Below are 72089 nucleotides of genomic sequence, written 5' to 3'. Positions count from 1 at the left end.
GTCTTTATAATATGATAATATGATATAATAGAACTGAGAGAATTATGGATAAATAAACAAATAAATTCCAGTGGGTTAAACAAGTACAAGTCTTATTAGAAAGCATACAAAGGTAGCAAAGTAGATGGATGAAGATATGTATAGATGAGGAATTAGGAGGATTGTCCAGTTAAGCTTCCTATAGTGCAGTTTTGTGTGTATGGCAACATTTTCCCACTGTATAGTCTCATCTGGCCTTGATTCCAGGGTCCTTCTGGCTCCATCTCCCCAGTGCTTATATTACAGGTATATGCTACCACTCTTGGCTATAAAGCGAGGTATTTATAATCAGTGTTCTGTGGATAAGGTTTTGTCAAAAATAAGGAGTCATTTTTTCTTTGGAATCTAGTTTGACTGTTTGAGGAGACACCACTTTAAGTATAATTCCTTGAAAGCCACCTTCTGTATGTTTTTGATAGGGTCTATAGTTATACTGACCATACACCTAACAAAAAAGAAAAATGCATAGTGTTCAAAAAGCTCTCTGTGCCTAGGCAGATTACAGTGTTGTTGGCTCAGTCTGTGTGTGCTCTACTTGCTTTCTGTCAATCATCATAAATCTGTGATGAATACAGCTAGTGTTGTCAGAGGCTGTGAAAAAAGGTTTCAGTCCCATAAGAAGAGTAAATATATTTGATCTTAATTAAGTTCTTTGCCAGAATAAGCTGTCAAGTAGTCTTAAGATTCTCTATAAACAAGTATTGGCACGTGTCCACATGGTATATAAAAAAAGCTGCTTCTTAACATAATTATTTTTATTTAACACATTAGAGTAATTATAGAGAACATGAATTTTTTATGTTTCTGTGTTTTCAAGTATATTTTGATTATCTGCAATTATAAAATAATAAGTAGTTGTAGGATGAAAGCATCAATATTCTTATCCAGAAAATGAAAAAACAAAATCAAAAAACAAAAAACAAACAAAAAAAAAACCCCTCAGTATTACACTGAGACATGTTAAAAAAGCTATCTTGGTATTTTACTTAGTTCTTTCTCTAATTCTTCATTCATATCCTCTAATTTAGACCAGTAATATGGATCAATGCAAATACATTTCAAAGTACAAGGAGGTCTTATTTGCACCATATTACTTTAGGTGATTGCAGTAATAACTCTGAATTATTGTGTATAATAACCTTACAGGGAACTTTGTAGTTGATGGTTTTAACTTAGATTGTTTGGCTCAGATCTGAAAGATTTACGTATGCTTTAAATAATAATAATGACAATAAAGGATTCAGAGAAGCTCAAGTCACTTCTTGTACTTAAAAGAATTGGCAAAAATGAGTTCCAAGACTGTTAAAACTGACGTATTTAATTTTGGCAGCTCTTTTTTCCTTTCAGGGCATAAGCAGTATTTGCTGTCCTTGGTATATAGACTAATCTTGAAAGGCTTTGTTTTCAATAATAAAATTCCAACCAATCTTTAATAGTGATCAATCTTCAAAAAATGTTATATAATAAAATTGTTTATGTCTTAGATTAATAAAAATTATATTTCTCTTTAATTAAATCTAAAATATATGAATTGGGTATATATGTTAAAAGTCCCATTTTGTTTCCCATCAATAGCCAAATAAAATGAATAATGAGTTTCTTTAAATGATGTCAGTGGAAAAATGTGAAGGCCATCATTTCCATTGCCTAGAGTAGTGGGTCTTGTTACATTTTTGCAAGACCTAGCATTTCTTGGTATCTCTAGCTTGAAAATATTAGCTTAATAACGCACCGATAGACAAATAGAACATTTTGTTCTATGACAAAGTGAGCAGCTGTTGAATTTCAGAACGCTCATGTTGAGGAGCGTTCGGAATCACAGCCCACTCATTTGCAAGTTTAAAACATCCTTTATATTTTAAATCATTTTGACATTTAATCATATCATGTACACTTTACAAAAGCAATTCATTTCATATTCTAGGAGGAAAATATATGCTCTCTAATATAGGATCATAACACCCTGTGTGTGTGTGTGTGTGTGTGTGTGTGTGTCTGTCTGTTTTATGAGTGATGAAATCAGACTATCAGTTACATGTCACATATGCATGTATATTAAATGAACAATGTAAAATAAATTTCATGCACCCTGGCCAAAGAAGCGAGTAGGTTGATTACAGATCTCCATCTCTGCCTCCTCTCCTCCAAATCCAGTGTCAAAGTCCCCATGATCACCTAATACCCTGCCCCCTGCTCCTGTACTACACAGATATTCCCCACCAAAATTCCTTCCCTCCACTCATTACATTAACTGAACCTCCAACTCCTGCAGGTATTCCCTGGAAAACCACAGACCACATCTAGAAGTTAGGTATGCTAAATACGTATCTTCACCTCTTGCCCTTCTTCTCCAAATTGAATTCCCATCATCAGTCCCACCTAGAGTATCAGACCAGCTGATGTGGCCTTCCCCTCCTCCTTGACCCCATCTCCAGCTGATCAAACAGATCTCCTCTTCCAACCTTCTTCCCTACTCATCCTGTTATCTGGCCCCAAATCCAGCAAGCCTTCTCTGGGACACCATCAGAGATTTCTGCCAAGAAAAGCAAGTAGGATGGTAAAGCACATAGGCAGGCTTAAGATCTTCAGCCTGCACCTTTTCTTTCAAATCCAAACCCCAGTCTCGTCCCCATCTCTGTAACGGACTTCCTTTTGTGTCCTCTCCTCACTCACTGCCTATATTCCCAGAGGACTAAGTTTGTCCCTCTTTCAAGTCTTATCAGGACCTGGCTTGTCCCTCTTTCAAATCTTATCAGTCCCCTACTCCCAGCTGGTCCCAGTTCCTGTCAGTTTTGGTATTCAGTATTGGTATACCTGGTAACTGACAAGGTAACTTTACCAATAACTCTAGTAGACATACTTATCAGAGTCTGAGAGAAAATTCCTACCAGGCAACACACAGTACCACATTCTTGTAAGAATCAGAAATGGCAACAGAAACCAAGAAACAAAACATCTACCTAGCAAAAACAAGGCCATATATCAGCACTTACAATTACAATTAACAAAACCCAGATTACTAGATGCCAGCATAAAAACACAATCAAAAATAGCCAGGACAATTTGTCTCCATCAGAGACCAGAAATCCTACTATAGTAGGCCATAAGTATTACAACAAAGTGTAAGCACAAGACAAAGACCTTAAAATAGCCTATATGAATATGATAGAGGTCCTTAAGGAGGAAGTAGATAAACTCTTTAGAGAAATCAATGAAAACACAAACAATGTAAGGAAATGATTAAGACAGTTCATCCTGAAAGTGGAAATAGAATCATTTTTAACAAAACCCAAACAGAAGGAAATTTGGAATAAGAAGATTTAGGAACTTGAACAGGAACTTCAGAAGCAAGCCACACTAACAGAATATAAGATATGGAAGTTCTCTTTGAATATGTACCCCAATAGATAACTCAGTCATAAAAAAATGTTAAGTCTAATAAAATAAATAAATAAACATAAAATTCTGGTACAAAACACCCAAGAAATCTCGAACACTATGAAAAGACCAAATCTAAGAATAGTAGAAACAGAGGAAGGAGAATAAATGGAGGTCGAAAGGGCAGAAAATATTTTTTTATAGAACATTTCTTATTTAGATATTTTCTTTATTTACATGTAAATTTCTTCTTTCCCAGTTTCCCCTCCAAAAACAAACAAACAAATAAAAAAACAACAACAAGAACAAACTCCTGTTGCCTCCCCCCTCCCCATGCCTGCCACCCCACCCTCTCCCACTTAATGGCCCTAAACTGGGGCACAGAACCTTCACAGGGCCAAGGTCCTCTCCTCCCATTGATGATTGAATTTGCAATCCTCTACTATACACATGCTGCCAGAACAATCAGACCCACCATGTGCAGTCCTTGGTTGGTGGTTGAGACCCTGGGAGCTCTGAGGGTGCTAGTTAGTTCATATTGTTGTTTGTCCTAAGGGGCTGCAAACCCCTCAGCTCCATAAGTCCTTTCTCTAACTCCTTCATTGGGGACCGTGTACTCAGTTCAATGGATGGCTGTGAGCCTCTACATCTGTATTAGTCAGGTACTGTCAGAGCCTCTCAGGAGATAGCTATATTTAGACTGGCTTGTCCTTCCTTCAGTCTCTGCTCCATAGTTAATCTCTGCAACTCCTTCTGTGGGTATTTGGTTCCCCCTTTTAAGAAGGAATGAAATGTCTACCTTTTGGTCTTCCTTCTTGAGTTTCTTATGGTTTGTGGGTTGTTCTTCCTATATTCCAAACTTCTGGGCTAATAACCTCTTATCAAAGAGTGCATACCATATGTGTTCTTTTGTGATTGGGTTACCTCACTTAGGATGATATTCTCCAGATCCATCCATTTCCCTAAGAGGTCAAAAGGGCAGAAAACATTTTTTAAAAAAATCATAGAAGAAAATTTTCCTACCCTAAACAAGGAGATGCCTTACAATGTGCCAGAAACATACAGAATGCCAAATAGACTGGACCAGAAAAATAAGTCTTTTTGGCATATACTAATCAAAATATTAAATGTACAGAATAAAGAAAACTTAGTAGAAGCTACCAAGAATGGTATATAAAGTGTTGGCATATAAAGGCAGACCTATTAGAAGAACATTTGACCTTTTAATGGAAATTTTAAAAACTAGAGGAATGTAAATAGAAGTTCTATAGGTTGTAAGAACTACAGATTACAGCCCAGACAGCAAAACTTTCCATCACAATATATAAAGAAAATAAGGCACTCCATGATAAAACCAAATTTAAGCACTATCTATCTACAAATGCAACCTCAGAGAGGAACGAGAAGTTAAACTTCAGCCTAACTCTTTAAACATACTCAAGAGACAAAGAATAAATAATCCCAGACAAGAAAATCAAACAGGGAAAACGTACCCACAAACACACCCCACTACCACCAGCACTGCTGTGACTACCACTACCAACAACAACATACTACCATCACAATAACAATATAAGAGGAATCAAAGTCATTGCTCACGGATATCTCTCAACATTAATGGTCTCAATTTCTGTAGAACTATGAAAGTGAGCCTGTTGATTGAGCCCCAGTGACCCTAATGGGATGGAAGACATTTTACCTGGCTCCTGGATACCAGGCTCCTGGCACAAGGCCGCAGTCCTCCATAAATTTGTGGCTATCAATCATGTAAGGGCAATGCTGTCAAGCCACTCCACAGGTAGAGGACATGACCTGTGGTCATGTAGCCCCAAGACAGATCTCCAGGAAGACTTAGCTAATAACTTCTCCTTTCTAGACACTCCTCCCTGCAAAAGGTATTTAACCTCAGGCGCGCCCTGAGAAGTGGGGTACGGTTTTACTCACCCACATTCCACCTTGATAATAAATGCCTTGAAACTAGGAACTGCCCTCTTTTCACCAGGTTCCATTGTGGGGAGGAATGGAGAAGCCTTCACTTAAAGAGCCACCCTCTAACCTCCCTGGGGCCTCTGTGCTCCCAGCCAGGACCAAGCCAAGCCCAAACCAGCCACCAGCAAACAAGCCAAGGACTCATCCACAGTATCCAGCTGCACCCAGTGGTGCCTGGGTGTCTGAGAGCCAGAAGATGGCCTTAACCTCTCTGCAGGCCCTGGAACCCCTAAGCCAAGCTCAGGCTGTTCCTGGGACCTCAGACTGTGCTCTCTCACCCCTGGAGTGGTGTCCCATGGCTTCTCCACAGCCAACACCAGTCCAACTTAAGCGCAGTCAAAACTCCCACATCCTGCTTCCCTGAGCTGCTGAGCCCTGTGGCAGAGCAGACATGAGACTGCTAACTCTACACATTTCCCCATAAAAAGACAGGCTAACAGAATTGAAAACAGGATCCATCCTTCTGTTTCCTTCAAGGACCATACCCTAACACCAAGGACAGACATTATCTCAGTGTAAAGGGATAGAAAAAGATATTCCGAGTAAACTGAAACAAGCTGAAGTAGCCTTTTTAATATTTGATATCTGACAAAATAGACTTCACACCAAAACTAATCATAAGAGATGGGGAAGAACACTACATACTCATCAAAGGAAAAAGCCCTTGTCTTAATCAGGGTTTTATTGCTGTGATGAAACACCATGACCAAAACAAAGTCAGGGAGGAAAGGGTTTATTTGGCTTAGACTTCCAAATTGCAATCCATCACCGGAGGAAGTCAGAACAGGAACTTAAGCAGGGCTGGAACACGAAGGCCTCGGTCAGTGGTGCTTACTGGTTTGGTTCCCCTCCCTTCTTATAGCATCTAGGACTACCAGTCCAGGGATTAGACTACTCCGTCTTCCCCCATTGATCAGTAATTGGGAAAATGCCCTGAGTCTCAGGGAACTATCCTCAACTGAGGTTCTTCTCTCTGTAATGACTCTAGCTTATGCCAAGTTGACACATACACAAAGTCAGCCAGTACTTCCAGAAGGTGACATTTCAATTCCTAACATCTATACATCAAACTCAAGGGTATGCAAGTTCATAAAAGAAACACTACCACAGCTTAAATCACATATTGATCTTCACAAACTGATAGTTGGAGTTTTCAACATTATACTCTTGAAAATGACAGCACATCCACACAAAAATCAAACAGATATGCTGGAGCTAACAAATGCTATAAACCAAATGGTTCTAATATAAATTTACAGAATATTTTACCCAAACATAAAAGAATATACCCTGTTCTCAGGGTTTTGTGTAGCTTTCTCTAAAATTGACCACATACTTTGACACAAAGAAAGTCTCAATATTTACCTGAAAATTGAAATAACACCCTGTATCTTATGTGACCACCTTGTATTAAAATTTGGTATCACTCTTACCCTCTTACCCTCTTTGATCTCTTGCCCCTCTCTCTCCACTTGGCAATGGCTAGCCTCCACTTCTCTACTCTCTCCTTCTCTCTGCCTCTGCTACCCTCTTAACTCTCCTCCCTATCCTTGAATAAACTCTATTCCATACTAACAAACAAGCAAACAAACAAACAAACTGGATATCAACAGCAGAAACAACAGATAGCTACCATACAGACTTATGGAAACTGAACAATTCACTACTTAATTAGAAAAAGGGTCAAATAAAAAAAGGGAAATTAAGAGGGAAATGAAAGACTTTCTAGGATTAAATAAAAGGAATACACACAAACATACAGGTTCTAAGAGGCAAGTTCATGTATTAACTGCTTACATAGAACTATTAGAGTTCTCATACTAGTAACAACAGTTTCAGAACAAAAAGGAGAAATCTAAACTACCTTGAGAGTTCATCTTCCAACCATCAAATGGCTAATCAGCAAAGCAAGTGACAGCTCACGTTGGCAAGGTCTTTTGCTGGGCGAGAGTGCAAAGTTGCATAGCCCCAGGAGAAACCAATGTGGCAGTTCCTCAGGAAAATGGGAATTGATCTACCTGAAAATCCAGCTATACTACTTTTGGGCAAAAGATGCTTCATCCTACCACAAGGACACTTACTCAACTATGTTCATTGCTGCTCTATTTATAACAGTGAGAAATTGAAAACAACCTAGATGCCTTTCAGAGGAAAAATGGGACAAAGAAAATATGGTACATTTACACAATGGAGTATTAGTCAATCATTAAAATAAATGAAATTGTGAAATTTGCAGGTAAATGATACAACTCAAAAAATAACTCTGAGTGAGGTAACACAGATCAGAAAGTCAAATATATGTATTTTCCTATATGTGATTGTGAGCTGTTAAGTCTACGATAACCAACCGACAATTTATAGAACCACAGAGGTTCAGTATAGAGTGTGTAACAGAGAGATCTCCATACAAAAGGGAGATAAAATGAGTAAATAGTTATGGATGGATGGGGTGTGGCTGGAACAGAAGGAGCAAGTGGGGATGGGTAGGGAAGAAAGGGATAAGGGAAGGAATACAAGAAGAGATAGTTAAAATTAAGGGCCATTTGAAGGGTGGTATGGAAACCTAATACAGTACAGCTTCCTAAAATAGAGACACACATAAAAGGTAATCTAAATGAAGCAATGGGGTTGACAAGAGTCCCAAGTAGACATCTTTTGTCACCAAATAAAAGCTTTTAGACCTTGGACTGGATTATGCCTAATTGAGTTCCTAGGCATTTGAGACATATGGGAATCCCCAAACAACCCAGGCTGTTACAAAGATAATAGACTGCTATCCACAAATTTGTGGCAAGGCCCATTGCTGAAGACACCATCTACACAACTTACTGGACATGGAGTAGCTGATCTGCTGACTATATAGAGCCTTCATTCTTTTTGTTTGGTTGTTTGGTTGGTTTGTTTAATTTTTAAGTTTTTTAACATTTTTTACACTCCATATTTTATTCTGACCTCCATCCACCCTCCAACTGTTCCACATCCCGTACCTCCTCCCCATTCCCTTGACTCCACTTGGATGTCCCCAGCCACCATCTCACATGACCTCTAAACACCCTGGGGCCTCCAGTCTCTTGAGGGTAAGGTGCATCATCTCTAAATAAATACAGAACTTGAAGTCCTCTACTATATGTGTGTTGGGGGCTTCCTATCAGGTGGTGTATGCTGCCTGCTTGGTGGTCCAGTGTTTGAGAGATCTCAGGGGTCCAGATTAATTGAGACTGCTGGTCCTCCTACAGGATCACCCTTCTCCTCAGCTTCTTTTAGCCTTCCCTAATTCAACAACAGGGGTCAGCTGTTTCTGTCTGTTGGCCTTCATTCTTATGAAGAGGAAGGAATTCTTCATGTTATTAAAGGAGAACTATAAACACAGAGCTAGCCACAAACCTACTGATCTACAATGATGACTTGCCTGCAGGATATGCTGGGACAATGATGGCAGAGCTTGTAGGAGTAACCAATGAATAACTGACTTGACTTAAGACCCAGTCTACAAGGTGGAATCCATTCATGATTAAAGCTGTTTGGGTGCCCAAGAACCTGAGACTAGATAGATAAGAGACCTAGAGTAAAACCAAATACTACTTACTGTTCTATAAAACAACAACAAACATAGCAATAAAATGACTCTGAATGACTTTCTTGTGTACTCATAGGTCAGTGTCTCCCTCAGCCATCATTAGAGAAGCTTCCTTCTGCAGCAGAAGGGAACCAATACAGAGATCCACAGCCAGACATTATGCAGAGAGCAAGAGACCTTGGAGAATACAGCTCTAAAGGGGATGTTTCCATCAAGCGCCTCGCCCCATTGTATCTATTTACCTTCAGAGCTGGGATTACAAGTATTTAGAGAAGCATCTGGGTTTTCATATGGGTGTTGTACTCTGAAGACTGGTCCTCATGATTGAGGAGTAAGTCCTCTTCAATGTTGACCCCTTTCTTCAGTCCTGCATTCTTTTTGGTTTCTACCATCTATTAATTTGTTGTCTAATTCTCTGCTTTTTCATTGATCAACTTTTCTGTACTCCTTAGAAATGAACAAATTTAATTTCTGCCATTTTACATATACTTTCCCATTTCAATTTTCTGTGAGTAATTTTATTCTTATATTCCTAAGAGATGTGGTATTTGTTTGAAATTGTCTTTTAATTAACTCTTAAATTAAGATGTTATTGTATAGATAATTATCAATTATCAATTATCAATATTTGTTTTACCTATTGAAGAGCACTGTATATGCTGTTCATTTCCTATGATAATTTTCAACTTACAACACTCAGTACAGTTTATACTTGACATTTACTTCATATACCCAAATCTACTTTTTAATTTTCAAAAACTTTCATCAAATTAGATAATTACACCCCTTCCTACCGTTCCCTTTATTCAATCTAGCCCCACAAATTGATGTTATCTTTTTCTTCCATTATTACTTTAGATACATTTATTTATTTAAATTCATAAATATATAAATATCTGCTGAGTCTGTTTAGTATTGCTGGCACGTATATTACTTTAGTGATGACTTTGTATTAGCTAACCAATTAGAGGGATCCTCCCGGGAAAGACCTCCTCCCTCTCCCAGGAGGCAGTGGTTTCTGGTAGATCTCTGACTAGTATTCAAACCCCATAGTTTTTTTGTTTTGTTTTGTTTTGTTTTTTTGATCCTTTAAAAGTAGCATGCCTCCTGGTGTTGTCCATTTTTGGAATTTGTTAACTTTTAAATTTGATTCCTCCTTTTCATTAATTTATCTGTGATGTGAAGTTTCCCTGCAGACGAGGAAAGACAACTCTTCAGAAAAGGCACCAACAATGCACCGAAGACAAGATTCCACCAAAATCTAGATGGTTAAGAAGTGGACTCAGTTTTCAATTACTGACAGAAACAGGAGCAACTTATGGGTGAGTAAATCTCTGAAAACTTTCTCTCTCTCTCTCTCTCCAGCAAACTGCTTCTATAAACCTGGGGGTGGGGATAAGACTCTCTCTGCTTTATGATGGAACCTCAATGGGCTCTTGTGCTGTTATTGTTCAGTTACTTAGAAGAGCTGAATTTTCAAGAGGGGAACAGCAGGTAATGCCCAGAGGACAGAGTTCCACAAAGTAATTATAAATGGAGACATTTCATACTTTAGCAACTGCCTCAAACTATTTATTTTGTCTTGTAAACTATTAAAATAAATAATATCACAAAATTCTTACCTGAAATAACTGCCTTCAAAGTATAAAATAGAAATGAAAGATAAATTGCCACCCTAGCAATCCAGTGACTTCTCATTACTACCTCCTAAGTCATTTGCTATCCAGCATGTAAATCATAATTCATTAGAGATAATAATGGATATTTGTGCTTTTATTAAAAGATGAAAAGGTATACTTGCTATCCCCTAATAATTGACTTCCTGTTATTAAGACATTTCATAGTATAAGATTGTTTGAATCCATGTTCATTTTAAACAAAGTGCTATGTGTCTTGGAAATTCAAAGAATAGCTATTGAGTGACTATGACAGCATGCATTTAGTTGGCTCAAGTTTCTTTCTTTTTAAGTTCGGTGAAAAAAATTAGATGAGATGATTCAGACAGGAGCTGTCATAGTTTTATACTGTGTTCTCATTTGTTGTTAACATGGCTCCACTCTGTTAATTCTAAACCTGGCCTAAAGTCTGAAATCCTCTTCTCTCTAAGTTATTTTTCTCTCATTTGTTCCTTTAAACGATTTTATCAAAAGTCTACTATCATTGGTAGAGATGGATGATAGAAATAGGTTCTATATGTTTTACAGTATAGTAGAATATTTTAAACAAACTAAATATTTTATAGTATAATGCAGAACAATTAATTTGACAGAATATTTCAGAGAGGGTACAGAATATGTATATGTAAATGTATATGTATTTGTAAATGATTAAATTCTGAGGTCACACATATGACAGTTATTCTGATCTAATTATTGTACACTCTACACATATCAATTATAGTCTATTTCTATGCACCAGTGAAAAGTGATAACATATCTTTGAAGACAACTTATTGGTCTTTTAAGAACCTAGTGTTCTTTCACACAATGAGAAAGTATTTCCTACACTTAAATTGCTCAGTGTCATGAGAGAAACAAAGAACAAAACATATTAGAAATATTAGAACATACTCAGATATAATTAACAGTATATGCAATGCTTTGACAACAGTTACCTAAAGGAGAAAGATGGGTTAAGTAATAGAAAGAACCATTTACAGAGGAAGTAATGCTTGAAATCAATGGGAGCTCAACTGCTGAGACAAAGTTTACTCACAGGCTAATGGAGCACAGTGAACAAAGACTCAGGACTTGAGGGACAGCAGATAATTAGTCACTAGTAGCTGCCCCGGCAGACTCAGTATCTTGAAGCCTCTGTTCCCTACTAATGATATTACCACTGAGGTGCTGCAGAGTGTAGATGGTAGGACCAAACTGGGGAAAACAGGCATGTATGTCCCTTCAAAGTGTATCTTGTCCCAGCTCATATCTCTGCATCCTAGCCACTATGAAGTAAATAATTTGTTCTTGTTCTCTATAGCAAGCTGCTATGTTGTTCTTCATGTCAGTACAGAAATAACAGCCAGCCTACTATACTGAGAAACCCCTCAAAGCATCAGCCAAAAGAAATCTGCCCTCATTCTACATCATTTCATAGATTTGCCACAACGCTGAAACATCTAGAGCAAAATGATTTGTTCATTCTTGTCATTAAAATTGTGTCTTATATATTTACAATATACAGTGGAATAAGGGTAAGAATTTTCTTAAGTTCTATGCCCAGGATCTTTGTTTCTTATTCCAAGTAGTCGAAGATAAATTATCTGAGAAAAATAATCTGAGCGAAAACTGTTCCCATCCTTTAGTCAATATAGATTCTTATTTCATACTAATTATGTGTATGCTTTTCCTCGTGAGGCACACCCAGACTATATATAACATGACTCACTGAGGGGACATCTCAAACACATTTACCATGACATATAATTCCACATGTAATGTAGTGAAGGAGAATAGTTCGAATGAGTATTCTTAAGTGGTTAATATCTACATCATCTTACCCATATATTCCAAATGTGGGGAAATTTCCACAGCTCACTGAACAGTGCATGGAAACTTACCTTGTAGATTATTCTATGTGATTGATAGTTGATAGGATAAATGCGGTGAAGGGTGGGAGTACCTTTGGTGGGCTGTGTGTGCATAGGTGTCCTGCTAAGAAATTACATCATGCAACAGATCTAATATAAGAGGTTTATTGGTGGAGGAAGAGAGAGCAAAAGGCCATCTTGGAGAAGGGACATGAGGGAGTGATAGAGACAGGCAGACAGAGAGGACAGAGAGAATGCAAAAGACAGAGAGAGAAAGAGAGAGAGAGAGAGAGACAGACAGAGACAGAGACAGAGAGGCAAGGAGACAGAGAGACAGAGAAAGAGACAGACAGAGAAAGAGACAGAGAGACACGAGAGATTCGGAGGCTTAGAGAGACAGAAAGAAACCTCGAGAGACAGTGAGACACCCAGAAAAAAGACACAAAGAGAGACAGAGCATATGAGAATGGAACAGAGACAGAGAAGGGATGGGAGAGAGATCTAGGATGGCCAGGGGTCCTTTAATGGGCCATACTTGGTGCATCTGGTGCACCTGTTAGCCCCAGTGACTATGTCAGCTGCTGCTAGGTCCCTGAGGTCAGGCCAGTGGAAATGCCTGTCTGCTAACAATTGTGACTTCTTCTATTTGTCTTCTCTGAATGATTACATATCATTGAAAAAAAGTTTGTTACCAGATACCTGAGAAATGAAGTCTGGAACAGGGCGTAAGAAAAACAGCTATCAATCGCTCTGGGCAATGTGGCCTTAATGGTCACAGACTCTGCTTTGGACTATAATTAAAGAAAAGTCATTCAATGGAACACTAAAGGCAATATGTAATAAGGACACAATGATATGCCCATTCTCAGCAGCAACTGAAAGAATGTAAATTGAAGACTAATTTTTGGTACCTTTTGACCTCTTAACTTCTGATTTTTTTCCCCTCTGCAAGAGACCCAAAAACTGCTGTGCTTAAATATTGGGGGAAGAACAGTACAAATGCCCATATCAAAACATCAACCACCATAAAAAAGAGGGCAAAGGGTGGCTTTCTTTTAGTAGAAATCTTAATTATATCACAACCATGAAAGACCTATAATGTCTAAATAGCAAAAAACTACAAATAAAAAAAAAATTAGTCTGGGAACACAAAGGAAAATTGGCATGCTTTCTAACTTGCCAAATGTAGGTCATCGACTGTCTGAGTTCCTTCTGGGTTTGCTAATATCTCTCCTAAACTCTGCAACCCCCTTCTGTGACATCACACACATACTAAAACAATGTGATCCTTCCTAACCAACTGAAATTGATAAATGTAGCCTTAAAACCCCAGATAGATAACAGGATGTAGTACGCACACAGCTTGTTGTGTTTGTTTCTGATTGTCTGCTACTGAGCAGATTTACGCAATTACACAGCTGTTTACAGAGTGACCTTCTCACTGCACATGTGGCCTTCTCAGAAAAGTTCACCCATAAACAGGCTAAGGCTTGGGATTTCACTTAATCTACTTTAGAAATATGTGCGTGGCTGGCTTTTAAGGTGATGGCATTTTAAGAAGTATTTGTAGTGTGTTGAGACTATTCTCAAAACCAAAGCAAAATAAAACAAAGCGTAGATTAAAGAACACTAGAAACCATCATTCTTCCATAACTTTTAGTAATCATATAATATAGTGTTTTGGTCAGGGGTAAAAATTATAGTGTCTCTCTTTGAAAAATAAAACACTATTTTAGCACAAGTTTTCAGATGATACTACAGTTACTTTCAAGACTGATAATATATATAATTATATATAATTTTATATAGTTATATTTATATAGTTTTACATAGTTATATAATATATGGAAAATGGCTGAAATGTAATTAAATAAAACTTAATCACTACTCTGGGAGTTATTTTAATCAACATTATTTTGATGCTCAACATTATAAATCTCCATCCATGAAAAGTCTTAATGTCAAAGAAATGTAGCACTTTTTGTTTAACAGACACACAGGAAAACAGGTGTTGAATCAATGCAATTTTCCTTACAAATAACTAAACAGTTTCCCATAAAATGAATGCCCCTTTCATGTTAAAAATGAAACAATTTATAATGGAAGTCTGAAGCACTTTAGACATTGACTGCAACACAGGCTCAGCCTTTGCAGCTTAGAAATGTCTAAAAATGCCATGTGTTTTCTAGAGAATATTTCCTGCTTTCCCAATTTACATAATGCTGACCTTCAATTGGTAACCCATTTTTGAAACTTAGAGGAAGTTTGGGCACTCTTGTTCTGTCCAATTTAGAACAGAAATTTTAGACAATAGAGTGGATCTCAGAGAAAGAACCACCGCTAGACCTGTTTCACATACAGCTTTGTGATTCTTGCTGTGAGCTAAAAATGAAACATGTAAGTTAACTGTAAGCCAACTAACTCTCCAGTGGACACAGATCCTGATACAACCTTGGTAATTTTGAGGAATGTCTCTGCTTAAACTGCAAGCTGGAGTTGAATGTCACATTATGACAGAATTCTTTTAAGTAACTTGAATAAGATGTCATTCAAAGCACAAAGTTATATTCGTTCAATGATAATATCATATGATAATTTCATTATCATTATCATTATTAATATGTGGTTAGAAAAACTAAAAAGTTCATGTAGAAAGTTATTAATCACCTTCACATACCACCTTGCTGAAATCCCTCTTCAGTGCCCAGCTATCTCTCAGACCTGTGTGCCATCCTCCACTGGATTATAACTCATGGGTGCTATGAGTTTTTCTATGTGTCAGCTTCATTTCCAGCATCTCTTTTCCCAGTACAAATATCCCCTACTACATATATTCTGACTCATTCCATCTCACTTCAACACGTTAAGCCCTCTAAATGCCTAACCTACTGTGCTACTTGATATAGCACAATAGGACTGAACAAAGACATAAGCATATTCTTCCCAGGTATATAGTATTATCTACATATGTCTCTTAAACTTTGCAACAAGAGAAAAAATGAAATGTTTTCTTCATGCATTTTTGGTTTTTTCCCATGTAAATTGTTATTGCTTGCTGTTCAACCTTCCCTGTACTTTCTCATATACTTTCCCTTATTTTTTTGCGTCAGGATACCTAATGCTTCTGTATCACCATTTCATTTTGAAGAAAAACTCATAGAAATGTATACAGCTACTGCCTCAAGTACTTTATTGATGACAAATTATATACAAATTCTTAAGGACAAATATGAATGTTTCTCACCCAAAATAAAATATCATATAAATGCCTATGATGGACCAAAATTGGTATTGACCATGAACTGTTATCTTTAGCCGAATGCTTTTATGCAAATGTAATTTTAAAAACATGCAAGAAACTGGCTTAAATAATCCAGACAATATATTACTTACATAACTGAAGGTTTGGGAGGGCAATATTAAGCAAGATTTGATTCTGTCTCAGTCATATTGAAGGTAAGGCAGATGATACTTGCGATACATCAGGCAAGCCAGATGATACTTGCGATTAAAAAACAATCAAATTCAATTAAAATTGGGTCCTTATCGGCAGCATGCTCAGTAGCTCTACGGAGGCATGAGTAAATTGGTTTCCTCTAGGATTACTTAGCCATCTCTGAAGACTCACCAAGCTACTGAGATGTAGCATTGAGGTGATTGCTGTTGAAGTCAGGGACCGGGTTGAATTGAAGGTTACAACCCAAATAAGATCAGCTCTGTGCAAATAAATCACAGCTGTAGCTCAGACAGAATGTCTTTTGGGAGAGAAAACCCCTGCTCCACTGAAGCTCAGTTGCGGCCAATATAGCATTTAAATCAACTGAGTAAATAGAGTACTTGTCATAAACAAGTTTCTGCTAATGCCCACAGAAGAGAGATTAAACACATCACCAAACTTCTCGCTGTCCTGTCCTGTGAAAGAAAAAAAGAAAGAGGAATAAGGGAAGAATCCTTAAAATTCTACTAACTGAAAATTAAGCCGTGTTTTCTAACCCTTTTCTTGGTACTTGTCATAAGGAATGACTCCAATAAACCTAAAAGAACTTTGTAGTATTTGCCACATGAATTATTTAATTATTTTGAAAGGGGTTATCATCTCTAACAGCCTTTCCAAAGCCATTTCAGATAGATGTAAATACATAATACCATGCATTTTATAGGCAAACACAGACCCAAGCTAAGCCTTTAAAGGCCTTGCCTTCAACCAGTTCATTAATTAACAGCAAGTCTATTAATTCAGGGTCTGCCCTCAAAAGTGTCAGGCCAGCCTGGGCTACAGAACTAGATCATACCTCCAAACAAAAAAATGAATAGTAATCACTGTGCTTTCCTCTCATATAGAAAGTCTCGAACTATGAAAAGTTGTGGGACAGATATTTTTAAGAGAAACACATCTTTTTTTAAAGTAAAAAGCTGTCCCAGATTATCACATGTTAGAGAACAGTGAGGATGGACATATATGAGCACATATGTACACATGACTGAAATATTTTGGGGGAAAAATTAAGAATTACTCCCTATTAGTCAGGTATGTTCATAATTACCCCATCATAGGGGAAAATAAGAAGCTAGAGATCCCCGTGAATATAGGCTTATGCTAGCTTTCCTTCCTAATGAAAGATAGCTTATTGTCTACCTTAACCCTTGTTGTATCATTCTGGTAGTCATTTAGTCTGAGTCTACTGAAAGTTACCTAGCTCTTACAAGGGAGTGTTCAATAACAAGCATCCGTATACAAATGGGGAATAATACCAATATTAAAAATGGAATTTCCTGTCATTTCCTCCATCAATCCATGTTATGTGCAGATATGATGAGGAATTTATGCCTTCCTTCCTGCATTAGGGCATACAACTGGCTATAACCTCATCCAGAGCATCTGACAATTTTTTTTTATAAATCCATGGACATCTACACATTTGGAACACTACACACACACACACACACACACACACACACACACACACACACAAATAAATGTTTAATGCCAAGAAGTTTTTAAATTTCTATGAAAGAAGCTCAAAATATCAAAAGTAATCATTCTAGTAGATTAGATTAATCGCTGCCACCTGGATTTGCATCTCATTCCCACTCCCTGCTCTCTATGTGACATTTAGAGAGGTTCTTGTTTTGGTAATTTTCCCTCATAGAAGATGGCAAGGCAGGGATGACCCACATTTGGTAGTGATAGCCTGGCTAACAAACCAAGTCTGGGAGGGTGGTAGATCCAGATGGGGAATGTATTTCTGATATTTAAATAAATTACACAAAGCACAACAGTATGCATATATATTTTAATCTCTACTCTCTACTCTTATTATACTTAGTATTTACATGCGTACATACTCTTCTCTCTCTCTCTCTCTCTCACTCTCTCTCTCTCTCTCTCTCTCTCTCACACACACACACACACACACACACACACACACACACACTCACAATCCCAGAGCAGATCTCAATCATAATCAAAATAACCTTTCCCCTATAAAAAATGATAGAGTATTCAGAAACTCATGCCGGTCCAAGATGCAAAGAATATTTATTAGGCCTCACCCTAAATAAATGTATAAAGCAGCTTCCAAGGCTCAGGGGATATTTCAGAAGATGGGGTGAGAATTATTTAAAAGATAGAAATTAAGGTAAAAGGTTTATTATGAAATGCAACCCTTTAGACTTAGTACAATTGATGCAGTGATTAGCTCAGAGCAACTACTATTTACCTGCTTTGGCCCACACAACACCAGGCATGCCAATAATAAGTCAAGGCAGGATTGGTTATGGGCCTCCTTCTTTGAATGTGAACTATAGGCTACTGATAGAGTCTTGAAAAGGGAGAAGCAGTCTTTAATTGTCTACCCACTGCTGAGCACATCCTTGATAGCGACTAAAGGAGCATTCAGGTATCAAGTGTCTGAACAAGCCAAGCCTGTGAACTTGCTGAGTGTCTCAGCAGGGACCGTCATGCCCTGTAACAGAAGGCAATCTGAACCTGGCAGCTATAAAAAAGACACAGGAAAGGGTCAAGCCAGCTCAGTGCATGTTAAGCCACCACAGGGTCTCTCCTGATGATGAATCACATTAAAATCCACAGGAGTCCATTTGGGTGGGCTTAAAATGCTTGCCTGTGTCATCAACTCGTTAATAAAATATTCTTTTTGGTTTTTTTTTCTCAGTAGAAAAATACTCTAGTCAAAACTCCATTTAGGTAACAACATGATTTATTTAAGATTGCATCAAACCACACTAATTTCGTTGGCACAGAAACTGTAAAATATACACATAGAAAAACTGCCAACTTGAGTACCAAGTTTCCTACAAGAGCTCATGTTTTATCTGATTCTGATGAGAATGATAGCAGCACCCACTGGAATGCCCCATTCAAAATCAGTTTTCCATGGCAGCTGTTACACTGGAAGTTTTATTTGTGATGATAATGTAATTTAGTTTTGGAATACACTGCAGACGCCACAGTACAAGAGGTCAAACTAAGTTTCAGTTTTTGTTTTGAAAAGAATCCAGAGAGGCTCTGGTAGGATGTTTTAATAAAGATCCTACTTTTCAGGGCTTATTTAAGTTTATTTTCAAAAATACATAGAAACTTTCTGGAAAATACTATAACCAGCAAGAACAAATTATCCTAAGGCATAAAATTAGTATACATTATATGATGACTTAGTTTTAAAAATATCTATACAATCTATAAATGTTATATATAATCATGTATTATTATGTCATTATATATGCTATGTACATATATACTATATGCACCTTGTGCTATTATATACAGCAATATGGTAGTATTTATAGTATAAATATTTTGATATTAAATGAAAATGTATGTCTATACTTAAAAGTTGAAAGTAAGCAATAAAATTATTGATGAATTATCTTTCAAAGTTCAGCAAAAAATCGACAAATTCGGGGCTTTGCAAATCATCTCTACTGAATAAAAATTAATCTTCCTTTTGTGAAATATATTTCCTTTCCACACTGCAATGTTTCAGCAGTATTAAAGTTGTTACATTGTGGGGTGGAGAGATGGGTGAGAGGTGAGGAGAACACTAAGCTTTTGCACGGGACCTGTGCTCAGGTTCCCAGCCCGTAGGTGGTGTCTAATAACTGTCCTGTAACTCCAATTCCAGGGGTTCTGACACGCCCTTCTAAGACTCTAAGGGCAAAGACTTTCATACACACACACACACACACACACACACACACACACACACACACACACTGCAGCCAATAATATAATCCTGCCTTTTACTTCGTTTAGCCTATGCTGGAGTTGGAATCTCAGCGTGTGACGAAAACACAGAACTTGTTTATCTTACTTTAGACGGTCTGTACTTTCCCTGGAATTTCTTGGCTTTGGTTATATTTTCCTTTCACACATACGCTGAACTCACATGCTGAATTAACTAGTATCCTGTCTCACAAATCCCCAGAGTTCAGTCGCCTGCTGCCTGTTTTCATTTCCACAGTGGTCAAGTACCATATTTACCTATGGCCAGCCACTGAGGGAAAAAAAAAATACTGTCTGAACTCAGAAACTGGAGGCAGGAAATAGGAATGGCCTGAAGTGCCTCCTGCTCTTTCCCAATCTTTGTTCAAAGCATTTATTAAAGAAAACACAAGTTTAGGAACCAGTTAGATGGCCTAGAGGTTAGAACCCCTTACCTCCAAGCCTGATAACTTAGCACGTGAGATGGGTCCCAGAGGCCAAGCGAGTGAGGATGAGAACTGACTCCTGTATGCTGCCCTCTAACCTATACAGACACACAGACACACAGACACAGACACACACAGACACACAGAGACACACACACACACACACACAGTACATAAGTAAAATTGAAAGATAAAACAGGAAAGTCCAAATTTAGTTGTGAAATATATCTGTGGCACCCTGTCTCCTGGGCTCCATATTCTGGCCCACAACTCTGCCTGCTTTTCCCATGCAGGTCACACGGGTTACACAAATTCCAGTGGAAATACCCTTGCGGGACCTGAAGATTCGCTTGCTGGTTACCTCAGGCACTCAGGCCAGAAGACTAGAGAGGAAACAGAAACCAAGAGAAATATATTACCAACTGAGGCTAATTTATTTTGGCTAAGTAGTTGTGGCTGCGTTACTAAATTTAAAGCTCCTGACTCGTTCTTTTCAGCCTTTTTACTTTGTTGTCCTTATGAGCTTAGGAAATTCGGTGGTCAAATAATAGAGAGAGAAAACACATTCACAGAAGTTTTTCATAAAATAAAAAATTAAAACTTTGTTTTCCAAAAGTTAAATTATAGCTATAGACAATATCAAGTATTTACTATATATACTAAGTTATAGATACATATATAATTTATGTGTGTGTAAGAAACAGTTAAATTACCATTAAAATGGTATTTGCATAAAGTGTTCATTGAGTAACTAAAAAATATTGAAATACAATTTATTTTTACTAAGATTACAGTTATGTTGTAATGAAAGCAACTGTGGAATAAACGAAATAATAATAAGCAACTTTTTAGGTTGGGTGGTGAATTTTCTCCCAAGTGGCTGGGTGGGTAGGGGAATACCCTCATAGAAGCAGGGGAGGGGGGGACGGGGATAAGGAGTTTCAACGTGGGGGTGGAGGGGGAAAAGGGATAACATTTGAAATGTAAATAAAGAAAATATCCAATAAAAAAATCTTTGTTTTATTATAACCAGTAAAGTAAAGAAGTAGAGAAAATGTAGCTTACTTTTATGTGTACATCCTATATAATTAAATATTACATTATATTCTGTAAGGATCAAAAGTTACAACAGGTTTTATTAGTCAGTGTGCTTGTTTAGTTGCTTCAGATAAACAACTAGAGATCAAACTTGGCATTTCAGTTCTTATGATTAAATACTGCCCGAGTCACATGGTTCCATCCTCCAATGCCAGGCTCTCACAGCCAATGAGGTTTCTAAGACTTGAGCAGAGTGGCTTGATGTTCCAACTTGAGAGAAACTTCTCCAAATTTTAGAGAAAGTAGAACACAGCGAGAGGAGGGAGTGCTTGAGCCTGTCTTAATCTCTTTCTGGTTCTAAGCTTTCCTCCTTTCCACTGTCTGATTCATAGTCAATGATAAGTTGTCCAGTCACAGAAGGTCCCAGACAGCAACCTATCTTAAACTGCAGTCCAGACCCTTAGTTCTGTATGCTTCCCTAATGAACCAGTAATGTTCATATTCTTAGGGTTGTTAGGAGTTCAAGATAACCATTAACAAAATCTACTGCCGTCTAATTATTGCAAAAATTCAACTGTGACATGTATGCTTATTTGTGCCTAACTGATCACAAGCTATTGATCATTGAAAATATTTAACAAAAAAGATTTAACTCATCAGATAATCATTGCTGAGCAATTGCTCCATCATATACAAATTTGCACATCTCCAGATCTTCATATTTCTCCAATTGTGAGCTTGTGAAGTACCAGATCTAGTATAATCTTTTTAAAAATAAGAAAAAGTTATATGTGGAACACTACCTCACATGACTTAAATGTAGGAAAAAAATATTCAGTAGCATTACTGATTATGACATACGTTTACTACTGACAGAGACTTAAATATATTAGCAACCAAATCAAGCCATCACCGCAATGAATTCTGTCTTGTTTGTCTTCTCCCAATTTAAATAAACAGTGAAACAAAGCAAGGCTCCCCAGAAACTCTGTGATTCATAAATCCTCCTTAATGCTGAAACAAAACCAGGACATTAATCTAAGTGTGCACCAGCATTAGCTCATTCTCTAATCTGTTTATACTTATTTACATATTACAAGTTTTCTGTTATAAAACATGGTATTCTGTCCTATTTTCCATCCCAGCATAAAGAGCTGCTCCTAATGCTTTTCCTTCCTGCCAGTTTGTAACAGTACTAAAATCCCATTCTTGCATGTAAGTCAGTAATAAGTACTTTCAGTGCGGGAGTCCCACAGGGGCACTTCTTTTTAGCATGCTCTATTTCCTGTTATGCCCATAATGGATAGTGGCTCCTGACCACTGTCAAAGCAAAACATGACTTTCCCCAGTCACAGTAAAGATTATTGGTGTTCTGTGACTTAAAGTCCATCCCAGATGCCAAGCATTATCTAACTGAATGAATTTTGATCTAGTTCTTCAGTGTCCCAAGACACTGAGTTGAAGTTGATGCTAGCACACTTGGACCAGACAGCTTAGTAACAAAGAAACACAAGTCGTACATCAGTCTGGTCCTGATGAAAACTCATCTTTCCTATCTGCTCTTCAATCAGTTCTTACAGCATCTTGGGGACTGGCATAGGCCGTGTGAGGAAAAAAAAAAGCTGGATCTGGGAAGAACAGATACTGAGTAAATAAAATAAATCAATGTGTTTTAAATTAATATTTTCCATTATAAGAATAACATATTTGTGAGACTCTAGACCATAGACCTTAATCAATGATGTTTGAAAATATTTACTCTATTTTGAAGTTGAAGCTATGAGAAGAAAATGCTACTGACAATGAACTCCAAGACTTTGAAACAGATGCTTAACATGATGCTAGCATGCTTATTGTACAGCTGTTGACATTATGTATAAGTTCACAAGAGGTTCCTTGTTCTGGCATTCTATGTTTGCCTGATGTATAGAGCCGACCTGTGTAAGAAGATGTAGTATATTGGCTTTTAAATTGTGGAGAAAACCACAGAATAGATTCAACTGATTCTATAAAAAGAAATTGGTTTCCCAGAAATAGAAATAGTCACAAGGTGACATGACAGAGAGAAGTTGGCTGTATATGGCGCTGATGTAGAGTGGCTGATAGCAGGGCCAGAATTGTTCTTAGAAATTAGTTAAGTTGCTTCCTGCATGTAAAATAAATGATAAGAAAGCCACAAGTTCTAGGAAAAATGACATGATATATGATGCTGATAAATTTTTTAAAAATTTGTTATTCATTGTGTGTGTGTGTGTGTGTGTGTGTGTGTGTGTGTATACACCCTATGTGTGGGTTCTGGAGATGAAAGTTAGTTCATCAGGGTTGTCAAAAAAGTACCTTTACTTTCTTAGTCAGATTACTTGGCATTGTGATTATTTTGGGTATTAATTATTTATAGTATTTGTCTTGTCCAAAAGAAACTCCAATTTCCCCAAACTCCAAAAAGCAGCCCAAATATCCAGAGATGATCTTATTTTGAGTTATGGGCGGATTTCTGGTGATGAGATAAAAGCCAGCATTCTTTAGGAACTTGTCAATTCTGTTGTCCTGTACCAAAAATGAGTCATTTCCCTTACCTCTGGCAGAGGGGCTACATCATAGTTCCCTGTGATGCCTATCAACATATCACAACTAAGATGGCCTCCAGACCCCTTCAGTTCTATAAGTACCTCTTACATTTTTTAAAGTCCATGGTGGAATCCCAGCCTTTCTTTACCGCCATCCTCCCACCCCCTTACACTCACACCAGCTTACTGATTTCCCTCTCTCCTCACAATCACTCATTCTTCTTATGGCTCTTCTTGCCCTTCAGTCTTTCTCTCTGTGCTCTCCTCCTGCTACTTGGCTGTTCCTTCTTCTCTAGTGTTGCTTCCTAGTCTCCTCTCTTTTACAGGTAGTCTGACTAGGTGTAGTCTGCTGGTCATGCTCAGTTTGCTTCTTGTTCTCTCTGCCGTGAACTCTTCCAGATACCTTTGGCTCTTTCCTTTCTCGTGTCTACAATAAAACCCTTCTCTGTACCTATCACATGGAGCAGTCATGTCATTAGTTTATACAGGGTCGATCCCTTGATGGCATCTAGACTCATGGAGGAGACAAGACACTGGGCACGTCTCTGGAGGATTACCTAGATGAGTTTAGCCTCCAGGTGCCCCTAGGAGGGGTTATATAGATGGAGATTATAAAGGTTTGCTATATGAGGCATTATATAAGTTTTATGTATTTCAACTAACCTTTGAAATGGGAAGACCCGATGGGCTGCCCTATTCCATGGACTATGGTTCTTTTTAGAATAAAAAGGAAAAAGTAAGCTGAGCGCGAGCATTCAGCTCACTTTGCTTTTTACTTGAGGACACACTGGCTCACTTTCCTGCTGCTAAACCTCCATTCCATGGTGGAGTGTACTCTCAAAGAGTAAGTCAAAATAGTAAGCTTTTTGTCAGATATTTATCTGAGTTACAAGATTAGATAATAGATGTGGTTGGGGGTCCAACTTTTGCACTTGGAAACTACAGATTTCGAATACTGAGAAAGATCTTTGTTATGATGTCAATTTTTGTGTTTGAGGTATTGCCACTTAGTGTGGTTTTATGCCTTTAGTGTTGTTTTACTAATGAAGCAAAATATTCAACTAAAAGTAGGGTAAATTGCAGATATACATTTTCATTAACAGGTACAAAATATGCACTGAATATAGAAATTAGTATTACTAATATAAAATTATATGTTTATTCATAAAATAGTTAAATAGTTTTTTTCTGAGTTCTGCTGTTTTTAATCCATAGGTGGAACTACACAACATATATTTTTATACTTTTCAATTTCATCTTGGATTTTTAAATTTTCTAAAATAAACAGAGCTATGCACTTTTGTTTTGCCTACATGTATATCTGTGTGAAAATGTCAGATCCCCTGGAACTGGAATTACATACAGTTTTGAGCTGCCATATGGGTGCTGGGAATTGACCTCTGATGACTTGGAAGTGCAGCCAGTGCTCTCAACCTCTAAGCCATCACTCTAGCTCTCTATTTGAAGATTTATTACAATTTGCTTTTGAATTTTTATAATTCTCCTGTCCACCCATGTACATTTTGATCACATTAATATTTAGAACTGACAAGAAGCCTTAGCTAAATAACCTCTTTTTCTTTCCACAAAGAAAAACCATGAGACATTCACCTAGGTATAGAAATAGTAATAGAGTGATTTCCAGTATTTTTTGAAAGTGAATAGAAAACTAGCCCATATAAAACTGATATAACGCTGCTGTTTTTGTGTTAGTGTCAGAAATAATACCCATCAAGTATTCTTAATATGATTAATACCTCTTTTAAATGGTATGGTTTCAAATAAGTTATAATTAATGTGCATACAGGTTTTAAAATTAGATATCCAGCAACCACTTCTTGTTTCCTCTCTGCAGGGCCTCCACAGCACCGAATAAAGAGTGTCAACAAACTATATAGTCTGAAAACAAGTCCCACCCAGCATTTATGTGGAATTGCTAGTGGGTGAAAAACAAAAATCCCTGATGTTAAGAGATATTTAGGAAGAGTGATTGCTACTTCCTGCTATTTTTGTTGTTGAGTTGGAATTATGTTTGTGTGGTTATCTTCTTTTGGGTTTGTTGAAATATTACTTTCTTATTTTTTTTTCTAGGGTGTAGTTTCCCTCCTTGTGTTGGTGTTTTCCATCTATTATTCTTTGTGGTGCTAGATTTATGGAAAGATATTTTGTAAATTTGTTTTGTCATGGAATATCTTGTTTTCTCCATGTATGGTAATTTAAAGTTTTGCTGACTATAGTAGCCTGGATTGGCATTTGTGTTCTCTATACCCATTATCCTTAAGTTTCGTCTTCTCATTGTGTCCTGGATGTTTTGGGTTAGGACCTTTTGGCATTTTGCATTTTTCTTGACTGTTGTGTCATTGTTTTCTATGACATCTTATGTACCTGAGATTCTCTCTTTTATCTCTTGTATTCTGTTGGTGATACTTGCATCTATGATTCCTGATCTCTTTCCTAAGTTTTCTGACTCCAGGTTTGCCTCCCTTTGTGGTTTCTTTATTGTTTCTATTTCCATTTTTAGATCTTGGATGGTTTTGTTTAATTCCTTCACCTGTTTGATTGTGTTTTCTTGTAATTGTTTAAGAGATTTTTATGTTTTTTCTTCAAGGGCTTTTAGCTGTTCACCTGTGTTCTCCTGTATTTCTTTAAAGGAGTTATTTATGTTCTTTTTAAAGTCCTCTATGATCATCATGAGAAGTGATTTTAGATACAACCCTTGCTTTTCTGGTGTGATGGTGTATCCAGGACTTGCTATGGGGGGGAGAATTGGGTTCTGATGATGCCAAGTAACATTAATGGACTCAATTCCCCAATAAAAGGACATAGACAAACATACTGGCCACTTAAACAGGACCCAGCATTTTGCTGCATACAGGAAATGCACCTCAGTGACAAAGACAGACACTACCTCAGAGTAAAACATTTTCCAAGCAAATGGTCCCAAGAAACAAGCTGTAGTAGCCATTCCAATATCAAATAAAATCAACTTTCAATGTGAAGTTATCCAAAAAGATAAGGAAGGACATCTCATACTGGTCAAAGGAAAAATCTACCAAGATGAACTCTCAATTCTGAACATCTATGCTCTAACATACACCCACATACACGTATATCTATGCACCCACATTCATAAAAGAAACTATACTAAAGTTCAAAACATACATCACACCCCATACACTAATAGCTGGAGACTTCAACACCCCACTCTCATCAATGGACAGATCATAGAAACAGAAACTAAACAGAGACACAGTGAAACTAACAGAACTTATGAACCAAATGAATTGAGCAGATATTTATAGAACATTTCACCCTAAAGCAAAGAGTATACCACCTTCTCAGCACCTCATGGTACCTCCTCCAAAATTGTACATGTATTGGTCAAAACAGGCCTCAACAGATACAAGAAGATTGAAATAATCCCACGTACCTGATCAGAGCACCACAGACTAAGGCTGGTCTTAAATACCAAGAAAAACAACAGAAAGCACACATACACATGGAAGCTGAACAAAGCTCTACTCAATAATAACTCGGTCAAGGAAGAAATAAAGAAAAAAATTAAAGGCTTTTTAGAATTGAATGAAATTACATCATACCAAAGCTTATGGGACACAATTAAAGCAGTGGTATGAGAAAAACTCATAGCTCTAAGTGCCTCTAAAATGAAACTGGAGAGAACTTACGCTAGTAGCTTGACAGCACACCTGAAAGCTCTAGAACAAAAAGAAGCAAATACACCCAAGAGGAGTAGACAGCAGGAAATAATCAAATTCAGGGCTGAAATCAACCAAAAAGAAACAAGAAGAACTATACAAAGAATCAACCAAACCAGAAGCTCGTTCTTTGAGAAAATCAACAAGATAGATAAACTCTTGGCCAGACTAACCAGAGAGCCCAGAGACAGTATCCAAATTAATAAAGTCAGAAATGAAAACGGATACATAATAATAAAATATACCTTAAAATAATTATTCTGTTTGTTGAATGTTAACAGTTGGAAATATTAAATTCAAGTTCTACAAAAAAAGAATTCAATATCATCCTTTTGATATTTTCCTTAATTAATATCATCCTTTTGAGGATCCATTTAAACAGTACCATTCTTGAACATGTTTCCTTTTTCCAGTGTGTGGTTTTGGTCAGTTGTGCATGAAATTACTTTCAGGTCATCATTTTTATTTCACAGAACAATTATATTTCTTATGCCAATCCCATGTTTTTTTGTTAGTATACCTTTATTCAATAACTTAAATGTTTGAGTCAGTAGTATCTACAGATATTGTTGTATTCTTTAGGATTCCCTTGTCTCTCCTGGACCCTTTTTTTTCTGTATGAACTGTAAAATGATTTAATAAAATATGAGAAACACTGGTAAAAAAAAATAAAAGATTTTCATTACCACATAATGTGGTGAGCCACAAAGAAAAACTAAAGTCTCATCTGTTCATAATTGTTACCTCAAAACTACAATGGGAAAGTCATCAACTTGAAAATAAAACTTGAGTTACTTTTTGAGAGCTTTCAGCATCCTCTTGTCTTACCTCAGTGTCAAAGATAAAGCCCCACAGTAGTGAAAGTGATAAGAACAACTTCCAGTTCTGCAGTAACCATGGCAGCAGTGACAGAAGTTTAGCATGAAGTATATTCCAACCTGTCTGGAGATTAACAAGTATTTTAAAGTCATAGTAAGCCAAAAAGAAGTAGGTGAGTATATGTGTGTGTGTGTGTGTGTGTGTGTGTGTGTGTGTGTGTGTGAGGGATTAGAATCAAAGAGAATAAAACCACAGTTAGTGTTAATGTGACTTAGGACAGTCTTATAGTTATCTTCCCATAAAAGTGAGCCAGCTAGATATCACATTTGCAAAATTGTCTGGAATAAATGGCAAACATTGTTAATGGATAATCAGTCATTATATAAGTAACTATAACACAGTATTTGAAGTAAGCTAATTTTATAAAGAAAAGAAATATTGCAGTTTGGGAGGTGCAAGGGTTTGTCACTGTTACTAGCTTACTTTTGGTGATTGCTTTCTTGTTTCTGGCATAGCATTGGGCCATATGTAATAAGATAGAGGATTCAGAAGTACCTGTGTCTGCTTTCTCTGTCTCTGTCTCTGTCTCTCTGTCTCTGTCTCTGTCTCTGTCTCTCTGTCTCTGTCTCTCTGTCTCTCTGTCTCTCTCTCTCTCTCTCTCTCTCTCTGTCTGTCTCTCTCTCTCTCTCTCTCTAAAACCACTGGAACTTAACCATAGGGTATTGTACCTCAGTGACCTTATTTAAATGTTATAACTTTCTACAAGGTCCGATCTCTAAAAATAAGATTAAGTTTCTACCATTTGGCTTTAGTGGCTCAGCTGTCCAAGATCAGAGCTAAGTCACAACCTTAATGGCAGCCTGGAGATTTCTCAGGCAGCTATTTTTAAAAGGAGAGCTATGATTACCTCGGGATGTGGCCTTCAGCTAACAGATGCTATGTTAAGGTTTTATTTGTTTGGTTTGAATTTTTCTAAGCTTTTATTGATCAAGGTTGCTGCATATACAAGAAGAGAGCGTATAAGAGGCTGATGAGCTTTACCATGCTAAGCTTAAAGAATGAAAAGAATGAGATTTTGAATTTAGGAAATGTTGCCACTTGTGCTAGATTCTGCCTTTTACTCTCCTGCCCTGTAGAAGAATCTAAAGGGAAAGATTCCCTAGACAAACCAGTAGCAAAGAACAAAAAGTAAATACTTTGTCCATGGCCTCTACTGCTATAGTTGCTTAGTCACGTTTTCCATAGTCTAGACTGGACATGTGCTGTCTTGGAAAGGCATTTCTCAAGAGCACTGGAATGAAATGAACGAAGAGATTCTTTGTGGAGAGTTTCCCAAAGCTAGGGGCAGTCATAAGTCAGTTGTACATTACTCTCTTTAGAAACTTAAAACAAACAACTTACCAGAATGTCTGAGAAATAATAGCACTTGCTATCTTCTACCCCAGAGGATTCCACCTGGTCATGTATCTCAACATTACTTCCCTCATCACTGCACCCAGCTATTAAAGGGCTAGAGGTTGCAAAGTGAGGGCTGAGAAGGAAAAGCAAGAGATACAGAAGTACCATGTTAAAAAAAAATTAAATGCAGTATTCTCCCTCCTGCCAAGCTTTCCTGCAACATTACTGAACTAGAGAAAGAGAGATTTAAATCTCTTGAGAATTTGACCATTTTATATGGATCTGCAGTTCCTCCAATACTGATACCATCCATTAGTTCGTGAGAATGGCTGTAAAGCTGCATCACGCTTGCTCAAGGAAGGAAGAGAGGAACTTGATGGAATACAGCTAAAGGAGCATTTAGGGAGAAAGAATAGAGGTACTTCATGGTTATACCCATTCAAGTTTTACTTGTGAAATGAACTGGTCACACGTGCACCATAAAGAGCAACAAAAGCATTTCAAATCATGGAAATGACAATAAGGAAAAGACGTTTACCCATTCAATGATTAGGCTGAAATTATTCCAAAGTCTTTTTTTTTGGCAAATGTAGTGGAAAATTTCATAGGAAAATCATAGTATTTAAGAAAATATACAGCTATTTGCTTATAATACCAGTTTTAGTGAACTTATACCAATATAGTTGTAAAGAAAAAATGGTGCTTACCTATTGAAAGTAAATGCTATATTTCAGAAGCAGAATATAACCTATCTATTCAAATTAACAACATCTATATCTGATTTTTAATTCAAGATGAATTTTATAATGGATGAATATAAAACATATTAATCCATATTATTTTCATCAGTAGTTTAAAAGGTGGATTAAAAACAGTAAAATTCATAAAACCTGGGGTATAGCACTAAACAGAAAAGAACACTTTCCCAGCTGTTCAGACTGAGATCGTGTGACTCCAGAAGCTAGGGAAGGATGGAGCATGTGCCTCTGAAGACTCAAGGAAAGAACAGCAAGATTGACCTGTAGAATGTAGTGAGACAAGTAGGGATGTGTCTCTGAAGAGTAGCTTTGTGTCCTTTCTGAAATTCAGGTTGGGATATCCTGAGCTCTTTAAAGAGAAAAGTGGATTTACATTTGAATATGAGATATGAATACACTTTCTGGATGAGATGTATAGTTGAGGTGGTGGCAACAACAGAAATGATAGTAGCAATCATTAAAGATCTTATGTAAATTCTCTTCTCTCAACAGTCCTTAGATAGGCAATGTATCCACTTGATAGACTAGGAAACAGAGACTTCAGGAGTATAGCTGAGTCAAAATTTCAAGTACCAAATGATTATGAAGTGATAAATCCTGTATTAATGTCTTTTCTGCCCTCCCTTCCTTCCTTCTTTCCTTCCTTCCTTTCTCTCTTTCTTTCTTTCCTTCTTTCCTTCTTTCATATTTCTTCTCTCTTTCTATCTTTTTTTGTCTGTCTGAATGTCTTTCTTTTCATGGTTAAGAGTTGTACTTAGGATCTCACACATGCTTGGCAATCTCTCTACTAAGGAACTTTTATTCCTAACCCTTGTTTCTTCTTGTGCCAAAATTATGTGTGTGTGTGTGTGTGTGTGTGTGTGTGTGTATGTGTGTGTGTGTGCACGCGCACCATACATGCATGAGCCTATAGCCTGTGCACACACCTGTTTGTGCTGGTACAAATGCATGCAAGTTTATATGGAGGACCAAGGATAATGAGGATAATTCTACATGGACTATCCACCATGGTTTTGTTATTTATTTATTTATTAGATATTTTCTTTATTTACATTTCAAATGATATCCCCTTTCTCGGTTTTCCCTCTGGAAAAAAAAACCTTATTCCCTCTCCCCTCCTCCTACTCACCAATGCACCCTCTCCCTTTTCCTGGACCTGACATTCCCCTACACTATGGCAAAGAACCTTCACAGGACCAAGGGCCTCTCCTCCCATTAATGACCAACTAGGCCATCATATGCAAATGGAGCCATGAGTCCCACCATGTGTATTTTTTGGTTGGTGGTTTAGTCCCTAGGAGCTCTGAGGGCACTGGTTAGTTCATATTATTGTTCCTTCTGTGGGGCTGCAAACCCCTTCAGCTCCTTGTGTTCTTTCTCTAGTTCTTTCATTGGGGACCCTGTGCTCAGTTCAATGGATGGCTGTGAGCCTCTACTTCTGTATTAGTCGGTCAGGCTAATAGCTATTTTTCTGTGTTCTCTTGTATTTCTTTAAGGGAATTATTTATGTCCTTCTTAAATTCTTCTATCAGCATTATGAGATATTATTTTAGAACTAAATCTTGCTTTTCTGGTATGTTGTGGTATCCAGCACTTGCTGTGGTAGGAGTACAGGTTTCTGATGATGCCAAGAAGTCTTGGTTTCTGTTGGTAAGATTCCTGAGTTTGCCTTTTCCATCTGGTAATCTCTGGTGTTAGATGTTCTTCCTGTCTCTGGCTGTTGCTTGTTCTTCCTGTGGGTCTATAAGCCTGTGTCAACACTCCTGGGAGATCAGCTATCTCCTGGTAAGAACTGTGCACAGAGGGCTGTGGATCAGCCGTCCTTCCTGGGTATAGATGGATGTAGGAAGGACCCTGTCCCAGCTGCTCTGCTGCTTCTGTGGCCTGTGCCTCCTGGCTGGTTCTGCCTTAGAAAGTCACCTGAGAGAAAATGGCGATCTCACCTGAGTCCTGGGGTCAGAATGAAAAGGTCAGCTCAAGAACTTTGGGAAGGTCATGGAACACTTGCCCCTCCAGAAGGGAGAGGCTAATTAACATTTCTCAGACCAAAAGGTGGGAACTGATCTGAGGGTGGAACACATTCTGCAGAATGGACCATTGTCCATCAGACAAGGGAAGTCCTTGCCACCTCATTCCCTAAAGACCAATCAGTTTAAAAAGTCACACTGTTCTGCCAATCATAATGTGCCTAATGGCTGCTGCCCTGAAAACTGTATAAAAGCTCACTGAACAAGCTGTGCGGGGTCGCCACCTCTCCTTCAGGCCTGGGACAACCCCAGTGCACTGGAACAATAAATTCCTCTTGCTTTTTTTTTTTTTATCAATTCAGGTTCCACATCATTCACTCAGGAGGTCTCTGGTAAGCTAAGGCTTGATCGAGTCTTATAAGAGCACTCCCTTATTTATTTATTTATTTATTTATTTATTTATTTATTGTCAAGCTGGCTCTCTCTATGGCCTAGAACCCTTCTAGGAGACTAAACTGACAGGCTAGCAAGATCCATGATCTACCTGGCTCTTCTTTCCTGTGTAAAGTATATGAACAAATGCTATAATGCACAGATTTTTCATATTGGTTTTGAGGACTAGAATCAGGTAGATATATCCTCATTCTTGGAAGGCAAGTGGCCAAGACCTATTCAGCCATAGTAGAGATCGTGGCAAATGGTTCTTGCCCCTGGAACAGAGCTAGCAGGTTGTACCTTCAGGAGTGTTAATGTTTGCTGTGGCTCTAAGGCTTGTATGTATATATGTATGTGTATGTATATCTATATCTAATCATCTATATACATCTAATAATCTTTATCTATATTTATATCTATCTATCTTTTTACCATCTATATCTATATCATCTATATCTATATATCTTTATCTATCTACCTATCTATCTGTCTATTTATCAATCTATTTAATTTTATGTTCCTCCTTCAAAGGAATGTCTTCTCTACCAAGGTTAATGACTCCATGATAATCAGAGACAGCATGAAAATGGGAGTTGAGTATATGTCTAATGTTTCAGCAAAATGGTAGAAAGCTGTGACCTTCAGAACAGCCTTTAAGGCTGTGGGAAAGAATGCTGAAAACATAGGTTCAAAAATATATAATCTCTCAACTATACAAAATACAAGGATATAATTTGAATTGTATAAGGAACTGTATATGTCTAAAGGAACAGAGGCACCCACCTATACTGTGAGTCAGCTTGTCAGAAAGGTACTAAGGAAGAGGATAAAGAGATTAAGTGAGTAGTGATCACAGGAGATCCCATACAGCTAAGTTTTTTTTTAAATTTATTTTCACAAAGGTAGGTAGATTCCTGAGGTCAAGGTCAGTCTGGATCCAGGCCTAGGCCTGGTAGGAATGGTAATTTCAGGGCAGGTCCCACCCAGCTTACCATCATCTATACTTGTGCTTGCCAACTCTTCTTAGGAATCAAGTCTGGAGACCTGAGGACAATCAAAAGGGAACCTAGGGTAATGCCTAAATTGATATGCAAATAAAAGACTGGGCTTTGTGATATCCAGAGAGTTTTTAGATTAGCAAGAAAAAGCTGTCTCAAGCAGAACACAGAGAGAACAATTTGGAAACCTGTCTTGAGCAGAACATAGGCAGTCAGCTTGAACACATGATTTGACTTCCAGTCATTTGTTTGGCCACCCCTTCTCTCCAGAACCCCTCTCCCAGCCAAGGCTGGTCCTTAGCAGCAAATGTTTTACTAACTCCCTCCCAACCTCTCTGCTGCATCTATTTACTTAACAAATAAATGTATTAAACATCTGTAACTTCATTAGTATATCTGTCATAGAGAGGTATCAAAAACTAAATGTCTGAGAAAGATAAAATTCTAGTTAAGAATTTTGAACTACAGTATTTTATATAGATTATGTAGAAGGATAAAAAGGAATTAACTGATTTATAAACTGTCTTTGTTATTCTAAGTTATTCTAACTTACACCTATATTACCCCATGAAATATGTCTCTATATATTATACAAATTTATTCCAGACTAATTTTGATTTATAAGCTTCAGTATGCTTCTGTTTCATTAAGAGAATCAAGGAAGATGTTCAAAGACTACCAGTGAATGTTACTTCTTTAAGAAATGAATATATGTGTAATTAGTAATAACAAAATTGATATACTTTCAGATATGATCTTCTGACTTAAGAGTTACCCAAATCTAAAAAATAACAAAACTAAAAGAGAAAGGATGAGGAGTATTTTTGAATTTCTGTGATACTTTAAAGCAGTAACCATATACTTTATATAATTAAACCATTGTGCTAGGCTCTGTGTTGGTTATCAATTTTATTCCTAACTTCAGAATTAATGGAGGCTTATAAACAAAGTTGTTTAGGTTCATCTGACTGCTAAATTGAAAAGCCTGTGTGTGAAGCCAAGACTTTCTCTTTATAAAATATGCTTTATATTATGTGAAAGAACACATTTTCCAAGGGATTTGTATTGAAGCTTGCAGTGCAGAAAAGGATCACAGAGAATTTATAAAATTAAGAATCTATTTCTAAATTCAAAAACTGGCAAAAAGTCTAGGAAGCACCAGCAAAAAATGAAGTAATATCTTCCATAATGCAACAGCCAAGGACATAAACCAAGAACAATAACTTATCACATGCCTATTGTAGTGATTATGCTTTATGATAATTATGAGTACAGCTTCATCTCAGTAGTAACTTGTTGCTTCCTTCTTAGGTGATAGATGGAATCTACAGTTGTATAGCTGGACAATAATATTATCTATCTATACTATGTTGTTTTTAGTGTGCCCTGAATCTTATTAAAACAAACAGAGCCAAACAAAACCTAGAATCCAAAGGCATCACACAGGCACAGTGTAGACAGTGTAGCAGATAGATCTAAGGGTTCACAAGCAAAAGCTGTAAAGTTGATGGCATAATAAACAGAAAACATTTCATCTTTAAAACAAAGTTAATGCCAGCCAGCTTCTAGAATGATTAACAGGGTCATAAGCAGTGCCATTTGGAGACAGCCTACCAGAAAGAAAATATTCACAGTGAGTGAAAAGGAACAGAAAATTGCTCCCAATGAGGCTGACACATGTGATTGACAAGCTATCCAGTCATATTCATTTTTCCTCCATGTGGAATGAGAAGACTGTTCAGACCTGGCACTTCAGAGCATAGGTGTGGGTGATAGTTAAAGCACTGTTCCTTGAATGTATTGTCATAATTCATCAGTCAAAACAATTTGTCATTGTGTCACATTTTCTACAATTAAAGCCAAATTACTAAGTGAATATTTTTTTTTTAGGTAAACTTTGTGGCTGTTTTATTGTTGTTGCTTGAGACTGAATCTTACATAGCCTAGGATGGTCTCAGACTCTCAATTTAGCTGAACTTTAAACTTCTGATCTTCCTACTTTTGCCTCCTAAGTACTTGTGTTATGGGCATGCATCACTATGACACATATGATATGGTACTGAAGATTAAACTAGAACTTTATGATGCTGGACAACTGTTCTACTCCTTGAGCAACACTTTCAGCTTCAAACAAACTTTTCACTGAGGCATAACTTGCAAAAAATAGCTGAGTAGAAATATAAGAAGAGGATTTTTCTGTAATAAACTTTCCAATGTTGATAATATCCAAATCAAGAAATTTCCATAAAATTTCAGCTCTAACTTCTAGCTGTGTTCTTCTTCATTTACTGTTTCTAACACTGCAGGAGAATTCTCTGTCTCTAAAAGTCCTGTTTTGTATCTGGCTTTTTACACTCAACATTAATTTTCAGAGTATCATCAATGTGTTGAATATAGTAATAGTATACTCTCACATTGATATTCCATTCTATAATAAAACCATAACCCCCTTAAGTCATATTGTAAAGGGTTACCTAGTTTTGTTTGGTCTTTGATAGTATAGATATAAAGAACTGCAGCATTTATTTTCTTGTATGTTTTGAGGACGTTCCTTAAGATTTGCTGAGTTCTATGATTTAACACATTCAGCTTCAAGTGTAAACTTTCATTCATCTAGAGTTCTAATAGCCCCGCCTTTAAAGCTTTTGTCAATTCCCAACAGCACCACTATAAAACCAAACCTTTGGTGAATAGTTTTTTGAGTGACATTCAACCTCTAAACTATAAAAAGGACTCTCACTTTCACTATGGTCTTGAACTTCCTAGCTTCTACTACTGTGAATTCCAATATCTTTGCTCTTTATAAATTATCTAGACTTTGGTATTTTGCTATAATGGCATAGACTAAGATAAATGCACAGAATTATGTAAAAATCTTAATTTAACAGGAATAAATTGAAAAATCATAGTATCTAAAAATTCAAGGGGTGGGACATGGACCTCATAACTTATTATGAGGTTGTTAAATACTCTTAATTTAAATGTTGAGGAAAAAACAAATGACTCATTGAGAGGAAAGGATAAAAGTAAGTTGGAGGCAGAAAAACTCCTATATGTTTTGCCTTCAAAAGTTTGGCACAATCCAGTAATTTTCCAATTCTTATAAATATATTAATGTTATTCAAAGTACACTTGAAAATAAACTCATATAAAAGGTACTTTGATGTTAAAAAATTAGGACAATATAAATCAAAATGTTGTTATTCAATGCCAAGTAATGCTTTGGGACTTAAGGAGCTATTTTCACTTGTCATTGGCTCACATTCATGTTGGTTGATTTGGCTTGGTTTCTAGAATTCCATGGGTTTATGTGGAGGCGCCAGAAATCTATTTCCATTAAGTGAAACTTATGCCCTTGATCTCCATGAAGCAAAATGTCAGTGGTCAGTTTGGTTAGCTACAATTCAATGAAAGTACAACTAGTTAAATACTCAACCAGAAGAATAAACATTAAGATAGGATCAAATTTATAACAGATATCCAAAAGTATCATAAATGTCCTTGATCCATTCAACAGCAAAAATCCTGCAAATACAAGCTAGAACACATATTCTTAGTAGCTTCCTGGAACAATTCCTTTATGACCTGTAGGTTTTTTGCTTTCTGTCCAAAATGCCTCCTATATTTTTAGTTTTAGAAATGCTGTGTGTGTAGCATTTCTTTATCTTACAAATATTTGACCTTGAGTTTATTCATCTTGTACTTCCAGATCTTTGTCCATCACTGAGGGAAGTCAGGGCAGGAACTGAATCAGAGACCACGGATGTACTACTTAATGGACTGTTTTCCATGTCTTGTTCAGCTGCGATCTTTGCACTACCCACCCAGTTGAGGACTATGCCCTCTCACAACAATCATTAATCAAGAAAATGCTCCCCTCGCTGAGGTGTGCTTGTATACCAATATGATGGAGGAAATTCCTCAATTGAGGTTCCCTAAAGTGGAAATTTCTGGTTTCTTTGGAGACTCAGTGGTGTCATATGATGTTGTTCTGGAAACTGTCTTATGAGAGTATGCTTTTGCTGAGGCAGACGTATGGGAAAATGTTTTGTTGAGAACTGACAGGTAGTATTTATGGAAGCTGCCTAGAAAAAGAACATGTGATGTTTTGCTAGAGCAGATGCTTGAGAGAACCTGTGATGTTTGGAAAGAGTATAAATATAACCCAACAGACAGTGATCAATGATGCTGTGTGGCATAGGTTCACCTTGCCACTCTTTGCTGGTTTTCACTGGGTTTTACTGGCATTGGTCTTCACTATGATGCTGTGGCATTGGTTAATCTTGCCTTCTTCACTAACAATTGTGTGTGTGTGTGTGTGTGTGTGTGTGACTTCATAGAGAAAAATGCCCCAAAGAACTTTTGGTGGTATTCCTATGGCTTCTTGCTGCTTCTTCAGATTCAGGCCAATTGGCAGAGCCTTGTGGTTTCTTCTAGATTGAACTTCCATTGCTGATTTGTGAATGGTGTTTGTGAGTGGATCTAGCCACCACTGCTGATTCCTGTGAACTTAACTGTTGAAATCCTGACAATGAGGCTTGGAATTGCATCAGAGAGTCTTTTTCAAACAGGTCCATAGCCTCCTTTGACCTATTAACCTTTCCTCTACTAACTCTGGTGGATGGTGGGCTAGAAGGGAGAATAAAGCATTCAAGAAAGCATGTAAAACCAGAGCCTACAGTTCCCTCTTTCTAGTTTTTCCCATGTTGGCAAAAGCTAATCAGTACCAGCTTCTTCAAGTTGGTCTTTAATGTCAACATTCAAGCAGTAACATCTCAGCCACTACACACACACACACACACACACACACACACACACACACACACACGCACACACACACACTCACACACACTCACACTCACATACACACTCACACACACATACATATACACACATATTCACACACACATACACACACACATACACACATACACACACACTCACACACACATATACTCACACACATACAGACACACACACATACACATACACTCACACACACATACACACTCACATACACACACATACATACACACATACTCACACACACATACATACACACACACTCACACACATACACACATTCACACACACACATACACATAGACTCTCACACACACACACACCTCACACACTCACACACACATACAGACACATACACATACTAACTCACACACATACATACACACTCACACACACATTCACACACACTCACACATACTCACACACACATACACACACACTCACACACACATACACACATTCACACACACATACACACAGACTCTCACACACACACACACCTCACACACTCACACACACATACAGACACACACATACTAACTCACACACATACATACACACTCACACACACACTCACAGACACTCACACATACTCACACATACATACACACACATACACACACACATACACACTCACATATACACACACATACATACACACTCACAGACACATACACACATACACACACATACATACACACACTCACACACATATACACATACTCACACACACATACGCATACACTCACACACACTCACACACATACACACACTCTCACACACATATACACTCTCACACACACACACACTCACAAACACACACACTCACACACACATACACACACACATACACACACACAGGCTAACAAAACAAATAAAGAAAATAATATATTCATTAAAAGAATATTCAGGGGATTCAAAGATGTAAACCAAATGTTTGCAAGATTTAGAACTAGGCACTTAAGGCACTGTTCTTTTTCACAGTGAATTCAGACATCAGTATATGTGTAAGTAACTCAGTAAATAGATACATTATCTCAGAACAGAAATATCCTTTCATTTTCTCTAGACAGTACTCATTTGATGGGGGAAGAAATGTGTTTATTTCAATATTATGGAAGGAGCAGCTCATCCAAGAAAACCAGGTTTCTGAGTTGAAGAGAAAGATAATCACCAACCAAACTCGCAAGAGAAAGGGAATTTCCTAAGGAAGAAGTGAGTGATTAAATAGAGAAAAAAGTGTTTCTGGTAGCTGAGAAAATTAACTTTAAAATCATGCAAAAGAGGAATGAAATACAACTAAGAATTGAGAAAAGCCTGAGTTCCATTCTTAACTTACTTTCTGGACAAATAGCCTAATGTGCATTATGAGTATCTAACAAAATTTATGTTGGTGCATAGTAAATCTTTAAGGAGAAACATAGAAATTTACAACCATTGAAATGTCTACTCTCTCACGTCTCTTAGACTGTGGTAAAGGGGCTTAACAGAGTGTGTAGACCATTAGAACAGAACATCTAGGAAGAAAAACTAGCCTGAATGAGCTCTGTGGAGAGAGTTACTGATGAGATAATATAATAGAAATCTATCACAAGTATGTAAGGAATATGATATTGTTAAAATATTAATGTGAGTTGTGTTGTTGGCCTAATTTCAGTGACTGAATCTACAAAGTAATCAGTATGTGAGCATTAAAATTATAACAGCAAGAAAACACAGTGAAATATATTGTGTAATATTAAGTGGCTATATGAGGGTATATGCTAAGAGAACTAAAATCATAGAAAATATAGAGAATATAATTATGTTTTGGGATGAAAGTTTCTTGCTAGAGTCTATATAGATCTAACACTAGTGTTTTATAACACTAAATGATATATGTAAACCAACTAATTCTGTTTATTCAGTTATAAAAAGTATGTAGCAATATGGAAATTCCACCCTAATTTATGAAGGCTCATGTAAAAGTAGGTTTAAGATGTTTAAAGAAATTATCCAATTCTTAATTACATTTTAAACTCATATTGCCTCTTAAGACTTTTCAGGGATTCAGTGCTCATACAATAGACTAATTCCCTTCAAATATCCAAGGTCCCATCAGAGGATAAAAGACTCCACCATTGGGAAAAAATACAACAATAATGCCAAAGTGCTATATTTCAGCATGCCATATTTGTGTCACTTTTGATGGTAGTAATAGCATGAAATTATGTTCAATATCTCTATAAAGTATATGCAAATTAAAATCAGAATGATGTATTAGTACATTCCTATTAGAATGGATAACATAAATAAGTGAATATATAAGTAAACAATATTGCTCTCTCAAGTTCTGAACACAATACCATGTACTAGTAGAAATTTAATGTGATACTGCCACTCCTGAAAAGATTTGGCTGGTTCACTAAAAAGTTTAATGTATTGTCTACCATATACTCCAGCAACGTCTCTCCTAAATTTTTGCCCAAGAGAAAGAAAAGTACAAATCTACCCCAAGACTGATTTTCCTGTGTACATAATGGCTTTGTTCAAGTGGAATCTAGCAAAGTGCCCATTAGTAGGTCAATGCATTGATAGTTTGCTACATGACAAAGAAATATATGCTACTTGAAAATGGAAAGGAAGTTCCAATTCTGTGTGTGATAGCATGAACATGTCCCAAAATAACCATGCTAAATAAAGAGGCATGCATGAAAGGATGCACCGTGAATGAATTCCATTTATATAGCACTCTAAAAATGAAACTAATCTATAGTGACAGCCAGCAGGTCAGTGTGTGCCTGGGGAGAGAAGGAATAGGGACATTAATGCAATAATGGAAGGAGAATGCTTTGTGGGTGAAGAACATGTTTTCTGTCCTGGTCCTGATCACCATTTCACAGTTTTATACACATGTCAAAATATCACACTGTAACTTTAAACAGTGTGGAGGATTTGTGATACAAGTTGACTAAACATCAACTGCCTGAAAAAAGGTAGGATTTCAGGAAAGCTTTCCAGATTATTTTAAAAGGTTAGAGGGAGAGGAGCTAAACGTTGTGAAATAGTCCTTTTTCCAGTGTGTAGTCTAAAACAAATACAAACTGAAAATGAGAGATTTGTGTTAGAAATGTTAATACATGCCCATAACCTTGGCACTGCACTCAGAAAGTTAATCCAGGAGGGTTCTCAAGTTTAGACCAACCTGGACCACACACTGAATCAGAGGTTATATAGCAAGGTTATATAGCAGATTCTGCCTAAAACACAAAAACCAAAATACAAGGGAGAAAGATTCTGCCTCTGCCCACTGAATACATAAATCTTTATAATGACCAAACAAGCCTTGGCTAGTCTCACAACTCAGAAATATTTCCTCAAGGATCTAAGAGCTATTGAATTTCAAACAAACTCCAGCAGGCAATTTGTTCCAATGTGCCATGAGAATTTTAATCTCTCCTGAGGAAAGTCAACACAGAGAGTCTCTCCAGCTCCCATGCTACAGTCAGGAGGAGCTACATGTGACAAAGCTGTACTGAGGTCCTCAATAAGAACTGAGAAGGTGAATGTCATTGCTTTTTGTAGCAATAAGAGGAATAAAGCTCTTTTCTGTGTCTTCAGTGTGATGTGCGCCACACTCTTGGATCAATGCTTATTCTGTAGCAAAAACTGCCTTCTGTCTCCATTACAAAGGAAGAGATATTCCATGTTAAAAGAATGTTATTGCTTTTAATTGTGTTTTACTACTATTGGATATATTCACTTATTTCAGTTTGAAGTTATAAATTTAACTTTTAATTAGAATAAGAGCACATTTAATCATTCATCTAGGAATTTGTATTTTCAAATATTATAAAACAAATTACTATTGTATGGTTTCTTTGTAGTCTATGACTTACCAAGGAGTACATTTTTAAAAGGGTAATAACGATTACTCAAATTGTTATAGCTATTGATGCATAACATATATATATATATATATGTATATACATATATTACACATACATACACACATATATGCAACATCCATATACATAAACATATGTGCTTTTTATATTTGAACTCTGCTTGCTTCATTAAATATATAAAGTCATATTTTTTAGACTTTTCAGGGATTCAGTGTCCATAGAATAGACCAAATGTCTTTAAGAATCCAAGGACCAGTCATAAAGTAAAAGGCTCCACAACTGGAAAAATAAAATAATCATCCAAAGTCCATATTTTGGAGCACCATATTTGTGATCCTTTTGGTAGTAGTAATATCATGGATTTATGTTCAATATCATAATTAAGTAAGTACAAATTAAAATCAGAATGATATATATTGCATTCCTACTAGAATAGCTACTTATGTATGTATAATATACATTATATATGTATATATGTTATACATAAATATATGTAAATATATATTATACATATAAGTGTGACATATTACATATGTTATAATATATGCTATATATATATATATACACATACACACACATATATATGTATCTTCACCACATCATGTTGCTCATATGTATATGTGTTTATAGCTGACTACTTGGGACAGGATAACCTATTAGGGGCTTATCTCTGGAAAAGTTTGCAGAGTCAGCAGCAATTTATTGAGAATAGTTCTTTATCTAGTGGAAATTTCTCAGGGTTCCACCTCTAGATTTTTACGTTATATTTTATAATTTTCAATTTTTACACTAAGTGATGATTTTTGTAAGCTCTGATTACATTATAAAGAATAAAGAAATGTTCAAATACAGAAAGCACACCCATGTTTCTTTTCAAACTGAAATAATTTTCAATAAAATCATAATATTATATTTATTGGTTCCTTAAGGTTTTTTTTATTCTTTTCCTCAACAGTGATATCATTCATCAGACCGTAAAATGTTATGGAGGAATACCAAATTAATATTATTCCTGATTTGAGAAAGCTGTGGCAGACTGTATGGCTCCAGTTCGGACATTTCCCAAAAGACAAACTGTAGAGGCTGTAAGGAGAAAGGAAAGTAGGAAAGTCAACGAGGATTTTATGGTACTCAGGAAATACATCCACATGTCTAGATACACGTGCAATTCAACAGTAGTGGTCACAGAACGCTTCAGGAGATAGTAATGTGTGAATGCTAGTATATAAATTATTATAATTTATCACAATGATGCCAAACATTGGCAATAAGCCAAGAGGTATGGGTAGGAGAAGACAGAAGAGCATTCTCTATACTTTTGGCCCAGTTTTTCTATGAAACTGGTCTAAATGAATGCTACTCTGCAAACACTAGAGCACTTAACAATGAATTATTAAACAATAATTAGAAATATTATTAGAATTCTATTCTAATAATTAAATTGGAATAATATTAACAATAAATTAATTAAAGCATCTAACAATATTGCCATCTCAACCTGTACAATTCCCTTCATCCACTCCAAAGGGCACTTGTTTATTCCCTCTACAATGACTGGTTATGATACCTTTAGTGAATAGCCTAACCAACAAGAGTTTCAATTTCCTCACCTGTAATTGATCACATCTTTACAGGATGGATTATATAAACACCCTGGAAATCTTTTTACCAGGGTCCAGGAAGTGACGGCTGCCATTGCCTTTGTAGTCATCAGCTATTCAGTTATCCACAGGCTAGAAATAATCACATGTTCACAGATGGTAATCCTGGGCAGTAAATTAATCATAGCATCTCTTTCTACTCCTCTGGACAACCATAAACTTTTATGAGCAGGAAAGGGGTTATAAGAATGCAAACATTTGAGCCGGGCAGTGGTCATGCATGAATTTAATCCCAGCACTTGGGAGGCAGAGGCAGGCAGATTTCTGCGTTTGAAGCCAGCCTGGTCTACAGAGTGAATTTCAGGACAGCTAGGGCTATACAGAGAAACCCTGTCTCAAAAAAAACAAACAGACAAGCAAATAACAAAAAAGCTAACATTTATTTTAAAGCACAAAACCTATATTTAAACAATGGCAGATGGAAGGAAAACATAATAGAGAGAAACAGGACTATGGGGGCAAGTGGGAGTATAGATGGCGGAAAGCTAAATGTCACATGTCAGATTTGGGGAAATTGAAAATAAGAAAATAGGATACATAAGTGAAGGTGGCCTACAATACAGAAGACCAGATTAGAAAAATGTCAGTAATTAATTCAGCTCTTTCATGAGTCTTTAAAGCCTACTTATTTTTACTGTTTCTGAAATTTGAGTAATATTTAGACTGTACAAATATTAAAAAGGAAGAATATAGTAATCCATATGAGAATGATAAATAAAAATTATTGCTAGGTACAACAGAGAATTGCAGTAAGGTTGAAACATGACCCATTGTTCAAAAACAGAACATAAACAACCTTTCACCTTTGTGCAAAGATGGGACTGCTATCTCTTGTGACCTTCACAGTGACAACATTAGCATTAATAAGACTCACTGTAAAGACCAAATGGAAAACAGTATTATGAAGGCAGAACTTTGCAGAATCCTGTCCTTCTCTCTAAGCCACTGTTAGGAATTTGACACCTACCTTAAGAAAATACGGATTCATTCATAGACAACTTGTACCTTCCTCAAGTTTTCTTCTTTAGTCTTGCTTAAGTTTCCACATTCAGGTGTAGCTGCATTATCACTACGATTTTACAGTTAGAATCAGTTTCATGGGCTACATAAAATGTTCTCAATAATGGTCTCTCTCTCTCTCTCTCTCTCTCTCTCTCTCTCTCTCTCTGTGTGTGTGTGTGTGTGTGTGTGTGTGTGTGTATGCATTTTCCTCTTATATGCTGTTTCAGGATTCTGTGGAGAAAAACAACTGCAAGAATGAAATCTGTACTTATTAGAATGGCTTATGGGCTGTGGTTCAGTTTATCCAACCATGCTTGTCTGCTGATGGAAAGGCAAAGGATCTAATAATTGTTCAACCCATGAGAAAGGATGTTTCAATAGTTCTTCAGTCTATGTTGGAATATACAGATGTGTCTACTACTAGTGAAGGAGAAACTCAACAGTCAGAGAGATGAACTTGCTAGTGAGAGTGAGAGCAGCCAGGCAAAGAGCAAAAGCTTCCTTCTCCCATGTCCTTTTATATAAACTGTCACTAGAAGGTGTAATACAGATTTAGGGTAGCTTTCTCACCTCAAATGATCCAATTAAGATAATGCTATACTGATATGTCCAGATGCCTGGGCTTTCATTGATTCCAGAGGTAGTTGTGATTGTAATTAAGATTAGCCATCACAGATGCAAAAAGCAGAGCTCAACATCTATTTAAAATGTTTCCTAATAGAGAAGAAGTAAGGGATTTCTACTGTGATATAAACTCGGTGACTATAGCTTAGTGACACTAAACATTATTCAAGACCCTCTGGGAGGTTATCTAAGCAAAATTCCCATCTCAGCCATGGAAACAACAGTTTAACTCTGTGATTCAGGTACCTGCGTCAAGCAGCCTCTGAGCTGACTTATAGAGCAGTAATTAAGTAACTCAGTATTACACGTGGCCTAAATGTTAATAACAAATTATCTTTGCTAAATAGAGATTTACTAACATAACGAATGGCCATTGACTGAGGTCATTGAATGGCAAAATAAAGATACAGCTGTTTTCCATGTATTCTGACAGCTAATGAACTCAACTATGCACAGTCATCTCTAGTTGTTTTGGAGTGACTGGCTCAATGACCTCTCACAGACAGACACTAAATTCTGACAATGATCATGTCTCTCATCTAAAACATTAGAGTAATTTTGATTTATCTAATCATATCCTCCTATGTACAATAGTCATGTCTAGGCTATTTAAAACTAATTCAATATAGTTATTAGGTTCGTAGTTACTATTGAATATTGTTTAGAGGATAGTTACATGAAAAAGTATACTTCACTCAGGGCAAGCACAATCACCATTGTTTTAAGTGAATGCTCTTTAAAAAATTTTTAGTGTTTTTATTTAATGTTATCATACAATATATTTTAATCATAGTCTTTTCCCTCATACAACACTCTCCCCAGATCCCCCACACCTCTACAACCACCGAACATCATGTTTTTCTCCCTCTCTCTAAAAATTAAAATGTAAAAATCAAAACAAACCACAAAAAAGTACCACAAAAGTCCCATAAAACTCCCAAAACAAAACAAAACAAAGCAAACACAATGCTATGAAGTCCAGTTGGGTGACTATTAAACATGGGCCATGCCTGGAGTGTGGTTGACATACCCTATGACACTTTACTGGAGAAAATTAATTTTCCCTCATCCAGCAGGCATAGACTGCAAATACCTTCTTGATTCGCAGTGCAACATTGTGTCCCTCCTCTTCTCAGTGCTGACATTGGTCTGGTTTGAATCAATACAGGGTTTGTGTGTTAATATGTGTGTCTGTTCTGTTGTGCATAGAAGATATTGATTTCTTCATGTCATCAATGACCTCTGAGGCTTTTCCATATATACCTCTGAGCCAAGAAGAGATGAATTTGATAATGCTATCTTATGCAGGACAGAATGCTCCAAAGTCTATCACTATCTACATATCGTCCCATTGTGGGTCTCTGTGTAACATCTACTGAAAGAAAGCAGCTTCTCTAATGAGGGTTGAGAAATGTATTTATCTACTGGTATAGCAACATGCCATCACAAGTCATTGTATTGCTATGCTGATGTAGAATAGTCGTAGCCGTAGGTTTTCCCTTAGATCCTATGACTTACCTAGTCTCAGATTCTTGGCCACTTTAACAGCATTCATAGTGTATGGGCTGAAACTCATGGAGTGGGCCTTAAATCCAAAAAGAGTTTGGTTATTTCCATGACATCTACATCACTGTTGCACCAGCAGGTATAATAGGTAGGCCATGGGTCTAGGTCACAGGGTTTGTAGCTGGCCATATGGATGATTACTTTTTTTCTCTCAGAGTATGCAGCATACTTCTAGTACCATGAGTGTAAGTCAGTAGGGAAGAAGCTTCTAGTTGGAAACCAGCTAGATTTCTCAGTGTTTGATGACTTAAGTCAGTGTTGCCTTCAGCGGTAAGGCATTACTACTAGATCATGGAAGATAATCAATTATTTTAGCAATAATTTGTGATTTGGAAAGCTGGGGGGGGGCAGAAATAGATGAAATTCAATGACTTAACAGATAGTAACCCATTTTTGACATTGGAGATTTTAGTTGGTGGGTGGCACAAAATGTCTAGTTGAAGCACTGTTCCCCCCCATGTTATATGGTGACTCAATTCAATTTCTTTTCACATATATTTTAGGAAAAATTGACAGTAGTAGGTTCTTATTCAGATTTTTAAAAGTCCTTTATTGCTAATTTCCCTCTCTACATTCCCCCCTTTACCCTGACTTCTCATCCTCCTCCTCATTTAATTCTCCTTTTCTAACTTCTCCTTTATCTCTTTAGAACACTAAACTCTGTTCCACTTCAGTGACTATCCTCTCTATTGACTTAGTTTGTCACTGGCAACCTAACCTTATCTTATCTCAGTCAAAATGGCCAAGATCAATAAAAAAAAAAAAAAAAAAAAAAAAAAAAAAAAAAAAAAAAAAAAAAAAAAAAAAAAAAAAAAAAAAAAAAAAAAAAAAAAAAGAGCAAATGGTGATGAAAATGCAGCGATAGAGGAACAATTATCCATTACTGGTAAGAGCATAAAATGGTACAAACACTATAAAATCAGGATGAAAATCCCCCCAAAAATGAATGTTGATATGACTCAAGATCCAGCTATATTACTCTTGGGCATAGACCAAAAGAGTTCTTCATCTCACTATAGATATACTTGCTCATGTATGTTTATTGCTGTTCTATTCACAATACCAGAAATAAAAATAACCCAGATGCCCATTTGCTGGTGGGTGAATAATGGAAATGTGGCATATTTACACAAAGAAATATTATTAAGTTGTTAAGAAAAGGGAAATTATGAAATTTGCAGGTCAGTAGGTAGAGCTAGAATAATTGTCCTGAGTGAAGTAACCCAGAACCAAAAAGACAAATGTCACATGTTTTCTTTTATATGTGGGTTTTAGTTTTCAAGATTTAGATAAGTGTGTTTTAATCATATTAAATTGCACATATCAAATTTTAATGAAATTAAATTACACAAAACCAATCAAATTAAAGCCATGGAGCTCATAGATATTTCCTTTCTTTTGTTATCGTAGAATACACAAAAAGAAATTTATGTATAAGGAAATTTAAAAGGCAAGGATAAAAAACAAAGAAAATATGTCAGTAAAATTTAGACTAATAGGAAAAATAAGCCAAAAGTGTCATAAGAATTATTATGAAGACACAGGTACCAGGATGGCTGATTGGGTATTGACTCTTGCTACCAGGTCAGACAACTTAAATCCCTAGGACTTATCTAGGCAGAGTGAACTGACCCCCACAAGTTGTCTTCTGACGTCATGTGCCATATGACACATTAACTTCTGTATGCATATACACACATACAGAATAAATACAAGACAAGAGTGGTGAAGAGAAATTCTTTTGAGAATGCATTACTTGGAATAAGATCAACCATATCCATAATAATTACCCTTCCAATATGAACACTGTGGAGGATTCTGCAATGGAAGTAAAAGAACTCTTCATGGAGGTGAAAGGATTGAGGGTGGGTGGTTAGGAGCAATGGTTCCATGCTGAAAAGGAGAAAGAGAAATGAGGCATAACTTGTTCCAAGAAAGATCTGGCAGAAACAGGGTTAAGGGCAATGGAGTGCAACCATGAGGACAGAAAACAAATCAGTAATCAGATTTCCAGAAGCAAAAGCAGGCAAGTGAACAGGAAGGATTAATGGCTTGCCAGTGCAGGTGAGAAAACTAAGAGCGATTGTTGGAGAGATATAGGAAATCCCTTCCTGTAAGTTCTTTTACACAGTCATACTTTTTTTTCCCTCTTGTTAAAAATATAATTCTGCCTCCAGGAACACAGAGGCTTCCGGAGGCATGATTCTGTGATGACATTTGTTACATAAGTTAACATAGTTAATAGGTGTTCAAGGTATGCTTGAGATGAACACAAAGAAAACTAAGCCTGTCCAACATTCATTCAATGTTTATTTCCTTTTAACTAAGCTTTTAGCATATTTGGCATAAAACAGCTTCCTTTAGCTTTCTGAGTTATAAGATTTTTGAGTCACTTCAAAACCATGACTTTTCTGCAAGCAGTGTCTAAGATGCTAAATAAAAGGAATGGCAGTAATTAATGTATTTCATTTCAAAACAAATGCAACTCAGAACAAGAAAGCTGTGTACCATGCAAAGCAAAACCAAAGGTCAAGTGTCAACTGCCAGAAGTTCAGAGAAAAGACTCGACAAGTCTATAGTATTATTACATAGAGGAAACATGATATTTCCTTCAAATTACACTGAATGTATGACATTTCTCTCTGTATGCAGGGTCCTCTACATTTACAGATACTATGCTTTAAATAGCAATGACAAAATATTTGTCTTCTTTTTTTGAAGTATTTATGTTGGATTAGCAAGATTATTGTGAAAGGTGTCTGTCACCAAATATGAAAATATTTGATGTAAAACTTTTTATTATTGGGCTGGAATGTTGGCTCAGCCAACATTTGTTTCCTCTTGCAGAGGACCTGGGTTAAGTTCACAGCACTCACATGGTAGCTCCCAATAGTCTATAACTCCATTCACATAGTGTACATATATATATATATATATATATATATATATATGGGCAAAACACTCAGACATATGAAATAATAAAGTAAATAATTCTAAAATAATTATAATGATTCTTACTAGAATATGCGCTACAATATCATAGATTCCCAATGTAATTCCAACCTCAAGAGTGTAGTAACCTCAGTCAATACTCATATAGGCTACTATCATAACATTTTTGACTCAGAAATATTCTGATGTTACACATAATTATTCAATAAAAACACAGATTAAATTATAATAACTTCTGCTATAATATAAAAGTTGAGTTGCTATCAACTATAATAATAAAATCATTACCTAAAATGGACATGATAATATTTCTTTAGCATTGAGGCATTAGATTATAACCATACTGTTGAATTGTACTATTTTTAATTTTTGAAAATTTTATAAATACATACAATGTGTCTTTATCATACATACTCCTCATACCCTACCTCCAATTTGACAGAAGATTATCCTAACTGTATGTCCCTTTTTTGTATCAATCTGTCTATCTATGTATCTATGTATCTATGTATCTATGTATCTATGTATGTATCTATCTATCTATCTATCTATCTATCTATCTATCATCTAATTTTACTAGATTTAAAATATTTATTTATTTATTTAAAATATTTATCCCACTGAGTCTATTTAATGGAACTATCTACATAGACCTAGGATCTCTGGGTATACTCCAGTGGCCGTACTTATAAAGAAAAGTGGTTCTCCTTTTTCCAGCAGCCATTAACTGCCTATAACTCCTCAGCGAAGGTCCTCACCCCTGCCCAATCCACATGAAAATTGTTAACTGGCTGGCTCACCTGCAGATATTATGTAGATAATCACAACTGTTATGAGCTCATGTGTTTGAGACCTATTCTATACTTAAAGGACAATTTCACAACACCTCTCCCTACCCTCCAACTCTCATTCTTCCCTCTATTTTTTTCATGGTGTTTCCTCAAGCTTGGGAAGAGAATTTTTGATGGAGATGTCAACGTACTGCTGAGCATCAATAACTTCTACTCTCTTGCCTGAATTTGAGGTGGGTTCTACAAGAAGAAAATCAGGCTTAGTACTTATAAGCATTATCAAAAGCCATGGCTAGAAAAGTCGTAGACCTTTAAGAAGATCCCAATGATATAGTCATTATGGCCAATTTTGGAAAAAGGTTTATGATATGCTGAGAAGAAAGTATATTCTTTAGTGTCTGGGTAAAATGTTCTGTGGATACTTGTTAGGTCCAATTGACATATGACAATATTTAACTGCAATGTTTCTTTGTTTAGGTTTTATCTAGGTGACCTGCCTTTTATTGAGAGTAGGGTTTTGAAGTCATCCACTATCATCGTTTTAGGATTAATATGTGATTTTCAACTGTAGGAATGTTTCTTACATGAACTTAGGTGCCCTTGTATTTTATATATAAATATTTAGAATTGCAACATCCTCTTTGTAGATTTTTCCTCGGAGCACTGTGTGTACTGTCCTTTTCCATTTCTTCTAATTAGTTTCAGTTTAAAGTCTGTTTTGTCAGTTATCAAACCTACTACATCTACTTGTTTTGGGGATCCATTTGTTTGGAATATCTTTTTCCAATCTTTGCTCTAATATAATACCCGTCTCTGATGGTGAGGTGTGCTTCTTGTATACTTTGCACCTTCTAGTTGATTGAGGTTTTCTATTGCATTTTCTTTTTGTATACAGTTATAGTAGCATATATGATAAAAATTATTGTTTTTATAATTAAATTAATTCTACTAAAAGAATATTATTAATGTTCTAAGAGGAATCAAAAGAAATCCCATTAAAATAATCCTGTAAATAGATTTTTGTGGTGGTACTTTCAACTCTTCCACACTTACTCTTTGCTTTGTTGGTTAAGCACTAAAACCCAAATCAAAACTTGTCATTTTATGTTCTGAAGTAACAAATAATTTCAGGCTTCTGTGCTAAGAATAATTTTCAAGGTAAATCAAACCTTGCCAAATGGAAAAGTTAAAGTAATCCTTTCTGAACTTCCTTTTCTTTCTTTTTGGTTTAATAAGATTGTATAAAAATGTGGACGTACAGTACCCTACCTATGCCATTTATTGTGTCATTGCTGTTAGCTAAACACACTTATCTTTCATTGTGTAAAGAAAGGAGATGAGTAAGACATGCCTCATAAGGAGGCACATGCTTTAAACAGATAATGTATAGAGTCTATACCATGGGTCTTGAAGTATATCTTGCACAAAATACTTATTTTTATTATGTTAAATGCTGTCTATTATAAATATGGTTTATATTGTTTTCTCCAGTGGTGTGACACTCAGTATATCAACTCTAGGGCAAGCCTCATATTCAGGAGTAGTTGACCCATAAGTAACAGATTCCACAGTTTTGTGTGTGTGTGTGTGTGTGTGTGTGTGTGTGTGTGTGTGTGTGTGTGTGTGTGTCCTTTTATTTGGTTACAGTTTGATAGGGTTCTTTGTGGGGGAAGGCTATTGTATTATTTTGTTTTCTTGGTTTGAGAGGGTTTGCTGTATTTGGTTTTGTTTTTGAGCAAAAAAGCTACAGTTAGGTGGGTAGGGAGCAGGAGAGAATCTGAAAGGACTTGGAGGAGGAGAGGAATATTATCAAAATATATTTAAATTTAAAAATGGCTTTATATAATTAAAATATGGATTATACCTTACAGAGAATATTATAATATGAACTATAAGAATTTTAATGTATGTTGTTATATGAAATATATTACATTTAACACATATGTGTATTGCATATTAAGTAGTCTCACTTTTAACATTAATATTTATTTTAAGTGCTACTCTTAATGGTAGTTAAAGCATTTCTGCTTCTTTTTGTAGTATTATATTTCTGTGACATCTATATTTTAGAAAACACTGTATTTTGAATAATGTAAAATGTTTTATGGTTTAATTAGTTCTATTTTTTAGTTTAGTTCTATGTTGCTCTTCAAGTTACATAACAGGATTCTGACAAAAAGGGAATGCACAGAAACCTTCGGATTGCCAGTGTTCTTATAGTACCTTTAAAATTATTTCTCTACTTCAGCTCTGAGGTGAGAAAACACTTTAGGAGAAATAATGTGAATTGAAATAGGAACTGAAGCTAAAACTAAAGTATTGATCCAATATTTTATCAGCTTCTCTCGTGGAAAACATCTACAGTCGGGTATTATTTCAGCTATATGTATCTTATTTTTAACACTGAGCGTATCCTATCAGCTGGATTTTACTGCAGAGCCTGTGGAATCCCTTCCTTTATAATGCATGTGGTAGAGAAATTAGTGATGCACATTCTATCTTATATTTTTATTACCAGTGTCCTCAATGCAGACCCAGGGATCAAGCTGCCATCAGCTGTGATCAAAGGTGCATTTAAACACTCCATATCTAAGAGAACTAAAGTAGAATAAGTGAAGAAATCCTGTTTAAGAACGTTTATGTAGTTCCAAGCAAAGACGTCTGTTCCATTTTTTAAATTAAATAAGCAACGGAGCTGGGATCAGCACATTTCTTAGCGATTGCTGCTAGAACTCCCTCTCTCCGTGGAGTTCTAGAGGCAACAGGAAATGAAAATACATGGAAGTCAGCATTAACTGCTGGCAGAAGAATGTCGCATCTGGATTTTGAACTGTGTAAGGGACAGAGATGGAGCCGACATTGTCTCCGAGGGGCATTTTTGCTGAGAACAGTGCATTATTTTACATCTTGACTTATTTACTCAGAAAGAGCTGGAAACTCCAAATCTACACATTGTAAGTAAAGAAGATTGATTTTACCTGAACTACCAGACTGGTGTATTTCTGACAGCTAAGTAACATTTACCCTTCTGAACTATCATCCTATCAAAAATAGATAAATTCTGAGACTTTAAAAAAAATGTTCCTAATATCAACAATACAACATTTATGTATATTTTCACTATTACTTTAAAGGAACAGCACATATTTGGGCATTATTCTGATGTTTATATTAAATTTATCCCCCAGGCAGCTATAATCCCACAGGATAACAAAACATAATTGTGAAACTTATTATTTCAAGAAAACACCCCTCTAAAATTCAGGTTGCAATTTAACTAACATCATAGCAATATTAGAGAGTGAATCCTTCTGGTGGTGATTTGGTCACAGGTGTGCTGTGACCAATGGCTTAATGCCTCCACTCAAGTAGTGAGTGAGCACTTCCAACAGCAATGGATTCCTGATAAAATCATGGGATTCAGTGGAATTTAATTTTGTCTTGAATATACTTCTTTGTTCTTGCACCCTACCACAACTCACTTCTATTACCAGGACTGCTCTTAGATACCAGCAGGTTTCCTCTGGACCTCTCATCTTCCAGAACTGAGTCAAAGAAATTGGCTTTTGATAAATTACAGAGTCTTAGACATCCTGCAATTGAAATATCAAATGATCTTCAGTAATACATAATGAACAGCTAACTGTTCATTATAAGGAAAACTCTGAGAGCCAGAACTATTCTTGGGTTGCTATATTGTAGCAGGGGATAGACTTCAAGGAGTAAGGAGTAAAATTCAAAAATTATGAAAAAAAAATTCTCAAAATACTCCAACATAGAAAATTGAGCAAGATAGTAAAGAATCTAGAAGAGACAGAGCCTCTCTTTAGTTGTAATAAAAGAATGTCTTGGTGCCAGTCATTCCTCCATAATGCACACATTAGAATTTTGTGTTTAGATCTGACACATTGTTTAAAGCAAAACTATATCCAGAGGGGGAAAAATGACAAAGATATTAAAGAGATGTGAAACTTCCTGATGAATATTCTGTGACTATCTGACCTGAAAACAATGCTCCTTGGGAAAATACAGAAGTTCTCAATACTGAGAACAGTATTGAAGAAAAACATGTAGAAAGTAAACTGGCGTTTTGCCTCTGTCTTCCCAAGGGATAGGATTATAACAATAGGCATTTTTTTTCCCTATCTTGGGAACATTTTGTTGTTCAACATCAAACTTTCATTACATTTCCTTATGTTAGTCAGGGAGAGTTAAGACAATGAAGGTGTTAAAGGAATCCTAGCTTGCAGTTCAGATGAATGCTGACCAAACACAAGCTGACTATAAAATAACAGCATGGGAATCGTGAGGTTTTATTGTATCCTGTCTATACCACTCTGCACACTTAACTGTAGCTGTTTTACTCAGTTTAATCACTGAATCTGGGGAATGGTTGGACATTGCTGCTAGCTGATTGGTACAGAGGAACTTGTCTCTAAAAGAAGGTGTCTTAAAATGCACAAGCAGCTTCTAAGAAACGAGCAGGCGCTGATAGTTCCTTTCTCTGGGCTCCTGCCTGTCTCATAACTGCAGGCATGGAACCATTTTCTCAGCATCTTTCTGACCCTGCTCAGGCTATCACTAAATGCAGAAACAAAAGCACCACACTGACCTGAGCTTCTTTACTCTTTCCTATACATACATTCTCATACAGAAATTTATTTAAAGTATTATCAAAACATGTTAATCATCTCCAACAGAAAATATTGTATTAGTTATCTTCCAGATTTAAGAACAACCTAGTTGGGAACTGTCAAAATGCAACTTTGGTAATATATGTTGAAAGCTTGGTTTTTGCTTTTTTTTTTTTTTTTTAATAAAAACTATTCTATGAAAAGCACAGGCTGGCATGACTTTATGTTGTCCATACATCTAAGAAATCATTACTCTGTGCCGAGTTCCCATTGAACAGGAAAGTGGAATCCAAATTGACTTAGAGCATTAGATTAGTAACATCAGATCTGTGATCAATGCTGTAGAATAAGCCACACTAACAATGGGTGGGTTTTTGTGTTCTCCCTACTTTTCATATAATTCCATTTTTATGAGAATGCAATAGTCTTAACACTGAAACAATAGAGACTTACTACTCTATAAGGCAGTTAAGAAAACCAATTAGACACTGCTTCATGGTATGGATATGTGACAATGAATTAAACCAGTAATTCATAATTATTTGCTTATCTAATAATTCATAATTATTTTTAATGTTAATGAATGAAAATCATTTGCTAACTGACATTTTCTTAGCACCTTGGGACTTACTTACAATGTAACCTAACTGATAACTCTCTTCCTTCAACAGCCCTCAACCTCTGTCATGTCTTTTGTTCTCCATTAGGTCCCTATTATGTACTTTAACTCTACCGAGGTATCAAGTATAGGTTTAGAAATGTCTGGACTTTGCCTTTACCACCAGCATTGTGGTGGCCCTCTGCCTCCCTCCTTTACATAAATAACTTTAAAATGTTATTACTTGAGTCTCATTCGAACACCAACCCTAATGGACAATAGACATAAATGATGAGATGCTATGTGTTAGATGGTGTTGTCTCCTCTGCACATAACTAAGTGGAGGACTTAATTTAGAAATAGGACATTGCAGAGACTGTCAGTTACACTCAGATGAGTCCACGGTAGAGTCAGGTGGGCTCTTAATCTATCAGGACACTTGGTTTTGTAAGAAGACAGCAACATCAAGACAAAGCATGGGAGATGCCAAATGGCCAAATGGAGGATAGACATTGCAGACTGAGACACACAGTTCTGGGTCCAGAAATGAAAAAAAAAAAAAAACAACCTTCCATCAGACCACCAGAAACCAGCTAGAGGCAAGAAAGGGAACCACAATGTTACTCAGAAGAAATGTGACTATAGGTGACATCTTGGTTTTAGACTCCTAACTTCCAGAAATACAAAACAAAAATTTGGGGTTTGGTATGTCAGCCAGTTTTTAATATGGTAACTATAAACTTAGGGAATACAGAAAACTGTTAAATGTTTTTTCTTAAATCTTGGCAACAAAGCCAGGATTTTTATCAGCCTACATGTGTCATATAAGGGATGGAATCAATTAAAGCCTTTTTACTATTACTTTCTCTTTTCTTTTTGTGGTTGGTTCAACACTAGAAATGCTAACTATGAACTACTCAAAATTATGAGTGAAACAACACTTGTTTAATAAAATTTCAACTGGAGTAGCACTTTGATGGGAAGGAGCAAAAAATTTGACCAGGTGATTTCATTTATTTATTCACTGTATATTTATAAATGGAATATTCTAAATATTTATATTCTGTCCATACTACTTCCCCTTGAAATAGAAAATTAAGTATCTAAGGAATAGCATACCTTAGTCTGGCATTTCTTGCTTATGATGGAGCAGAGATGATTTGGACGGCTTCTGTGGGACCTTCTATAATGGAAGCACTTTAAACCAATTGCATGTTCTCTATACCATGACAATGGTTGTTCTGAACATTTACTACAGTACTGGCAAATGTTTCCTGTAATGAGCTGAAAATTAACATATTATCTAGAGAAAAGGGGTTTCACATTCATTATTGCACAGAACTATCAGAGCTATCTACAACTATTTAAGCCATGGGGCTTAAAACAAGGGCCAGATGGTTAAAGGGCTAATAGCATTTGAGCTATGCAAAGCAGAGGCTTGAGCCTCATAGGAAGATCTGGCAGTAGGTTCTGAATGAGGAAGACCAGTATGCTAAAAACAAAAGCTGCCCAGTTATGTAGTTAAACTTTCCCAAGAAATCTTTAAATATTTATTTGCTGAAGAACAAATAAAGTCAGCCTGACATTGCTGATAGCTTCTAGTGCTTTCTCCAGTGGCTGTTAACTTTCTGGATTTGTTAATGAGATGCTGAGATCCCTACATGGGAGGCTGGAAAGCAGATGCATTTACTTATTTATGTTTTTGAAGAAAGCATTAAGTAAAGGCTACTTCAAAAACCCATGCCACTCTGTATTTATTATTATTATTATTATTATTATTATTATTATTATTATTATTATTATTATATTATCTATCTATCTATCTACCTATCTATCTATCTATCTATCTATCTATCTATCTATCTGTCTGTCTGTCTGTCTATCTATCTATCTATCTATTTATTTGCTGTAACTGAGTACATCAATTAGCCAATCTGAAAGTGAAGGAATTTACTTTGGATCATGGTTTCAGAGATGTTGTTTCATGGTCATTCTGAAGCTGAACAGTTTGGGTCAATGAACCGAAAGTGAAGTGAATATGTGGCAGAGCAGAACTGTTAACCTCAAGGCGTCCAGGAAACAGAGACAGAAAGACAGCACTCTGACAAGATAAGTCCCCAAGGACACTCTTCCATGGACCTACTTCATCTAACCATCTATCTTCCCAGAGTTTTCATGACCTTCAAGTAATGGTATCACAGGCCTTTTTCCTGCAAGAGTAGAGGATGGTTGAGAAATAAAGCTGCCAAAGGAAGTCAGGGGCAGTTTGGCAAGCTAAGGCAGTTTTTCTAGCTCAGCACCTCACAAAACCTATACTTTTGCCCTTCCAGACCTCCTGTTCAAATGGAAGCATCTCATCCCACTTCAGAGAGACTTTGTGTTTGAAGCATGTAATCATCACCATAGAGACCCACAACTAGCCAAGATACAGAGAATGAGAGACTATAGAATACTCAGTTCTACGTGGAACCTATATACTACTATATCCTGTCCTTCAAAAACTCAGGGACCGTTGGATATGACATTCCAGCACTAGCCGAAAGCTATTGGAAATACTTAGCTGCTGGAATGAAAGGGTCGGTATTCTGTAAATGTGTAGCCCTTTATATATCTGTCAAACTCCACTGGAAGACCACATATCAAGAATATTTGCATAATACAAATTGGTATTAATGGATTAAAGAAAAGAAAGATGTAGTGTGCAAGGAAGAAGCAGTGAATCTGGCAAGAGCTGAGGGACGGAGGGTAAATATGATCAAAATGCACTTTGTGGAATTCTTAAAGAACCAATAATAAATAAATAATATATGAAGTCCCATTGAGGATGAAGCCATACGATGTCTCCCTGTTTCATTAACCTTGTTCTTGGAGCTGATGGTATAAGGCAGTTAATATATAAATTGGATGCTGATGTAACTGTCTTTATTCACAGTAAGGGCTTTCAGTGCTCTTACCTACTGTTCCTTCTCAATTAAGCTGGAAAACCCCTGTATATTTTTCTCATGTGCTTTTGATAACATATCATTGTGGTTTTCAATCAGTAAATAAAATTTTATTTTAGATCCTCAAATAAAGCAATATATTAATGTATTTTTTTCTAAGTTGAAACATTACTTATTTAGGTAAAAACAAATTAAATAGATAATTGCAAAAAAGCAATTTACAGCTCCCTCAGGCCTTAATCCAATTAGCCTATATGAGGACTAATGTTGAATAAAACTTTAAAGAGTGGGGCAAATCAAACTAGGAAGAATTAAAGTAATCTAGCATGGACATTGCTCATGTCCATGAATTAGATGGATATTAGATGAATATCCTTCAAAAAGGTCTATGTGGCAAATGCTTGACCTATAAAGTGAAACTGTTGGGTGATGGAATTTTAGCAAATGGGGAATTTACTGGGTAATGCCTTTGGAAAAGATTGTGACATCCCAGTCATTTTCTTGCTGTACCTCTGGTTCACAAGGCATGATGTTCACTCTGTAGCACACTTTAAGCATAATATGATGCTTTGCCAGAGACCAAAGTATACTACTTCATCATGGACTAAAACTTATACACTTTCAAGTGAAAATAAATCTTTTATTCATTATAAGTTAATTATCCCAGACATTTCTTCATAGAAACATGATGGTGATGAATAAAAGAATTTTATCTGAACAAAAGACTTTTTCCTCAAGTGACATTACAAACACCACCACACTTACTGTCTTAGTTACTTTTCTATTGCTGTGATAAACTGCTCTGACTTAGAGGAGGGAAAAAGTTTATTTGGGGCTTATGGTTCTAGAAGATTAGGGTCCATAATAGCACAGAAAGTAGGTTGCAGACATATGGGCAGAGCTAGAAACTGAGAGCTGAGAGCTACTAGATAGAACTACAAACAGAAGTACAGAGAGCTAATTAAGAATGGCATGGGTAAAAAAAAAAAATGGCATGAGCTTTTGAAACCTCAAAGGTGGCTCCCAGTGACAAACTTCTGTCAGTAAGGCCTAGCCTCCTAAGCGTCTCCATAAAGTAGAATTCTCATGACTGAGACGAGGGACATCTCTTTAAACCTCTACATTTCCTTGATAAGGATACAGAGATATGATGGTAAAATTTCCACGCACATCAAAGTAAGCCCATCAATTCATTGCTTACTTTCTCATAAGAAGAACAAATATTTGTTTTGGAGAAAGAAGTGGAGTAGAGATAACTAACAATAAATATTGTTAGGAAAACCATACAAAATCCTATTTTATAATGTATATATATATATTACATATAAATAATCATTCATTATATATAAATATATCCAATTTTATACAATAGTTTTATGTGAAAATATGAAAATGAACATGAATGTTTAGTTGTAGTCACCCTACACATGGAATAATGCTCCTCAGATAAGCCATAGCTTCCAAATAAAAGTACCATCTGTGGTATACCCATGTGTGGGCATGAATTCTGTGAGCTGTAATAATATCATACTATGTGCATGAATGCAAAATTGGCGCAAATGTTGAAAGGGTAGCCATCTTCTTTCTGCTTGGATTTAAGAACTACTCCACAGGAGGAAACACATACCTCGTAATGTAAATCTCCCCAAAAACCTGTGTTTAGGATTTGATAGACATTAGGGGCCAGCCTCCTGCTGTTATTTTGCTACATGGACATATTATCAATCTTCCCTTTACTTTCAATACTCTGTTCCCCTATTTAACATAATTCTCAGACCTCATCAGAGAAATTGCTTTGTTAATGGCAGTTAATGTAGAAATTTGCAGCTGTTCAAAGTGAACAGAACTAGTACTCCAATGAATCATCAACCATACAAGACACAACTATATCTCCTCTCTCTACAGTGCTTAGGACTTATTGGGGAACATGGGGCAGACAGATAAATCAGGAAGAACTGGAGCAAAGTAATGTTTTCTGGCTATGACTGGAGTGCTACACTCATGGATTCACAGCAACTGTGGTGGACCATAAAAGATCAAATCTATATCCTACTACAGAGCAATGGGGAATATGGAAGATGTTTGCTCTTAAGGCTCCAGCTCTGAAACACTATTGACAGCTGGTGTTTCTAGGAGTGATAAGGCCTGATATGAGCCCTGATATAATAACCACACTCCAGTGGATAACACCTGCACCCCATCTTCATAAGTATATGGGCAGCCCAAGTTATTTTGTATAATATAAATAGGACTCAGTGGGTTATGAGGAAAAGAAAAACAAAACAAGACAACCCAAAGAAAACCAAGGACATGTAGTTAGGAGGAGATGGAACACAGAGGGAAGATCCAGTAGGCATTAGGTGGAACAGTTGGGGTAAATACAAATACATTGGAATATGAATGAAATTCTCATATTTATGAATAAAATTTTTGTGTAAAACAGAAAATGGCACAATGAATCCCATTACTTAGTATAGACACTATCTACTAAGATGGTATGACACTACAATGCTGTTCTTTCTTAAGAAAATTTGTTCACTTGAATGGTTTGATTATATTGATTATTAGTTTGCCATCCTAATGGTGTCTTAGATAGGGTTTTACCACTGTGAACAGACACAATGACCAAGGCAAGTCTTATAAAAGACAACATTTAATTGGGGCTGGCTTACAGACTCAGCAGTTCAGTCCATTATCATCAAGGTGGGAGCATCTAGGCAGGCATGGTGCAGGCAGAGCTGAGAATTCTACATCTTCATCTGAGGACAGCTAGTGGAAGACAGGCTTCCAGGAAGCTAGGATGAGGGTCTTAAGGCCATACCCACAGTGACACACCTACTCCAACAGGGCGACACCTTCTAATAATGCCACTTTCTGGAGTGAGTATATATATAAACAAAAGGTGATTTTTCAACCTTCCCATTTTTCCATGGATTCCTTTAAAAATACAGCTTGGTAATATTGTTTTTTTAAAGAAAAAAAATAATGACATGACTTGTAAGACTCAAGCTCTGGCATCTCATTCCATCAAGCACTTAGTTTATGAACTTTCATTTAGCTTTGTGAACTTTAGTGATAGATTTATTTTGTAAGAGACCCACTTCAAACGAAGTATATTTAGTATATATAAAGAATATAATTTAAGATCTATGCGCAACGTACCACCCCCCCACAGACACACACACACACACACACACACACACACAAACACATGCTCACTGGATTTCTGCAAAAATTACTTCTTTTTAATTTGTAAGCATTTTCAAATTGTGTTCTTGACTTTTATGCTGATGTCTTATGCTTAAGTAATATTATTTTTAAAGAGGTCTTTCACTATATATGTTAAATTGTATAAAGAAACAAAAAATTTTGCACAGTTCTTTTTTGTTTTCCATGCATTCAAAGTACAAGACATTGTATAAAACCTATTTCAAAAAAAGTCCATATCTTCATGAGGGTAAAATAAAAAATGTACTAACTCTAGACCTCAAAAATAATACTACATTCTGGAACTCAAAAATAATTAATACTAATTAAAATTGCAGAATACATTTAATCATATGTAAAGGTACATTTGTTTTGTTTTTTGTTTTTTGTTTTCTAGACATAGTTTCTCTGTATAGTCCTGGATGTCCTGGAACTCACTCTGTAGACCAGGTTGGCCTCGAACTCAGAAATCTGCCTGCCTCTGCCTCTCATGTGCTCGGATTAAAGGCATGTGCCATCACTGCCTGGCTGCAAAGGTACATGTTTGTTCTATTTTCTCCTTTCTATTCATGGATATTATCTATTGATTGTAGAAGATGTCTTATGTGTGTAAACTATTTGAAAGAGGCAAGGAAGGAAGAGTAATGGTTGAAATATAAAATAATAAAATCCTAATTTGTAAAACATTTGAAAATGAATGGCACATATATAAAGACAATGACAGTAATCCTACACAACATGTGATTTTTATTCCAGTACTCTCACAAGCTTACAGTTGTGATCAGAGGGTCCTTACTCCATTCACCACTGATCACAATCCCCATGAAAGGTAACTTTTGTAGAGCCATTTGGTCCTCCCTTTTAAAGTTTAGTTATATGCTAACTCTGATCTAACTTTGTTACTGTGCAAGACAAGTTGAAATTGGTTTCTTTGAGACATAATCATTAATAGTTCATTAAGATACTCAGTCAGGGAACAGGGAATAGAGAGCTTGCAGAGTCATAACAAAAGATACATGAAAACAACACTTAAACTAAGTTTTCTTTGCAACTGGCCTTACCATGAAATAGATTTGGTGAACATTCATTGCATAAATGTAAATGTTTTCTTCTGAAAAAATATAGACACAGAGAAAGAAAGAAATTGTCTTTTCTATTACTAGCTATGATGCAGAGTTCTTATCAGATGAAAGAATTCCACATAACCAAACTTTCAATTCAGGATAGGAAATACTGCAATGTGAGTGTTGACATCTAATGTCTAATAGCTATTTTTATGACTATTACTATCTGCATGCTTTAGAAAGACATTTGTCTAAAAATGGATTTCTTAAAAGCTCCACAGCTACCAAGATACTGTTTTTCACACCAGGAATCCTAGAAAAATATCCAAACTTCTACATGCAGGAAGCAACTTACAGATGAACTTCTGCAACAGGGACACTGGTTTCCTATTGATGAATTAATGTCATTCTTTCTGCATATTTAAATCTGAGACTAAGGGAAGTACATCCACTATATCTAATGATATTTTAAGAGAGAGGCTAATGAAGAGAATATGCAAAATACCTGAATAGTTCTCCTTAGAACTATCAAAGTCATTAGGAAGGAAAGGCTAAGGCTGCCATGGCCATGAGATGTCTAATGAGACATGGCAACTGTTAATACCATAGTAACGTTGATGGATCTTGGAACAGAAAAAGAACATTATGTTAAATCTAAAATATTTGAATAATGTATGGGTTTTATTAAAATTAAAGTGTCAATACTGGACATTAATTATAATGTATTATCTTAATACAAGATATAAGCAGCAGGGGACAGAGGTTGTAGGATACATGGAAAATCTCTGTACTATGTCAATCTCCCTGTACTTCTAAAATACTTTTGAAAATTAAACTTACTTTTTTATTTTATTGAAATGGATTTTTCTTATATAATATATCCTGGTTAGAGTTTCTCCTCTCTCTACTCCTCACAGTTCTTCCCTAATTCCCCTCCCCTCCAAACCTACTCCCTTTCAGTCTCTCATTAGGAAAACAAATAGACTTCTAAGGGATAATAATGAAAACATAAAATATAATAAATAAAGCCAAAACTAACTCATTGGAACTGGACAAAACAAGACAAAACAAAAAAAAAAAAAAAAAAAAAACAAACAAAACAAAAAGAGCCTAAGAGTAGGCACAAGAAACAGAAACCACTGCTGATTTGCACACTTAGGAATCCTAAAATACAAATAATAAATGAGAAGCCATAATCTATATGCAAAGGATATATAGAAAATAAAAGAAAGAAGAACACACACAAACACACACACACACACACACAGACACACACGCACACTAATATCAGTCCAATTTGATGTAAGGCCAATTAAAATATAATAAGATGAAATTTAAAAAAAGAAAAGCTGTAACGTGATACTATGAGACAAGGAAGCTCAAAAGATGATATTGCTGCTGGCCATGTACTACTGGGCATGCATCCTACCTTGAAGAGTAGTTTGTTTCTCAAGTTACAATCCCTTAGAAGAAACTAAGTTTTCATTTGCAAGTGATTATCAATTAGAAATGGCTTCTGGGTTAGGACAGGAGGAATGTGTTTGTCTTTTCTCTCCATTCTGGGACACTGGACACTCTGCCTCAGGATCTGTGGATTCATATGTGTGATGAATTCATGTTGATTTAGGTCATGTTCTTAGTGTTCTTCATCTACTCTGACTCTTAAACTCTTTCCTCCTCCTGTTCCTCAGAGTTCCCTGAGCCTAGATGGAATGTCATGGAGACATTGTATTTAAGGCTGAGTATTCTAAGGTCTCTCATTCTGTATACATCTGGATGTGGGACTCTGTATTTGTTCCCATCTGCTGTAGGAGGAAGCTTTTCTGATGATGGCTGAACAAGGCACTCATCTATGAGAAGAGCAGGTCATTAGGAGTCATCTTATTGCTGTATGTATTTTTATTTTAGAACACTGTATGGTTTTACCCTAAGTCCCTTGGTCAGGATCTTCACTGACCAAGCAGTTTCAGGTATGGCCTCTTAAGGAGTTAGCCATAAGGCAAATTAGATTTATATTGGTTGATTACTTTACAAGCTTTTTGCTACCCTTGTACTAACATATTTTATAGGCAAGACACCATTATAGATTGAAGTGTTTGTTGTTGGATTATTGCTTATGCTTATTACTTATATCCTTTGGTATATAGAGTACTTTCCTGTATCAAAGGCACTATTAGCACAGTAGGCAAAAAAGTTCCCCATGTAGTCATAGTCTTGATTTATGCTGTTCAATGAGCTTTGTAGGCGTCATCTTTAGTAATGTGGATACCAATCCTGGTAAAAGTGTTGGCAACAGTCTAGATTGTCTAGGGATCCCCATAGTACTCCATTTTTGTTGAAAACTCAATTAGATATAAACTCACACTGGTATTGGAAGCTTTTTTTGGTGAGAAGAGATTTCCAGTTCGAGCTCTGTCAACCCCATTATTTGGCTTTAATTTAGATTGCCTTCATATATGTATATAGTATATAAAGCTACCTTATTTGGTTTCTATGTGACCACTAAAATTGTCTTTAATTTTAGCTATCTACTCCTATATTCCTGTCCTTGTTCCCCCTCTTCCCTAATCCAAACTATTTGATCCTCATATAGAAGCAACCTCCAACAATCCATAACTATCTATTCTATTTCTCTTTACTAGAGAGATCTATCTGTCCCCTCTAGTACCTTGTGCTATATCTAACCTTTGTGGTTCCATGATTTGTAGGTTGGTTATCATTGACTTAACAGCAGGTGCCCACAAATAAGTGAATGCATATCATATTTCTCTTTCTGATTAGTTCCATCCATTTTCCTGGGAATTTCATGATGTAATTTTTGTTTTATTTTGTTTCTCAAGGCAAGGTTCTGGCTCTCCTGGAACTTGACCTGTAGACCAGGCTAGCCTAAAACTCACAGAGATCCCCTTGCCTCTGCCTTCCAAGTGCTGGGATTAAAGGCATTAACATCCATTAAAGGATTAATCATCACTATAGGGTTTTATGATTTCATGTTTTAACAGCTTAGAATACTGAATTCTGTAAAAGTATCACGTTTTCGTTATCCATTCTTCTGTTGAGGGATATCTAGGTTGTTTCCAATGTCTGGCTATAGTGGATAGAACATCCATGCATATGGGTAAGCAAGTGTCTTTGTTAGAATGAAGCATCCTTTGGGTATACGCCCAAAAGTGGTTTTCCTGGATTTTGAGGTAGATCAATTCCCATATTCTTGAGGAACTGCCACACTGATTTCCACAAGCAATGAATGTGGGTTTTCTTCACATCCTCACCAGCATGAGCTGTTACTTGTTTTATTGACCTCAATCTTTCTGACAGATGTGAGATGGAATCTCAAAGTAGTATCTCTCTGATGGCTAAGGATGTTAAATATTTATTTGTTTCTCAGCCATTTGAATTTCTTCTATTGAGAATTCTTTGCTTATATTGACACCTCAATATTTTTTATTTGAGTTACTTATTTGCTAGATATCTAGTGTTTTTTGAGACCTTTATATATTTTGGATATCAGTTGACTATCAGCTGTATAGTTCACAAAAATCTTTTCCCAATCTGTCAGCTGCCACTGTCCAGATGATGGTATCTTTTGCCTTACAGAGCTTTTCATTTTAATGAAGTCCCATTTAGTAGCTGTTGACTTTAGTGCTTGTGCTAGTGATGTTCTGTTCAGAAAATCTTTTTGTGTGCCAGTGAGTTCAAGGATATTTCCCACTTTCTTTTCTGTCAGGCTTAGTATATTTGGTTTTTTGTTGAGGTCTTTGATCCATATATTGCATTTTGTGCAGGGTGATAAGTTTGGATATATTTGGACTTTTCTATATGGAGTTACAGAGTATGACCAGCCGAAATTGTTTAAATTGTTGTCTTCATTTCCATGTATGTATTTCTTGCTTCTTTACCAATAATCAGGTGTGCTTAAGTGTGTTAATTTATATCTAGGTCTTCAATGTGCTTCTATTGATCAATGTGTCAGTTTTGTGCCAATACTATGATGTTTTTATTATGAAGACTTTGTAGTATAATTTCAGTTCTGAGATGGTGGTACCTCTAGAAGTTCTTTTATTGTATGGGATTGTTTTAGCTATTCTGTTTTGTGTGTGTGTGTGTGTGTGTGTGTGTGTGTGTATGCTTCCATATTAAGCTGAAAATTATCCTTTTAAAATTCTCAAAGAATTTTGTATTAGAATTTTAATGGGGATTGGGTTGAATCTGTTGATTGCCTTTGGAAGGATGGCCAATTGTACCATAGGAATCCTACTGATACATGAGCATGTATCATCTTTCCACATTTTGATAGCTTCTTCAATGGCTTTCTTGAATCTCTTAAAGGTTTCTCATACATGTTATTCACTTGCTTGCTTAGATCTACCTCAAAATATATTTTATTATTGGAGGTTATTGTGAAAGGTACTGAATCTCTGATTTCTTTCTCAGTCTGGTTGTCATTTGCATATAGGAGAACTACTGGTTTTGGTGAGTCAGTATTGTGTCTAGCAACTTTGATGAAAGTATGTATCAGCTCTAGGGGTTTCCTGGTAGAATTTTCACAGTCAATTATATTATCATATCAGCTTCAAATATAGATTTTTTTTCCTCGGGTGAATTCAGGAGTTGGTGGTGGGATAAAAGATTGAGTGTGTTTGGGGCTCAAATTAGGAGGAGAACATCTGTGTGACCCACTGAAGATGAGGATGGGGGAAGCAGGGAGGCTGCAACATGTGATTGGCTGCAGAGGTGGTGATGAGGCTGAGGAATTAGAGAGGCCGAGGGAGAAGCAAAGGTTTGAAGTCAGCCACCCTGCTACCCTGGCTGGAGTCAGATTGATGGTGTATAAAATTGGGGATCTAATTAAGATGTCTATAAACAGATATGTCTAGATATTTACTGATAATGGAAAACTAAATTGGTATGGTGCTTCTGGTGAATAATTTGACAGTATCTACAAAAACTACAAAAGGAGTTTACATCTCCTTTCATACAGTGATCCCATTACTACCGACTTTTCTCTTCCACATATGTGAATTTCTTTTGTGTGTGCAATTGTTTCCATGCTTACTGATCGTCAAACTCTTGTTTGACATGAAGAGGTTTGTTACTAAGAGTGGAATCATTAACAGACCATTAGGCCTTGATGGCTCTGGTAGTTAAGTGTATTAATTCTGCTGTGTTCAATAGATAAAGAATGTTTTTACTCTCCCACTTTTCTCTTTGCTTACTCTCTTACCTCTTTCTTCTTCCATGGGATAACATAATAAGAATACCCTGTCTTGTTTAACTTCTTCAGTCTTGGACATTTTAGACTTTACAGCAATATGAAATCAATTTATATTTATTATAAATTGTTTAATCTATGATGTTGTATTATAACAGAAAATATTTAAGAAAATATGTCAAAGATATTAAAAGTAGTGTGCGAAAGAAAAGTATTTAAAAGAATATGCAGAAATATCTACCAGTAGATAAACATAAAAATAAATTTAAATAATTAATATACATTGTAGCCTACTTTCTATTCCTCAGAAAAAGAAAGATTTATATATACTTGAATATGTTCATTATATACAGGATATAGAATTTTTGGTGACTGTATGTTGTGGGGCTTCATGTCACCCAGTTTAATTTCAAACTGACTACATAACCAAGGATGACCTTGAATTCTCTTCTTCTTGTGTCTACATCTGGAGATTTATCATTACAAGCAGTTATAAGCAGGCTTCACCACATAGAATTTTTGTAGTACTGGGCATTAAATCTAGCATTTATTTATTTATTTATTTTTGCACACTAGAAAAGAACTCTACCAATTTAGCTAAATTTTCAGTCTCTCTGAATTAGTATCTCTCTCTCTCTCTCTCTCTCTCTCTCTCTCTCTCTCTCTCTCTCTCTCTCTCTCTCTCTTTCTCCCTCTCCTCTCCCTCTCCTTTTCCCTCTCCCTCTCCCCCCACCTCCTTATTTCTCAAAACTACCTAGCCTGGCCTTGAACTTCTAGCAATTCTCTGCCTCAGCTCTCTGCCTCAGCTTCCCCAATGCCAGGATTATAGGCATAAATAAGCATGAACTACCACTCCATGTTTAGACTACATAGATACACACGCACACACACACACACACACACACACACACACACACACACACACATTAGGATTAATGTTGATATAAAGATGCTACCATTTGGGACTGGGGAGATTACTCAGTATGTAAAGAGCTTTTCACCAACTCTAAAAATCTGAGTTTGACTTCTGAATCCATGTGGGAGAAAGTGGCAACTGATGTCTGCAAGTGTTCTCTGACTGTGTGACACATACATACACCCACTAAATACATCATAAAAATGTTGCCACTTGGTGCATGTTTATCACTCTTAATTACTACGTTTTTGTACAATCTTTATAATCAGTATTCTTGATTTCTTTGGCAGTACCATGCTCCAGCTGGGGTTTCTTGATTTCGTTGGTAGTACCATGCTCCAGCTGGGGTTCTGGGATTTCTTTCTTCACATTCTCTGTGAGGTGAGACTTTCTTATTGTTACATGCTTGAGCTACAACTGAAGAAGCTCCTTTTTTACGAGAATTGCTCTGGGCCCACAGAAGCTAGTGTGTCAACAGAGTAATAAAACAGATCCACCCAGAAAGTTCCTACCTCCTGACCTCCTAGCAAACTGCTGCTGAGTGACTGCTGAGCATAAAATTTTAAAGCCTTGCTTCCTCCCATATTGCAATGCTTCTAAAGTGTACCTTCCAACTCACTAGTTGCATCACGTAGAAGGCTGTCTACTGTGGACTCATGCTTTTGACCATATCTGCTCTTGGCTTTCTCCTTTCTCTCTGCCTTGTTTTCTTCACTTCTTTACTTGCCTCTTCCAGGATTCACTCTTGGATGAATGAGTGTCTGTGATTTTCCCCTGTTGTATCTGCTTCAGGGAACCAGACCTTACATACTCATTTCACGGTATTATTACCATTCGTGTTCTCTTTATTGTTATATTGCTTCTCTTAAAATACATCACACAATAAAGTAAAACTCAGTCCAGCTTACAGGAATCAGTATGCATGAATCTTTAAAATAATTCCTAAACATTATTACCTAGTAAAACAAGTTAGAACCTTAGACTTTGACTTTTTCAAACTAATGCTAAGTTCTCATAAACGATGATATGATAAAACTATTCAAACTAGGATACCGGATTCCTTCCTTCTATTGCCTCAGGCAGTGTACCCAAGACTAAATCCATGGGGTTTTTCTTGGGTTCCTTGCAGTTCTGTGCCTGCTGTGGTTTGTTTTATATGCCATTGTTCCTCAGAGCAAGTTTAAAGCATTTAGTAGCAAACATGTGCCAACTGAACCCAAAGGACAATGCTGTTCTAGGCTGAGTCCCAGAAACTGCCATTTTCCTGTTTCTGAGACATGCTTAAGTGACAGGAATCAATTCTGAGAATGACTTTTGGAGTGCTTCTGATTACTTGCAGTAATCATAACTTGAAAGCACGAGATGAAGCTAGATCTTAGAGAAGACACTTTCTTCTACAGCAAATTTGGTGAACTCTGTTGACCAGCTTTATCATAATGGTTTGATGGAATGTATGCTAGCACAAGAATGAGCTACTTATAAAATATGTTTGACACTAGGCCACATACATAATGTATTTCTAGTCTATGGAAATTTTATTTTCCTTAGAATTTTATTTTTGGTGTTTTGTAGTCATGGTGTAAATTGACACATGCACAAATCATACAAAATACTATTAACTGACATTGTCTACCTGTTTATTCAACATAAATATCTGTAAAGAGTAAAACTATTGTGGGTTTACAAGTTTTTTTAAAAAAATATTATGACTTTTACCTGTGGAATTTTCTGTTATAGATTGTGTATCAATAGATTCATTTACTGTACTATTTTAGGCTACAATTTCCTTATCGTAATGCTTGAGAGATTCTTCTATGCTATTGAATCTAACAGAAATGCACTATGTTATATTATTTTATTTTTACTGTTGACAATTGTAATTGTCCAGTGAATTAATATACCAAAATTTTATTTAAGGATTGTCAATGTTCATGAATATTTGAGTTGTCTATGGGTTTTAGTTCTTGTTAATGAATCTGCTACAAATGTTCTTGTACAAGGAATCATACATATATGTTTCCATTTTTCCTATGAAAATATGTAAATATATGTGAAGTGCAATTTCTATATCATAATGCAAGGGTATGTTTAACTTCATAAGCAAGGCCAAACCTTTTAGCATGCAGTTTGTACCAATTTACATTCCAACCAGGAGTGTGGGAGACTTCTGATTGCTCTCCAGCATGAGATTCTGTCTGGTGGTATTTGATTTTAACATCTTTCATCCTTTCATTCACTATGGTTTTCATTTGCATTTCATTGATAACTAATGAAGCCAAATGAAGTGCTTCTTCACTATGCATACTTGGCTTTTGAAAGACAAGTTGTGCATCCCTAATCTGAGAACTCAGAAT

General features: G+C 36.3%; 1 long non-coding RNA gene across 1 annotated transcript; it reads left to right on the top strand.

Annotated features, from left to right (window-relative positions):
- The first annotated feature begins 28323 nt into the window (after positions 1–28323).
- On the top strand, positions 28324–58796 carry LOC116071408. The gene is made up of 5 exons (XR_004110883.1): positions 28324–28492; positions 39749–39894; positions 43522–43693; positions 51317–51395; positions 58725–58796. It is a non-coding gene; the product is annotated as an uncharacterized LOC116071408 (long non-coding RNA).
- Positions 58797–72089: the final 13293 nt, after the last annotated feature.

Source organism: Mastomys coucha, unplaced genomic scaffold, assembly GCF_008632895.1.
Source record: "Mastomys coucha isolate ucsf_1 unplaced genomic scaffold, UCSF_Mcou_1 pScaffold22, whole genome shotgun sequence".
NCBI classification, from domain to species: domain Eukaryota; kingdom Metazoa; phylum Chordata; class Mammalia; order Rodentia; family Muridae; genus Mastomys; species Mastomys coucha.
Note: the sequence above shows the minus strand (reverse complement) of the source record. Positions and strands in the feature narration are given on the sequence as shown.